Consider the following 72,089-nt stretch of genomic DNA (forward strand, 5'->3'; position numbering starts at 1 on the left):
ACACCACTTTTCCCTTATTCATTTTTAAAACATTTTTTAAACAAGTACTTTTTCCATTTCACCAATTAAAAAAATATTTAAATTACAGGTTGTAATGCAACAAAAAAGGAAAACCGCCAAGGGGGATGAATACTTTTGCAAGGCACTGTAGGGATGAGGTAGCTAGGGCAAGCCTGGGCAAGAGGTAGGGAGGAAGGAGCAGCTGGGGGGGTGGGGGACCAGAGAGGGCAAGAGGTAGAGAGGAAGGAGCAGCTGGGGGGGTGGGGGACCAGAGAGGGCAAGAGGATGTATGGAGGCTTGAGAAGTCAGCTAAGGGCATAATTTCTGAAAAAATGACATCGATTGGCAAAAAATGCTAATCAGCATCATGTAAATTCATGAGGCATATGAGGCCCCGTCTACTGTAACACATAGGAGTCAACAACCCTCCCTCCCTGATTATCAACTAATAGGTGCTCCACATCCAACATGTAAATAAGTTAATGAATATGTTCACATAGGTTTATTTCCCCTTAATGGTGGTCCCAGCATGTTGGCCATTAGACACTGTGACCTAATTTAAGAGTCATTGCTCACACATTACGTTAGCATCATCAGGGCTTTGTGGCAACATCACAAATAGCACCCTATTACCTATGTAGTGCACCAGCTGGGGCCTGATCAAAAGTAGTGCACTAAACAGGGAATAGGGTCTATTTTGGACGCATTCTATCCCCACCGCCTCTCCTTGCCTCTTCTTCACGCTGCTCCTACCTCTGTCGCCACTGAATGACAATGAAGGAGGTGGGCATAATGTAAGTTTGAACATCCTCTTTAGGACCCCTTCAGAATTCATTAGAAGCTCCAGCCAACACTTCATTATTAAGACATCTCTGTCTCCCTCTCTCTCCCTTTCTCTCTTAGTGTGTGTGATACGTGTCTGTGTCAGAGAAATTAACAACTGCCGTGGCTGCTGCCGTGGTTGACGCTGCAGTGTCACCAACATTTACCCACTTCCCTACCATGGCCGCGGCTGACAGTCATCACTTGTCTAAGTGGCAGAGTGGTTGGGAGGGAGGCGTGGGAGGAAGTAGGGGGGATGTTTGAAAGCTGAGTAAGGTGATGGTTTGGGAGGGAGGTGATGGGTGGGGAGGGAGGTGAGTGAGGAGGGAGGTGATGGGTGGGGAGGGAATGTGATCAGTGGTGGAAAAAGTACCCAATTGTCATACTTGAGTAAAAGTAAAGATACATTAATAGAAAATGACTCAAGTACATGTGAAAGTCACCCAGTAAAAAAACGATTTCAGTAAAAGACTAAAAGTATTTGATTTTAAATATACTTGTAAATGTAATTGTCAAAATATACTTGAGTATCAAAAGTAAAAGCATAAATCCTTTCAAATTCCTTATATTAAGCAAAGCAGGTGGCACCATTATCTTGTTTTTATTTTCTGTACGGACTGCCAGGCTCATACTCCAACACTCTGACATAATTTACAAACCAAGCATGTGTTTAGTAAGTTCGTCAGATCAGACGCAGTAGGGATGACCAGAGATGTTCTCTTGATTTTTTATTTTATATTTAACCTTTATTTAACAAGGCAAGTCAGTTAAAAACAAATTCTTATTTACAATGACGGCCTACCACGGTCAAACCTGGACGACGCTGGGCCAATTGTGCGCCACCCTAAGGGACATCAAATCACATCCGGATGTGATACAGTCTGGGTTTTGATAAGTGTGTGAATTGGACAATTTTCCTGTCTTGCTAAGCATTCAAAATGTAACGAGTACTTTGGGTGTCAAGGATATTATATGGAGTAAAATGTACATGATTCTCTTTAGGAATGTAGTGAAGTAAAAGTATGAATAGTAAAGTACAGATACCCCAAAAAGCTACCTAAGTAGTAAAGTATTTTACACTACTGGAGGTGATGGTGGGTGGGGACAGAGGTGATGGGTAGGAATGGATGTGATGGGTGGGGAGGAAGGGTGGTGATGAGTGGGGAGGAAGGTGGGGAAGGAGGTGATGGGTGGGGGGAAGAGGGGTAATGAGTGGGGATGATGGGTGGGGGGGGGGTAATGAGTGGGGCGGGTGGTGGGGAAGGAGGTGATGGGTGGGGGGGAAGGGAGGGGGAAGGGAGGTAATGAGTGGGGCGGGTGGTGGGGAAGGAGGTGATGGGTGGGGGGGAAGGGAGGTGATGAGTGGGGAGGGAGGTGATGGGTGGGGAGGGAGGGAGGTAATGAGTGGGGAGGGTGGTGGGGAAGGAGATGATGGGTGGGGAGGAAGGGAGGTAATGAGTGGTGAGGGTGGTGGGGAAGGAGATGATGGGTGGGGAGGAAGGGCGGTGATGAGTGGGGAAGAAGGTGGGGAAGGAGGTGATGGGTGGGGGGAAGGGAGGTAATGAGTGGGGAGGGTGGTGGGAAGGAGGTGATGGGTGGGGAGGGTGGTGGGGAAGGAGGTGATGGGTGGGGAGGGAGGTGATGGGTGGGGGAGGAAGGGAGGTGATGGGTGGGGAGGGAGGTGATGGGTGGGTGGGGAGGGAGGTGATGGGTGGGTGGGTGGGGAAGGAAGTGATGAGTGGGGGGTGGGTGGGAAAGGAGGTGAGTGTGGTGGTATGCAATGAGGGAGTAAGAAGGGGTGTAGTGCATGGTTGAAGTTTCAAATTGAATTGGCCACACCCCACAGTATGTAGAATTTGAGTTTGAGTGACAGGAACTAGAATTTAATTAAGTGCAATTCAAAGAAATTCCACTCAGTCATAGAACCTGAGAGTGTCATTGAATCTGACAGGTCACACTTTCAGATACCAAATATATAACTTTTCTCTGGAAACAATGTTCATATACAGTTTAAAACTTAGTGCTTAGAATTGCCGATTACACTGAGTGTACAAAATATCTTTCCATGACAGATTGACCAGGTGATTCCACATGAAAGATGTGATCTTCTATTAATGTCCCTTGTTAAATCCACTTTGAATCAGTGTAGATGAAGGGGAGGAGACAGGTTGAAGAAGGATTTTTAAGCCTTGAGACAATTGAGACATTGCTTATGTATGTGTGCCATTCAGAGGGTGAATGGGAAAGACAAAATATTTAAGTGCCTTTGAACGGGGAATGGTAGTATGTGCCAGGCACACTGGTTTGTGTCAAGAACTGCAACGCTGCTGGGTTTTTCACACACAACAGTTTCCTGTGTGTATCAAGAATGGTCCACCACCCAAAGGACATCCAGCCAACTTGACACAACTGTGGGAAGCATTGGGGTCAACATGGGCCAGCATCCCTGTGGAACGCTTTCAACACCTTGTAGAGTCCATGCCCCGACGGATTTAGGCTCTTTTCTGAGGGCAAAGGGGTGGCGGGGTGTATTTCCAGCAATCATTTAATTTGTTTGGCTTGTTTTTGAAGGCTTTAGGGTCAACTTGGGTCAACTTGAGGGTTAAATGTATTCAAGGAAATTCAGTATTTTCCCCATATTTAACAACATTTAAGTGATTTCATTGAAATATAATAACTTAAGAATATTCGCATACAGGTTTTTCTTTCTTTGATCATTCATTTTTGAACAGTTTGTCCTGAAAATCATTTGTTTCAACAATATTTTATATACATGCATATAACAACATGTTTGATGCTTTATGTACAAGATCTATACAAATATACACTACACCTTTTATAGAATAGAACTCAGCTACATTTCCTTTCATTCCAATTCAAATTCCAATTCTGCATCCTGTTTACTAATTCAACTCAAATTCAATTACTGGATTTAATGAGGCATTCTCAAATCAATTCTGAATTGAGCCCAACCCTGGTGTGGGGGTTGGGTGAGCAAGTATTGGAGGAGGCAGGAATAAAGAGGGAGGGGGTGGAGGGGACTTGAAGCACAGACAGCTCCAGTCAGGCAGCCTGCCACATGCTGATGAACATGTCTTTTTGATGAACGCTAAGCCCACTCCAAGCTGCTGCCAGGGTTAAATCAAATTAAAGGTAGAGTCAGCTAAATAACGTTGAGCAGCACCGCCGATATTGCTATGAGTGAGATGCAGGACTTCACTCCCACAGTCACACACAGTAGCTGCACATGAGTATGGGTTTGCTTCACGCTGTTAGAGTGGTAGATACAGAACCAGAACAGTGGGGGAGTTTAGCCTCGTGCTTCAACACTCTTAGTTGTTGCAGAATTTTATTCACTATGCTGTTTACGTTGAGTGCCTACGTCATATCGCTGAGTCTACCTTTAATGCCTTTCAGTTTGGACGGAAGACTCCTTGTTGGCACTTTCCTCTTGGAGTCCTCATTCCTTTTACCCCTTGGGGATCACAGGCTACAGAGGAGAGGAGACCACACTTTTCTTTATGCCCTGTCCCCTGAACTTCTACAGCCAATGCTGAAACCCAAAACAAACAGAAAACAGACAAACACAGCTCTAAATGACAACAAAATAAAGAAAATAAGAAAAAGTATAACACACCCTTTCCAAAAAAATATTTATTTTCCGTTTGAAGTTGCTTTCTCTTTGCCGCCGTTTCACCCAAAACAGAAATGAAGCGTGTCTACATTTTATCGTCTGGTATCGCCTAGTGGAGTGTTTAACATTCTCTTGTCAAGCATCCCCCTGCTGAGACAATAAATGCCTGTCCAGTTTTGCTCACAGCAGCAGTGGCAGATTAGAAACAGCAGGAGGATGCTGTAGTGTGAACACAATACCGATAAGGATGCATGTCTTAGCCCCCAATGCCAAGCCTGGATTCTCCAAATGTTTTAGAATACTTACACACAACTAGAATCACAAATGTACCTTACATGCATTGAAAGAGCCACCCCACCCACCTCAAATGAGGGGTATAGTTTTGGTGTTTTGTCTTTTGGAAGATGGGTTGTTTTTGTGGAAGGGAAGGAGGGGTGGGAGGGGAGGGGGAGTGGGACAGATGAAGGTAAATCAGAACACATAAATAGTGAAATGTCTGTTTCTGTTTCTTTTCATCAGAAATACTGGTGGAGGGATATAGGTGTGGACAATTGCGGCAGTGAAGCTTTAATCTAGGTATTTATTTTGAGCGATACAATGCAGATAGTGACCGTAGGGCAGGGGTCAGCAAGTAATCACCAGGAATTCAGCTAAAAATGTGTTTCATTTAGGAAATCTGTTCCCATGTATTCCCATGAATATAAAATGGACGTGATAGTGTCTCAACAAAATCAAGGTATGAAATTATTGTACAGTGGGGCAAAAAAGTATTTAGTCAGCCACCAATTGTGCAAGTTCTCCCACTTAAAAAGATGAGAGAGGCCTGTCATTTTCATCATAGGTACACTTCAACTATGACAGACATAATTAGAGAAAAAAAATCCAGAAAATCACATTGTAGGATTTTTAATGAATTTATTTGAAAACTATGGTGGAAAATAAGTATTTGGTCAACAACAAAAGTTTATCTCAATACTTTGTTATATACCCTTTGTTGGCAATGACAGAGGTCAAACGTTTTCTGTAAGTCTTCACAAGGTGCACAATTGGTGGCTGACTAAATACTTTTTTGCCCCACTCTATTTGAAAATAATCTCTGTTTGAGCTTAGTTGTGGTCAATTTGCAGTGGACAAATGATAATAATTATGTTCTGGTCCCCCGACCATCCGCTCTGACCTTATCTCTGTGCATTCAAATTGGCATCGATAAAATGCAACTGTGTTCGTTATTCGTAGCTTATGCCTGCCCATACCATAACCCCACCACCACCATGGTGCTCTCTGTTCACAATGCTGACATCAGCAAACCGCTTGGCCACACTACGTGCCATCTGACTGGTACAGTTGAGTTCGGGATTCATCCGTGAAGAGCACACTTCTTCAGCATGTCAGTGGCCATCGGAGGTGATCGCTTGCCCAGTGAAGTCAGTTACAACGCCAAACTGCAGTCCGGTCAAGACCCTGGCAGGGACGACGAGCACGCAGATGACCTTCCCTGAAAAGGTTTCTGACAGTGCAGAAAATCTTTGGTTGTGCAAAACTGTTTTTCGTGGTATCATTTTTTGTGGTATCCAATTGGCAGTTACAGTCTTGTCCCATTGCTGCAACTTCCCTACAGACTCGGGAGAGATGAAGGTCGAGAGCCATGCGTCCATCCGAAACACAACCCTGCCAAACTGCACTGCTTCTTGACACACTGCTCGCTTAACCCGGAAGCCAGCGACACCAATGTCTCGGAGGAAACACTATCCAGCTGGTGACCAGAGTCAGCTTGCAGGTGCCCGGCCCGCCACAAAGAGTCACTAGAGTGCAATGAGACAACGAAATCCCAGCCGGCCTTACCCTCCCATAACCCGGATGACACTGGGCAAATTTTGCGCCGCCTCATGGGTCTCCCGGTCACGGCCGGCTGTGACACAGCCTGGGATCAAACCCAGGTCTGTAGTTACGCCTCAAGCACTGCGATGCAGTGCCTTAGACTGCTGCGCCACTCAGGAGGCTGTCCAGGTGGCTGGTCTCAGACGATCCTGCAGGTAAATAAGCCGGATGTGGAGGTCCTGGGCTGGCATGGTTACACGTGGTCTGCGGTTGTGAGGCCGGTTGGACGTACTGCCAAATCCTCTAAAATGAATTGGAGGCTCTGGTGGACAGTCCTGCAGTCAGCGTGCCAGTTGCACGCTCCCTCAAAACTTAAAGGGATGTAAACAAATTTGTGCACAACATTTGAGAGAAATAAGTTTTTCATTTGTAGGATATTTAATTTCAGCTCATGAAACATGGGATCAACACTTTACATGCTGCGTTTATATTGTTGTTCAATATAGTTGCCTACCCCTGCTGTAGAGACTTGGCTGTATGAGTTGCTGAATAGGTGTTGAGCTCACCGGAGTCACTGACACACACAATCAAATCAGCTTTCATATCTACAACAAAGATAAACTTAACTTTTGCCCAAATGTATACATACAGTATCTACTATACATGTTCAATACAGAGAGAGAGAGAGAGACAGAGACAGAGATGCCCCTTGAAATTAGCGGATTCGGCAATTTCAACCACACTAATTGCTGACAGGTGTATAAAATGGAGCACACAGCCATGCAATCTCCAGACAAACATTGGCAGTAAAATGTCCTTACTGAAGAGCTCAGTGACTTTCAATGTGGCACCATCATAGGATAGGATAAAATCACTTTGTCAAATTTTTGCCCTGCTAGAACTGCCCAGTCAACTGTAAGTGCTGTTATTGTGAAGTGGAAACGTCTAGGAGCAACAGCGGCTTGGACGCGAGGTGGCAAGCCACACAAGGACACAGAACTGGACCACCGAGTGCTGAAGCGCGTAGCGTGTAAAAATAATCTGTCCTCAGTTGCAACACTCACTACCGAGTTCCAAACTGCCTCTGGAAGCAATGAGTTTCCATGGCCAAGCAGCCTCACACAAGCCTAAGATCAACATGCACAATGCCAAGCATCGGTTCGAGTGGTGTAAAGGCATTGAAGAGTGGAAATGCGTTCTCTGGAGTGATGTATCACGCTTCACCATCTGGCAGTCCGACGGACAAATCTTTGTTTGGTGGATGCTAGAACCCCACCTGACCGAATGCATAATGCCAACTGTAAAGTTTGGTGGAGGAGGAAAAATGGTCTGGGGATGTTTTTCATGGTTCCGGCTTGGCCCCTTAGGTCCAGTAAAAATACATCTTAATGCTATAGAACACAATGACAATCTTGACGATTCTTTGCTTCTAACTTTGTGGCAACAGTTTGGGGAATGCCCTTTCCTGTTTCAGCATAACAATGCCCCCAGGCACAAAGCAAGGTCAATACAGAAATGGTCTGTTTAGATCGGTGTGGAAGAACTTTACTGGCCTGCACAGAGCCCTAACCTAAACCCCAAAGAACACCTTTGGGAAGAATTGTGGAATGCCCAACATCAGTGCCCGACCTTACGAATGCTCATGGCTGGATGAAAGCATGTCCCCGCAACAACGTTCCAACATTTAGTGGAAAGCCTTTCCATAAGAGTGCAGGGTGTTATAGCAACAAAGGGGGACCAACTCCATATTAATGCCCATGATATTGGAATGTTGTTCGACGAGCAGGTGTCCACATACTTTTGGTCAGGTAGTTTGTTACGTTTCGTGTGGTATGTATTAATTTGTGGATGTCCATCATCCATATTGTATGATGTTAGGAATTGCAATTCGTACAATATGTTACAAATCTGCAAAACGTATGATATGTTACAAATTCCAATTTGTTGTTGCTAATGTTAGCTAGGTGGCTAACGTTAGTTACGCTAGGGGTTACGGTTAGGAGTTAGGTTAAAGGGTTTTCACTTTATTAAGTAACCTTCTGTCTTATGTAACCATAACAAACCTAATATTTCATACTAATTGGAGTGCCCCGGATTTACGTTTACTATGTTTAGTCAGGCTGTGTTCCATTGAAATAATAAACCTTCAGACTCTTATGAAAAATATTCTAATTCACCCAGGTCTTCTCCTAGTAGGGTTGAAGTGTTTATTTAATATTGTAAATTTCAACCTGACATTGCCTCAAAGATACAACCCTTTTTTTTTTAAATTTTTTAAATAGTGTCAATTGTCTGAAAGCTGGGATCCTAGAGAGATAAAGTGTTATTGAGTTTTATAAGACTCTGTCCGTCTAAATCTGTATTACATCAGATTATGGCCTGGTGCTTCAGGAGGGACAAGAGGTGGTTGGGAGCTAGTCGTGCTTCAACATGTATCCATCGTGTGTGTCCTCAGCCTCAGCCCAGAGAGCAGGTAGACACCCACCTGCAGTCAGGCACTGGATAAAAACAGTCAATCAATGTCTGCAGTCAGCACAGCAAAACATTGTGTCCATCCTCTCCCCCCCACACTACTAAGACTTGTCCCAAATACACCCTATTCCCTACGTAGTGCACCGTATGGAATTGGTTGCCATTTGGGACGTGCACTGTGCCTGGCCGTGAGCTTTAGGGAGGGAACAGGTGGTTGTGTTATGGTTAAGTCTCGTCCCCTCCACCCCTCCCCCTGCTCTCTAGGCCCCCTCTCTGTGCCATCATTATGTGCTACTGCCCCCTACTGAGGAGCGATGGCTGTGCGCACCACAAGGTCACGGTTATGTCGCAATCATATATCCTTCCTTTCTCCCGAAGTGTGCACTTGTTCACTTCCCTTCATGGATTTGTAAGGAAATTACTGATATATGGAAACTCCCTCTAGACTATACCTACACCAATCCAATGCTTTTACATTTGTGTGGAGTAGTAAACAAGTGCACACTTCAGCAGGAAGGAGAGCTCATTGGGACACACGCAGGTTCTGGGAAGGGAGAAGGTAGGCAGGGGAGCACTTACTCCCTCCCTCAGAGTGCCCGGACTGGGTTGAGAGGATCGATCCCACCACCATGTAACCATGAGCCCCCGCAGGCCCACAAAACAAACATTACAGAGACATCTTCCTCGGTGTGTGTGTCACAGTTTGTATGTGTGTGTTTGATGGACGGAGAGAGGAAAGCAGGGGTCTAAGGAAAGTTAACGGGAGATAAATAGAGAAGGACTGCAGTAACCCCTCAACAGAAACACCTGGTGCTGAGTTGTGTATGTGTTTATAAAACTCATGCTAGCACTGACTTTACTGATGACAACTCTGAGGAAAAATGTACTTACTTTATGACTGATGTGTGGTTGTCTCACCCAGCTATCTTAAGATGAATGCACTTATTGTAGGTTGCTCTGGATAAGAGTGTCTGCTACAAAATAATGTACGGGCTGAGCGGAGGGAGAGGAGATGAGGTCTGTACGGGCTATGTGGGGGGAGAGGAGAGGTCTGTACGGGCTGAGCGGAGGGAGAGGAGATGAGAGGTCTGTACGGGCTGAGCGGAGGGAGAGGAGATGAGAGGTCTGTACGGGCTATGTGGAGGAGGGAGAGGTCTGTATGGGCTGTGTGGAGGAGGGTGAGGAGAGGTCTCTACGAGCTGTGCGGAGGAGACATGGTGAGGTCTGTATGGAGGAGGGAGAGGAGAGGTCTGTACGAGCTGAGCGGAGGAGACATGGCGAGGTCTGTGCAGGCTGAGCGGAGGAGACATGGCAAGGTCTGTACGGGATGAGCGGAGGAGACATGGTGAGGTCTGTACGGGCTGATCGGAGGAGACATGGTGAGGTCTGTACGGGCTGAGCGGAGGAGACATGGTGAGGTCTGTACGGGATGAGCGGAGGAGACATGGTGAGGTCTGTACGGGATGAGCGGAGGAGACATGGTGAGGTGGACAATTTATATAAACAAATACAGTTCAGGTGACAAAAGTTGACGTTTTTGGAAATAAGCAGAGGTTGCACTTTCAAAGTAAGAAGATGGTAGTACACTGAACTATTATTATCAGGTGAGGTGATTTAATCAATCATAAATCATACGCCAAGTGTACTAAACATTAAGAACACCTAATATTGCATTGCACCCTCATTTGCCCCCAGAACAGCCTCAATGTTGGGGCATGGACTCTACAAGGTGTCGAAAGCGTTTCACATGGATTCTGGCCCATGTTGACACGAATGCTTCCCACAGTTGTGTCAAGTTGGCTGGTAGTGGATCTTTACTCTGAATAGCTCATTCCATATCATCGCACAGATGCTCAATTGGAATGAGATCTGGTTACTGGTCAAGCCACTGCGGTAAATTGAATTCAATGTCATGTTTGTGGATTCATTCCTGGCCAATCCTAGCCTTGTGGCATGGGGCATTATCTTGCTGGGGAAAAAAAGGTATTTCCAGGTGGATAGACTGCTGCAATAAAGGGATGCACCTGATGACGTTCAGATATCCTGTGGCATTCAAATGTTGCTCCACTTTTATCAAGGGGTCCAATGTGTGCCATGAAAACACACCCCACACCACAACCAGCCTGCAATTTTGACACGCAACATGATGGATGCATGTACTCCATACCCTGGTCCTCTCATCAGCATGAAACAGCAGTAAGTGGGATTCATCAGCCCAGGCAATATTTTTCCAAATCTCCAGTATTGTTCCTTAGCCCAATACAACAGCAGTTTCTTGTTTTTTTCCTGAAAGACGTTCAACTCTAAGGTCGTCGATTGCCATACCCCATTCTTGTCAAGGTACGACGAGTTGTGCAATATTTTATGGGTCTTTGGGCACCAATGTTGTACTGAAATGTCAGTTGACTAACTGTAGCCCGTCTGTTGCTCCGCACAAATCGTGTCAGCCTCCTTTGTCCCCATTAATCAATTAACAATTTTCGACCACTGGCCTGCAGTTGGCTGGATGTCCTTTGAGTGGTGGACCATTCTTGATACACACAGGAAACTGTTGAGGGTGAAAACCTCAGCAGCGTTGCAGTTCTCGACAATCAAACTGGTGCACATGGCACCTACTACCATACCCTGTTCAAAGGCACTTCAATCTTTTGTCTTGCCTATTCACCCTCTGACTGGCAAACACAATCCATGTCTCAATTGTTTCAAGGCTTAAAAAATCCTTCTTTAACTGGTCTCTTCCCCTTCATCTACACTGATTGAAGTGGATTTAACAAGTGACATCAATAAGGGATTTTAGCTTACACCTGGATTCACCTGGTCAGCCTGTTATGGAAAGAGCAGGTGTTCCTAAGGTTTGGTCCAAAGTGTGACCACATCAAACCAAAAAAGAAGAGGGTATTCTTGATCAGTAATACAGGTACTATTCCACACGGACTCGTCTCTTGAAACATTGGGCAGAAAAGTAGCCTTTGGAAAACACCGAATACAACGGTAAAATAGTTAAATTTATCAGTAATACAGAGGCACTAATGACTAATCCATGTCTGACCATCTCTTTTCACCAAATGTGAACAGAATGACCGTTAATCTCTAATCTCCTCACATTAGTCTCTTGACCCAGAGTACTGTTCGCCCTAGTTTCCAGTTACAAAAGTTAGACACAGTCGGCCCCTTTTGGGACGGTTTCCGCAAATCATGTCACTTAATTTGCAGTCCTGCACATCAGCCATAATTAGTTCACTATGAAGCTGTGGCCACCTGGCCTGGGGTCCAACCCACCGGGGGAGGAGAGGGGGAGAAAGAGGAGTGGATAAGAAAAAGGGGGAGACTACAGGAGGGAATGGGTGAAGCTAGGACAGAAGAGGAGAGTGAGGGGGAGGGATGGGAGGAGAGAAGGGATGGGAAGAGGAGAGAGGAGGGATGGGAGAAGAGAGGCGAGAGGAGGGATGGGAGGAGAGAGGAGGGATGGGAGGAGAGGAGAGAGATGGGAGGAGAGGAGAGAGATGGGAGGAGAGAGGAAAGATGGGAGGAGAGAGGAGGGATGGGAGGAGAGAGGAGAGATGGGAGGAGAGAGGAGAGAGGAGGGATGGGAGGAGAGAGGAGAGATGGGAGGAGAGAGGAGAGATGGGAGGAGAGAGGAGAGATGGGAGGAGAGAGGAGAGAGGAGGGATGGGAGGAGAGAGGAGAGATGGGAGGAGAGAGGAGAGATGGGAGGAGAGAGGAAAGATGGGAGGAGAGAGGAGGGATGGGAGGAGAGAGGAGAGATGGGAGGAGAGAGGAGAGATGGGAGGAGAGAGGAGGGATGGGAGGAGAGAGGAGGGATGGGAGGAGAGAGGAGGGATGGGAGGAGAGAGGAGAGATGGGAGGAGAGAGGAGAGATGGGAGGAGAGAGGAGAGATGTGAGGAGAGAGGAGAGGAGGGATGGGAGGAGAGAGGAGGGATGGGAGGAGAGATGGGAAGAGGAGAGAGGAGGGATGGAAGGAGAGATGGGAGGAGAGAGGAGGGATGGGAGGAGAGAGGAGAGAGGAGGGATGGGAGGAGAGATGGGAGGAGAGAGGAGAGAGGAGGGATGGGAGGAGAGAGGAGAGATGGGAGGAGAGAGGAGAGATGGGAGGAGAGAGGAGAGATGGGAGGAGAGAGGAGAGATGGGAGGAGAGAGGAGAGAGGAGGGATGGGAGGAGAGAGGAGAGATGGGAGGAGAGAGGAGAGATGGGAGGAGAGAGGAGGGATGGGAGGAGAGAGGATGGATGGGAGGAGAGAGGAGAGGAGGGATGGGAGGAGAGAGGAGGGATGGGAGGAGAGATGGGAAGAGGAGAGAGGAGGGATGGGAGGAGAGATGGGAGGAGAGAGGAGGGATGGGAGGAGAGATGGGAAGAGGAGAGAGGAGGGATGGGAGGAGAGATGGGAGGAGAGAGGAGGGATGGGAGGAGAGAGGAGGGATGGGAGGAGAGATGGGAGGAGAGAGGAGAGATGGGGCACGAGACGTCAGCCCCTTGTACATGACCATGTCAGACACACGGCCAAACTGGAGACCGATGCTTCACAATCACATCAGCCTTAACAGCTGGATGACATAACAGATTCTTCTCCATTACAGGGCACGGAGAGGAGGAAGACGACCAGTTTTCATTTATTCTTGTGTTGAATATGGAAACTATGCAGGGCAAACTATTTAGGAAACAAGTGTACTGTATGTGTGGGATGACAGTGGCATAGATTAACTTTTCCTCTAGTGCAGAGGTTCCCAAACGTGTTATAGTCCTGTACCCCTTCAAACATTCAACCTCCAGCTGCGTACCCCCTCTAGCGCACTTTCTAATTTTATTTTTGGCCATCATTGTAAGCCTGCCACACACACACTATCAGATACATTTATTAAACATAACAATAAGTGTGTTTTTGTCACAACCCGGCTCGTGGGAAGTGAAAAAGAGCTCTAATAGGACCAGGGCACAAATAGTAATATAATAATCAACCATTTTGCTCTTTATTTAGCCATCTTATACATAAAACCTTTTTTGTTCATCAAAAAATTGTGAATAACTCACCACAGGTTAATGAGAAGGGTGTGCTTAAAAGGATGCACATAACTCTGCAATATTGTATTGGAGAGAGTTTCAGTCTTAAATAATTTTTCAAACAGTATGTGTCTGTATTTAGTTTCATGGTAGTGAGGGAAGAGAATCCACTCTCACATAATAGGTATGTGGTTACAAAGAGCATCAGTGTTTCAACAGCATGATGTGCCACGGTAGTATGCTCTGAGCGCAGCCCTATCCAGAAATCTGGCAGTGGCTTCTGATTCAATTTAATTTTCACAGAACCGCTAGTAGCAATTTCGATGAGGCTCTTGTTCAGATATCGATAACTAGACTGGAGGCAGGGCATGAAAGGGATAACGAATCCAGTTGTTTGTGTCATTCGTTTCGGGAAAGTACCTGCGTAATTGCGCACCCAGCTCACTCAGGAGCTTCACTATATCACATTTGACATTGTCCGTGAGCTTGAGTTTATTTGCACACAAAAAAATCATACAATGATGGAAAGACCCGTGTGTTATCCTTGTTAATGCAGACAGAAAATACTTATTTTCCACCATAATTAGAAAATAAATTCATTAAAAATCCTACAATGTGATTTTCTGGATTTTTTTTCTCATTTTGTCTGTCATAGTTGAAGTGTACCTATGATGAAAATTACAGGCCTCTCATCTTTTTATCTTTTTAAGTGGGAGAACTTGCGCAATTGGTGGCTGACTAAATACTTTTTTGCCCCACTGTAATTCACTGGCTTGTATGCGAAGCAGTAATTGTTTCAAAACAACTCCTGCCATGTCACTGATGTGTCATGAAACAGTGTTGAATGATAAAGGCATTGTCTGTATCGTTTTTTGGGCTTCTTTCCCCCAGCCATATCCACGGCATCAGGAAGAATTAAGTCCTTCACAATAGTATGGGGCTTGCCTGTCCTAGCCACTCGGTAGCTCACCATATAGGAGACTTCTAGACCCTTCTTATTAATGGTATCTTTTGCTTTTATATTTCTTATTACTCAAAAGTCATCTTTATTCTCACTCAAAAAATCCCCGTAACTTATTTTTCAAAGTGTCATGTTTCGTTTCTAAATGTCTGCGCAAGAGTGAAGGTTCACCGCGAGACAGTAATGGTTAATGTGATTGGATGTTAATTATTTGACTAGGCTACCTGTATTTGACATTGTGTTGTTACTTCGCTGAACACTAGATGGTTTAACTTTTGGTAGTGAAATGAGGCTACTCAGACGAGAGAGAAAAAAACTCACCCAAATGTATAGCCACGTTGGAAAAAAATAAATGTACTGTTTGAAAATGTGAAGACTGGCTTTATTTTTAAGTACATAAGCATGATACACAGGTTTTCAATGACTTAGTGTACAAAAAGTATACCACTGAATCTCACATCAACATTATTATTTTATTATCGGACTTACAGAAGGCCTTGCGTGTTAACAAAATGAAAGAGAACAGACATACTCTACAACCTGTTAAAACGGAGTATCTCTTAAAAGCGGACAGTGAGAGGAAGGTGAGCGGAGAGGAAGGCTGGCTGGAACTTCGAATAAGACGGCAGAAGTAGAACTCATTCTGAATCTACTGGTTCTGCCTTTTTCTTGGGTCTACCTCTGCCTCTCTTCAGGCCAGGTGTGGTCTGAGTACCCATCTCCACCAGTGCCTTCTTGGGTCTGGCAGCAGTATTTTTAGGCGTGGCAGCTTTCTTTTTAGGGCTGGCAGTTTTACTTTCCTTCACCCCTGTCGGGAGAAGATCAAAATGTATTCTGTGTGGTTTAAGAGGACAGGAGCGTAGGAGAGGAAAAGAAGATTCTTACCCTTCTTCTTTGGAGATTTTCTTTTCTTGGCGGGAGAGCCATCGACCTCATCATCAGACTCCTCTTTATAATCTACCACTTTCTTTCTTTTGGAAGTCTTCTGTGAGGAGAGAAGAAAAGAGAGAAATGTGGTCAAATCTCACAGTCCGCCTGCAGCAACCATGGAGGGGGCAGAAATCAAACATGAAATCAGGAACTCTGCTTTGGCACACGACGACCGAACACTTATGTCTGCCCGGAGCCTTGTGAACGTCTGTGTGACATCTGAGCAAATGCAATTATGACTCTCACAGAGGAAGAAAACCTTCGACAGGAATAATCCACTCAAAGTACACAATGAATTCTGCTTCCTTGACCCATCTAAATAACAACAATGGACAGGGCTAATTTTGTTTCTGGGGTAATTGTTTAAGACATCTGGAACTGTCTTCAGTGTCAAAGTTGAGATTTGAGGTGAGCCCTTTGGTACAATTTTCATCAACTATGACTTAACTTTTTCTCCCTGTTCTACACATTCAAGACTAAAACTAGCAAATAATTGTGTCCATGAAATCATACCAGCCCAGAACACGTTGATGAGAAAGATGCACTTACCGACAGCAATCAACTCTTCCATCTCTTCTTCCTTCTGCCATCCCTCCTTTTCCTCATTCTCTCTTAAACTGTATAATGAACGCGCGCCCCTCCCTCCTTTCTTCCCTCTCTCGTCTTGCCTTTCATTTTGCCAATTGCTACCTTATGATTATCAGCAGACCCTGCTGAGCTGAACAGATTGGCTAGATAATCACATACAATAACGGCAGTGGGCAGGTAACCCTCAACTGGCACAAGCCAGCTCTCCAGTGGCACCGTCCTTATGCAAACGTATTGTGGGTAGCGTGAGGAGGGGGAAGGAAGGGGAAGGGGAGACCCCTCCCTCTGCCGTGAGAGTGGCCCACTGATTGCCAGGCAGCACCAACTCCAAGGTTACCGTGTCATCAAATTTGTGATACATTACTGAGGGATAAACACAGGTACTTAGACCTGTCGGAGAGGAGAGTGAGGAGGACAGTAAAGAGGATAAGGAGGAGGAGAGAGGGAAGAGGGGAGAAAAGGGAGGACAATGAGAAGAGAAACTGGAAGGGGAGAGGAGGAAAGAGATAGGTAAGATGGAGAAGAGAGGACAGGAGAGGGGAGGAAATTGAGAGAGGAAAGGAAAAAGGCTTTTGCTGTTGTTGTTGGAGAAAACCCCTGTGTGTTAGCCAGCGTGCCAAAGACAACGCTTTGACCAGTGTGTGTGACTGTGTTTTGGGGGTAAAAACGTCAATAAGCCGCGGTCAAGGCATATCTTTTAAAAGCATCACACCTTAATTGTATTTGAAAATCAATGCACTTGGCAGCCATTCACACGACCCTGCCCAATTAGTCTGGGATCGTGCTTGGGCATTTTTACATTTCAAATGAAATGGCTTTCAACAGGTAAACACATTAGAGGTGGTTGAAATGGGCTCCGTTTGAAAGGCCGGGCTTCAAAAAGGTCTGGAGCGTGCCAGGTTTTAAACGCCTAGGCTACTATGATCTCACAGCAACACATTTGTATATGTGTGTGTATGTCTGTCTTTGCGTGCAACGTGTGTCTGTGCACTGACCTTGGCAGAGGACGATGGCCCAGCTCCGTTGCTGCTGACCACTGAGGAGAACTCCAGCTTGTCGTCATCTTTGGTGCCGATTGACTTAAGCCCCGCCTCCAGAATGGACCGTAGCTTCTGATAGGCCGGTTTGTCTGTGTAGCTTAGGGTCTTCACCTCCTCCATGAACTTCTGAAGTTCATCTAAAATATGACAAAGAAATCAAATAAAAGAGTGGATTTATATTTTAAAATGAGTCCCAGCAAGTTGTATATGAGCTGTGGTGCTTACCCAAAAAAGGGAACACTTTACCTGACACTCTCCTCAGTGGTCAAAACACATAAATAGAAGTTAAAAAAAAAAAGTAAAAAGTAAGTAGCATTTTTTTTTATTTATATATTTTTTTTAAGTGTTTTAAAATGTAAGCGTCATTTTTAATTTAGCCCTATTCACAATTAAAAAAGGTAGCTAGCTAGCTGAAGAGTGGTTGAGATTCTCCTGTTCAATATAGTAGTAGTATGAGGCAATGAGCATCCCTATGCATTTCAACCTGTTCCCCCATCTGCTCCAACAACATTGTGATAAAAACACAAACATCCAATACAAAAAAAACAGAGAAACTAAATCAATTCAACTTGAAGATTCCCAACCCTCACTGACCATAAACTACAACACGGATTAGAATGTTTGTTATCTAGCTGATATCCACCCCTCAATCATTATTCACAGACACAAGAAACAACAGACACACCAGTCGCTATATTGCAGGTGAGCTGAAGGTAGTCATCAATGACCTTGGACCACAGAATGTATTTGCACTGGTGACCGACAATGCTGCGAACATGAAGACTGCTTGGTCTAAAGTGGAGGAGTCCTACCCTCACATCACACCCATTGGCTGTGCTGCTCATGCATTGAATCTGCTCCTCAAGGATATCATGGCACTGAAAACAATGGATACAGTCTACAAGAGAGCCAAGGAAATGGTTAGGCATGTGAAGGGTCATCAAGTTATAGCAGCAATCTACCTCACCAAGCAAAGTGAGAAGAATAAGAGCACCACATTGAAGCTGCCCAGCAACACCCGTTGGGGTGGTGTTGTCATCATGTTTGACAGTCTCCTGGAGGGGAAGATGTCTCTCCAAGAAATGGCCATATCACAGCCTGCCAATATGGACAAGCCCCATCAAGAGGATCCTACTGGATGATGTATTTTGGGAGAGTGGTAAGCAGCCTGAAACCTATAGCAGTAGTAGCAATTGCAAGGATTGAGGGAGACAATGCCATCCTGTCTGATGTTCAGACTGATGTAAGATAAGAAATCCGTACTGCCCTGCCCACGGTTGCTCCAAGCAGAGGAAACTGCAGTTCTGAAATAAATCAAAAAGCATGAAGACTTCTGCCTGAAGCCCATACACACCGCAGCGTACATGTTGGACCCCAAGTATGCAGGCAAAAGCATCCTGTCTGGTGCAGAGATCAACAAGGCCTATGGTGTCATCACTAACGTGTCTCGCCACCTTAGCCTGAGTGAGGGAAAGGTAGTCTGGCGAAGTATACTTCCAAGCAAGGGCTTTGGGATGGAGATGCAATTTGGCAGTCGTGCCAACAAATCTCATCAGCCACCTGGTGGAAGGGACTTGGTGGATCTGAGGCTCTTTCTCTTGTTGTCTCTATCATCCTCCTTATCCCACCAACATCAGCTGCCTCAGAGCGCAACTGGTCCTTGTTTGGGAAGACACACACCAAAGCAAGCAACAGGCTGACCAATACAAGGGTTGAAAAATTGGTGGCCATCCAGGCATATTTGAACCTTTTTGAGCCTGACAACGAGCCATCCTCAACAAGGTTGGAAAGTGACAGTGAAAATGAGACCTCAGAGACTGATATTCAAGAGGTGGACATTGAGGAGGTCCAGGGAGAAGACATGGAAGCCTGAGGAAGACAACCAAAGCTTTAGTTTCTAGACTATCATTTTACATTGTATGTTGAAAACGTTTTTGGGAGATGCGATGGGTCATTGAGGATCATTCAATATTCCCTTTCTTTTGTTGTTCAGTGAAATCATCATGTGAAGAGTCAACTCATTTCATTAAAAAGTTCAATTTGTAACTAAATAATTGTTTTTTATTATATTGGAAGGATTGAATAATTTGCAATTATGTCTACGTATGATCAGGTAAAAGGTTTATGTTTTGTCTCCATATGATAAATATATCCAATGCAAAAAACATAACATTTAAATGGTATTAATATTAATTTGAATATATTTCCGTTAATTCCCATATATTCCCATTAATTCTGACGGGAAAGTTTCCACCTCTGAATATTCCCTAAAATGTGCAACCCTAGTCACAACAAACATAATTAGTGATGATGGACACAACAGAACCACGGCGGCTCAACTCCCATCACCTCCATCTCTGGGCTGGTGAGATGTGTTGTGTGCGGCTGTACCACAACACAACAGCCCGCAGAGAAATCTCTCCTTCTGTCACACGGCGGCCAGAGCGGGTGCTGCCACAGAAGGATCAGTGAAGAGGAGGAGACAGAGGAGAATGAGCGTAGGTCGAGATGGGGAGGATAGGAGAGGAAGGCCCTGGGTTCAGGCCTTGAATTAAATGGCTTGTTAAACGTTGTTAAAAGTCAAGTTTTTTCCTCCTTCAGATTGAACGCCCCCTAGTCCATAATGTAAAGTTAATGTTATGTTGAGTGAAGTCAAATCTGCAGGCCTAAATACCATATGAATCACGCACAAATCTTTTAACAACAAAAAACTAAGAGTTCATATACCAGTCAAACGTTTGGACACACCTACTCATTCAAGGGTTTTTATGTTATACATTGTAGAATAATAGTGAAGACATCAAAAATATGAAATAACATATGGAATAATGTAATAACCAAAAAAAAGTGTTAAACAAATCCAAATATATTTTACATTTTAGATTCCTCTAAGTAGCCACCCTTTGCAATGATGGCAGCTTTAAACACTCTTGGCATTCTCTCAACCAGGCTTCACCTGGAATGCTTTTCCAACAATCTTGAAGGAGTTCCCACATATGATGAGCAGTTGTTGGCTGCTTTTCCTTCACTCTGCGATCTAACTCATCCCACATCATCTCGATTGGGATGACGTCGGGTGATTGTGGAGGCCGGGTCATGCAGCACTCCATCACTCTCCTTGGTCAAATAGCCCTGACACAGCCTGGAGGTGTGTTTTGCGTCATTCTAATTTGTTTTTCAACAGGACAGTCCCTCTAAGCGCTGTTAGATTCTAATTATCAGAGTAAGAACTCGACAGACACTATGAAAGCTCAAACAAAGTGTATTCTTCCCAAAAGATCGAACAGCTGAACCGACAAAAACATGTTTACAATAGCGGTGGTATATGTACCCAAATTTGGGGAGGAATCTCCTTCTCCCCAAACACTACATCTCTGTTGCAAGGCAGGAAATTATGTGACGCGGGCAATAAAATGTTCCTTCTCCCTTAAAGTGACCTGACCTGGACCCCGTTCATCGCTAATCCACAGCTCTCTCCCCTTAGTGCTGCCACATGTGATCGTGTTCCCTGCACACAGCACATTCCAAGCTTAAATAGCACCCACCATATACCTTCCTCCTACAGATGAACATTAACTTCTGGTGTAGACCCTCTAAACCTAAGCACTCAATATTTCAATAGGATACCTGATAATTAACCCTATCCCAAAATTAGGAGTTAGAACCCAGAATCCATCAGCGCAAACCAGAAGGATGGCTTATCGCTGCAGAACGCTGTAGTAGCCATGCTGGTTAAGTGTGACTTGAATTCTAAATAAATCACAGACAGTGTCACCAGCAAAGCACACCCACACCTCATCCTCCATGCTTCACGGTGGGAACCACACATGCGGAAATCATCCGTTCACTTACTATACAGTCGTTGCCAAAAGTTGAGAATGACACAAATATTAATTGTCACAAAGTTGCTGATTCAGTGTCTTTATATATTTTTGTCAGATGTTATTGTGGAATACTGAAGTAGAATTACAAGCATTTCACAAGTGTCAAAGGCTTTTATTGACAATTACATGAAGTTGATGCAAAGAGTCAATAATTGCAGTGTTGACCCTTCTTTTTCAAGACCTCTGCAATCCGACCTGGCATGCTGTAAATTAACTTCTGGGCCACATCCTGACTGATGTCAACCCATTCTTGCATAATCAATGCTTGGAGTTTATCAGAATTTGTGGGTTGATGTTTGTCCACCCACCTCTTGAGGATTGACCACAAGTTCTCAATGGGATTAAGGTCTGGGGAGTTTCCTGGCTATGGACCCAAAATATCGATGTTTGTTCCCAGAGCCACTTAGTGATTACTTTTTCCTTATGGCAAGGTGCTCCATCATGCTGGAAAAGACATTGTTCGTCACCAAACTGTTTCTGGATGGTTGGCAGAAGTTACTCTCGGAGGATGTGTTGGAACCATTCTTTATTCATGGTTGAGTTCTTAGGCAAAATTGTGAGTGAGCCCACTCCCTTGGCTGAGAAGCAACATGAATGGTCTCAGCATGCTTTACTGTTGGCATGACACAGGACTGACTGTAGCGCTCACCTTGTCTTCTCTGGACAAGCTTTTATCCGGATGCCCCAAACAATCGGAAAGGGGATTCATCAGAGAAAATTACTTTACCCCAGTCCATCAGCAGTCCAATCCCTGTACCTTTTGCAGAATATCAGTCTGTCTCTGATGTTTTTCCTGGAGAGAAGTGGCTTCTTTGCTGCCCTTCTTGACACCAGGCCATCCTCCAAAAGTCTTTGCCTCACTGTGCGTGCAGATGCACTCACACCTGCCTGCTGCCATTCCTGAGCAAGCTCTGTACTGGTGGTGCCCCGATCCCGCAGCTGAATCAGCTTTAGGAGACGGTCCTGGCACTTGCTGGACTTTCTTGGGCGCCCTGAAGCCTTCGTCACAACAATTAACCGCTCGCCTTGAAGTTCTTAATGATCCGATAAGTGGTTGATTTAGGTGCAATCTTACTGGCAGCAATATCCTTGCCTGTGAAGTCCTTTTTGTGCAAAGCAATTATGACGGCAAATGTATTTCCTTGCAGGCAACCATGATTGACAGAGGAAGACCAATGATTCCAAGCACCACCCTCCTTTTGAAGCTTCCAGTCTGTTATTCGAACTCAATCAGCATGACAGAGTGATCTCCAGCCTTGTCCTCGTCAACACTCACACCTGTGTTAACGAGAGAATCACTGACATGTCAGCTGGTCCTTTTGTGGCAGGGCTGAAATGCAGTGGAAATATTTTTTGGGGGATTCAGTTCATGTATACGGCACAGAGGGACTTTGCAATTAATTGCAACTCATCTTATCACTCTTCATAACATTCTGGAGTATTGTATGATGGCAATTTGCACAACTGAGGCAGCTGACTGTGAAAATTAACATTTGTGTCATTCTCAAAACTTTTGGCCACAACTGTACATCTCACAAAGACATGGTGGTTCAACCAAAGCTTCAGACCAAAGGAGAAATTTCCACCGGTCTAATGGGCATTGATTGTGTTTCTTGGACAAAGCAAGTCTCTTCTTCTTATTGGTATCCTTTAGTAGTGGTTTCTTTGCAGCAATTCAACCATGAAGGCCTGATTCACGCAGTCTCCTCTGAATAGTTGATGTTGAGATGTGTCGGTTACTTGAACTCCATGAAACATTTATTTGGGTTGCAATCTGAGGTGCAGTTTACTCTAATGAACTCATCCTCTGCAGCAGAGGTAACTCTGGGCATTCCTTTCCTGTGGCGGTCCTCACGAGAGCCAGTTTCATCATAGCGCTTCATCATAGCGGTTTTTGTGACTGCAACTTTCAAGGTTTTTGACATTTTCCAGATTGACTGACCTTCATGTCTCAAAGTAATGATGGACTGTCATTTCTCTTTGCTCATTTGAGCTGTTCTTGCCATAATATGGACTTGGTCTTTTACCAAATAGGGCTATCTTCTGTGTACCATCCCTACCTTGTCACAACACAACTGATTGGCTCAAACGCATTAAGAAGAAACTCCACAAATTAACAAGGCAATTAATTGAAATGCACACCAGGTGACTACATCATGAAGCTGGTTGAGAGAATGCAAAGAGTGTGCAAAGCTGTCATCAAGGCAAAAAGTGGCTACTTTGAAGAATCTCAAAAATATTACCATTTCATTTATTTGGTTACTACATGATTTCATGTGTTATTTCGTAGTTTTGATGCCTGCACTATTATTCTACAATGCAGAATAGTACAAACAAAGGGAAAAGCCTGGAAGGAGTAGGTGTCCAAACTTTTGACTTGTACTGTATGTCTACAACATATCTGAAGTGATGTCACCCCAAAAGGCAAACTTCAGCCAACACTCTTGCCCTCCTTGGTATTGCCTCCAACCTATGCTTCACACGAATGCACTCATCACACTGTAATTCACAAGAAAGTTAAAGTGGGAAGTTTTGTTGCGGTCAGAATTAGCGGTGGGGCTAATGAATTAGCACGCAATATGAGGAGATCAACACACGCAATATGAGGAGATCAACAGGGCCCCTGTTCGTGAAGCAGCAGCTAGTGATAATGGTGTAACTATAACGCCACTGGCCTAACAGCTACTCATGTTAAAGTTTGATAAGTCAAACTAATTTCAACTACAATATTGACATCCTCATCCACACGAAGACCAACAGATGTGTGCTCAACATACAAAGTACAAAACTTAGTTCTAAGAAATGTAGCATTTGTCTCTCTCTCACCTGGCTTGTCTTGTGAGGAGAAACACTTGGACATGAACTCTGACACGTTATCCCTGCATCTGTGAACAACAAAAACAAGTTAGGATCTCAACTTACCAACCTGTGTGTGTGTGTATATGTACACAGGTGTGTGTTTGTGACATCTTACTGTAGTTTTACGTCTCTGACATAGAGGGGGTCCTGCAGCTTGTCTTCCCAGGGCAGTTTACTGCAGAGCCACTGGACCATACAGTACCCCAGGATCTCCAGATCACTCCTTCTACAGGGAGCTGCAGACATACAACACCACTAGGTCAGTCTGAAGGGTTTAAAGCAGCGCTCACCTGCTGGGTGTCGACCAACAGTGGCCATTAAACATGTAGAATTGTTTAACATGTAAAATGACAGCAAATGTTGTGGTCAGAGGCGGTAAGATGGCTACCCGCTGCTTTTAACAGTTTGTTGCCACGGTGAGTTCTGTTCTTATAGTTTTCCTTTTTCATACCATTATTTTCACAACTGAACTGATCAACAGATCCCTTTAGAGGTCCTACTGATACATTGGTGGCAGGATATCTGTTAGCTGATAATAGCTGGCTTTTGGCTGTAATTTTATTTGCTGATAAATAAATAAAATCGTCGCTGGCCAATTGTCCAGGAGAACAAAAAAAATCCCATTGTGAAAATAATACTTTTTAGCCTATTCATTGATGAAAATACTTTTGACTGGTCATGCTTATCAGTGTATGGGTTCATTTGTACAGTTTTGTGGAATTACATTGGTGTGTGTATATTCTTTATGAATCGTATTTATCCTCACACGCACAGCATACAGAGAGCCTTTGAGCGGGAAATCTATCAGACAGAGCTTTTATAAGCCCAATCTTTGCACAACAATTGTAGATACAAATATTAGTTTTTAGAATTGCATTTCTCAACTGGTAATTGAAGCATGCTTCCCATCTGCCATTCAAATGCATAGGCAAAGGAAGGCAGGCTTCATTAGCACGTCACACACCACTTTCCAAAGAGCTGGAGGCAGTATGCATTTTGAAAACACATAGTTACTTAATTGTTTGAAACCCGAATGTTTTACCACATATTATGAGGCATGTTTGTCTTGCTTCAAAGTAGCCGAGGCAAAATCCAACCATATCCATGGAGGCAACTATTTTAGAAAGACCCCCATACACCATTGAAATCAGTAGCATATTTCTCTCATATTCTTTTGGTTTTCAACTTTTTCATTGTCCGATAGCCAAATGAACATTTGCACGTAGCCTACTACCTTGTGTGCATTGCTGTGCTAATAGCCTAATGTTAAGAAATAGTTTATCAACACTTTAAGCTAAACGTTATGTATTGATTCATTGCTTTTACATATACAGTTGAAGTCGGAAGTTTTTCACAATTCCTGACATTTAATCCTAGTCAAAATTCCCTGTCTTAAGTCAGTTAGGATCACCACTGTATTTTAAGAAGGTAAAATGTCAGAATAATAGTGGAGAGAATGATTTATTTCAGCTTTAATTTCTTTCATCACATTCCCAGTGGGTCAGAAGTTTACATGCTATCAAATACTAATTGAGTGTATTGCCTTTAAATTGTTTAACTTGGGTCAAATTATTCAGGTACCCTTCCACAAGCTTCCCACAATAAGTTGGGTGAATTTTGGCCCATTCCTCCATACAGAACTGGTTTGTAGGCCTCCTTGCTCGCACACGTTTTTTTCAGTTCTGCCCCAAGATTTTCATTAGGATCTAGGTCAGGCATTTCCGTATATTATTCCTACTTCATGATGCCATCTATTTTGTGAAGTCAACCAGTCCCTCCTGCAGCAAAGCACCCCCACAACATTATGCTGCCACCCCAGTGCATCACGGTTAGGAGGGTGTTCTTCGGGTAGCCAGCCTCCCCCTTTTCCTCCAAACATAACAATGGACATTATGGCCAAACAGTTCTATTTTTGTTTCATTAGACCAGAGGACATTTCTCCAAAAAGCACAACCTTTGTCCCCATGTGCTGTTGCAAACCGTAGTCTGGCTTTTTTTAATGGCAGTTTTGGAGCAGTGGCTTCTTCCTTGCTGAGCGGCCTTTCAGGCTGTGTCGATATAGGACTCGTTTTACTGTAGATATAGATACCGGTTTATACCTGTTTCGTCCAGGATCTTATTCATCGACCTGGCCAAGAATTTTGACTCTGTCAATCACCACATTCTTATTGGCAGACTCGACAGCTTTGGTTTCTCAAATGATTGCCTCACCTGCTTTACCAACTACTTCTCTAGTAGAGTTCAGTGTGTCAAATCGGAGGGCCTGTTGTCCGGACCTCTGGCCGTCTCTATGGGGGTGCCACAGGGTTCAATTCTCGGGCCGACTCTCTTCTCTGTTTACATCAATGATGTCGTTCTTGCTGCTGGTGATTCTCTGATCCACCTCTACGCAGACGACACCATTCTGTATACTTCTGGCCCCTCTTCTGACACTGTTAACTAACCTCCAGACGAGCTTCAATGCCATACAACTCTCCTTCCGTGGCCTCCAACTTCTCTTAAACGCAAGTAAAACTAAATGCATGCTATTCAAGTGATCACTGCCCGCACCTGCCCACCCGTCCAGCATCACTACTCTGAACCACTGACTTAGAATACGTGGAAAACTACAAATACCTAAGTGCCTGATTAGACTGTAAACTCTCCTTCCAGACTCACATTAAGCATCTCCAATCCAAAATTAAATCTAGAATTGGCTTTTTATATCACAACAAAGCATACTTCACTCATGGGGCAACAGGGTAGCCTAGTGGTTAGAGCGTTGGACTAATAACCGGAAGGTTGCAAGTTCAAACCCCCGAGCTGACAAGGTACAAATCTGTCGTTCTGCCCACTGTTCCTAGGCCGTCATTGAAAATAAGAATTTGTTCTTAACTGACTTGCCTAGTTAAATAAAGGTTAAATAAAGGTAAAATAAATGTAAAAAAGAATACCATTGTAAAACTGACCATCCTACCGATCCTCGACGATGTCATCTATAAAATAGCCTCCAACACTTCTCAACAAATTGGATGCAGTCTATCAAAGCCCCATACACTACCCACCACTGCGACCTGTACGCTCTCGTTGCGACCTGTACGCTCTTGACTGGAACAAACTGCAAAAATCACTGAAGCTGGAGACTCATATCTCCCATATCTCATATCTCCCACTAGCTTTAAGCACCAGCTGTCAGAGCAGCTCACAGATCACTGCACCTGTACATAGATGGGCTGTTTGCAGATGGGCTATCTACCTCATCCCCATACTATATTTATTTATTTAGTTATCTTGCTCCTTTGCACCCCAGTATCTATATTGTAATTACTTCGCCACCATGGCCTATTTATTGCCTTAACTCCCTCATCTTACCTAATTTGCACTCACTGTATACTTTGTTTTCTTTTTTTCTACTGTATTATTTACTGTATGTTTTATTTATTCCATGTGTAACTCTGTGTTGTTGTATGTGTCTAATTGTTATGCTTTATCTTGGCCAGGTCGCAGTTGCAAATGAGAACTTGTTCTCAACTAGCCTACCTAAAAAAGGTAAAATGAAAAAAATGGAAATAAAATAAAATACATCCACGGGTACACCTCCAATTGACTCAAATTATGTCAATTAGCCTATCAGAAGTTTCTAAAGCCATGACATCATTTTCTGGAATTTCCCAAGCTGTTTAAAGGCACAGTCAACTTCGTGTATGTAAATTGTTGGAATTGTGATACAGTGAATTATAAGTGAAATAATCTGTCTGTAAACAACTGTTGGAAAAATTACTTGTGTGATGCATAAAGTAGATGTCCTAACCGACTTACCAAAACTATAGTTTGTTAACAAGACATTTGTGGAGTGGTTGAAAAACAAGTTTTAATGACTCCAATCTAAGTGTATGTAAACCTCTGACTTCAACTGTATATATAAATTTTTTATGTAGCCTAGGCCTACTGGTTGTTTGAATTTGGGATTTATCATCCCACAACTGTCCCAGAGTCTGTTTGGGCTATTTATCTCTCAACAAGCTGACTAATAGAATAGGTAAAGTTTTCTACTATGGGGGATAGTAGATAAGACATTGGCTGAGCGTCCATAAAGCTGGGGAAGCTTTCCCTAAGTAAATTGAATGAAATTGCCAAAATGATATAGCCTAATTATCCTACTCCTGTCTATGCATAAATAAATAACATTCAGAATAGTGTACTAAAGCATGATTTGGCCACTAGGATCATTAGCTTCCCCTAGTCTTAAAAAATAAGTTGTGGAGTGTTTTAAATGGCATTGCCTACGGTCAGAAGGAAAGGCAGCACACGCAATTTGGGAAGCAGGTACCAAATAGATGATTGTTGTTGAACTGTTAGTGAAAATTAGATGTACAGCCAGATATATATATATATATTTTTAAATCACAGGACAAGTTTGGAAAGCAAATGGCTAATGATGTAAAGAGAAGACAATGAAAAGACTGTCTTTACAAATCGGTCTTTAAAAATTCTCAACTTAACGAACCACAGCAGGCTATAGCCTATCTTATTGGCTCCAGCGGACAGCACCGGCCATATCCCCGGTGAGTGTGCACTGCCCATATTCATTATTTATCAGAATTTCCTCCTCCAGTTTAGATGTCTCCCGTTCTCGTAGGTCTATTATATGAACCACATGGTTGTTATTGATCTGTTTGTCGGTGTCAGCAGAGTAGGCTACCCTGTAAATTGTCGTATTAAAAAATGATTGTACTAATGTCTACAATCATATAAAGTGTAGTAGAATTGTATGACATGTGTTTTCCCTGTGCAAAGAAACATATATAATATAGCCCAGGCCTCTACACTATACGCACGTCATTGTAAGGATACACATCGTTGCATCATTGTAAGGACACACATCGTTGCATCATTGTAAGGACACACATCGTTGCATCTTTGTAAGGACACACATCGTTGCATCATTGTAAGGACACACATCGTTGCATCATTGTAAGGACACACATCGTTGCATCATTGTAAGGATACACATCGTTGCATCATTGTAAGGACACACATCGTTGCATCATTGTAAGGATACACATCGTTGCATCATTGTAAGGACACACATCGTTGCATCATTGTAAGGATACACATCGTTGCATCATTGTAAGGATACACATCGTTGCATCATTGTAAGGATACACATCGTTGCATCATTGTAAGGACACACATCGTTGCATCATTGTAAGGACACGCATCATTGCATCATTGTAAGGACACGCATCGTTGCATCATTGTAAGGACACGCATCATTGCATCATTGTAAGGACACACATCGTTGCATCATTGTAAGGACACACATCGTTGCATCATTGTAAGGACACACATCGTTGCATCATTGTAAGGACACACATCGTTGCATCATTGTAAGGACACACATCGTTGCATCATTGTAAGGACACGCATCGTTGCATCATTGTAAGGATACGCATCATTGCATCCTCGACTTCCATGCTCTGTTAAGAACAATTACCATTATGTAAATGTGATTTCTGTCATTCTGAGCACCGTGGGTGAACGCCCTAATCAGGTTACCTTTTTATTTTGAAAAACAATGATTTCTTCCATTTACTCCCAACTGAACGTACCTACCCCTGGCTTGGCTCAGTGAGGTGTGCTGTACTTACAGACTCCTTTGTGTGCGTCGATGGAGGTGAACTCGATGGTCCCGTCATGGCACCTCTTAGGGTCTTCCTTGTACTCCTTCAGCACTCCTTCTGGAGCGTACCTATAGGCCAGTCCATAATCTACTAAGTAAACCTAGAGGTTTGCAAACAAAACAGATAAATTCATGCATGCACACACAGCCAACCAAATGAGTGAGTATACTTAACATGATGTGGCTTGTAACTAAATTACTACTAATAACACTGTACATGTGTACTAAGTTTCATGCCTTTACGAAAACATGCGTTTCCACATATCGCCTGGACTATAACAATAACGTGTACATTACAAAGCATAGTTACAGTAAACTATAGCTCCCTCCCTCCCTGCTCAAATCCTCAGCTCCCAGAAAGTCAAACAAATGTTTCCAATAACTGCAGGCAGGGAGCAGGCAGAAAGAGAGCTAACCCTGAGACTCCCAAGGGGTTGCTTTCTAAATTGTAATTTAAAAATAGCACTTTAATAACACACCACGGAAACATTATTAATCTCTAAATTACATATTTGCCCCTGCCCCCACCTTGTTTGCTTGAAAGAGCTCTTAGCCACCATCTAATCTCTCCCCTGTTTAGAGAAGAATAAAGAACCCCTCCTCCCCTCTTTTACGTCTCTAATGTCGAATTGAATCCAATGAACCAGTGGCAGCAGCATAATCAAATAAATAAATATATCCAATGTTTGTTCAATTTACATATCAGGTCAAAGGCATTACTTCACTTCAAGAGGTAGAGACAACCATTTGAAATCCTACCCAGACTGAGAAATAGGCCTCTCCATTTTAGAGGGTTACAGCTAGATTCTGGCATGTCTCTGCATGCAGTATAAAGGAACTTAGCGGTAGTTTTGTGAGCCAATGCTAATTAGCATTGACTGGAAGTCTACAGGTACAGTAACGTTGCTAGTCACTACACACCAGTGGAGGCTGCTGAGGGGAGGATGGCTCATAATAATGGCTGGAGTGTAATGTGATGGCTGAAATGGAGTGAATGGAATTGTATCAAACATATGAAAGCCCTGTGTTTGATACTATTCCATTCACTCCATTCTGGCCATTATTATGAGCCGTTCTCCCCTCAGCAACCTCCACTGCTACACACAAGGCACATTGCTAGCAAGCTATACAGCCCTGACATGGTAAGATCGAACAGGATTAGCATAGCATTGATGCTAGCCATATCAGGACAAAAAGCTCCACTACATATGTGTTTCTCAATCCATTCCTGGGGTTGTAACTCAACAGACTCAAATAAACTTACCAAGCTCTGGCTAAAGAATCAGCTAAATCGGGTGTGTAAGTGCTGGACTAGTGTGAATGACAGACAGGTAGGACCCTAGATAATACAACAGCTCAAGGTCAATATCTTTGGAAAAGACAGCCACTGACCTGATTGGGGTTGTTGTGGCTGAGGAGGAGGTTGGAGGCTTTGATGTCAGCGTGGACATACTCATGCTCATGGATGTACTCCAGAATGTCAAGCTACACAAGTGGGGGGAGAAGAAGAGGCAAATATCAAACGTTATTTACAGAGATAATAATACATAGGCAAACAACATTTTGAACACGATAGATATCTGCATGCCTGGCAGATATCTCAGCTTGGATGTCGGCCCACCACCTCAAGCTCAACAAGGGGGAGCTGCTCTCTTCCTCCCGGGGAAGGCCTGCACGCTCCAAGACCTCTCCATCATGGTTGACAACTCCAAAGTGTCCCCCTCCCAGAGTGCAAATAAACTTGCCGTGAACTTGGACAGCCCCCCGGTCGTTCTCTGCACACATCAAAGCAGTGACAAGCTCTTGCAGGTTCATGCTCTACAACACCTGTAGAGTACGACCTTTCCTCACACCGGAAGTGGCGCAGAGATGCATATTGCCTTTCGTGAGCTAACGCTTGACTTTTCCCCCTTACTAGCACTGACTCTGCAGATAGCTACTTTATTAAGGAAAAATGTACTTACTATGACTGAGCTTTGTGGTTGTCCCACCGAGGGCTGTATCGGTCATGAAAGGTCGTCAGCCGGTGATTGTCAAGCAAATAACTGCTGGTCTCACGTTAATTGACTGGTAATTAATGTAAACAAATGTAGCATCTCCAGGATTCCACATCAGTAGCCTACAAGCCATCTACATTTTAAAAAGTCTAATAAATCCATGTAATATAGCCTACACCATTACAATAAATCCATTCTTTATTTTAGACAGGTCTAAAGAAACAGGATATGAAGAAAATGTAGTCTATTTCAGAAGAACAGAATAGCATACTCTGAGTTGTCCTTATGTTAGGCCCTGATGGGGCTATGCCATATGGCTGTGGGCTACACTAGTTCATTTAGCAGATGAGATTTGCTTAGAATTCCGAGACGTTATTTTATATTATGAAGAATAAAATTGAACACAGCTGACGATTTGAGGGAGATCACACATCCGGCTATTCTGTGTTGAGCAGATGAGAAAAAAACAGGTACTCCTGTTAATGCTTAATTTAGAGTTATTTATGTAACTTTAGTTGTGATACAAATGTTGGGCTATATGTTTGGATTTTTAATACAGTCTAACATGCTGACCACACCACTTCCGTTGCTAAATAAATTTACACATACATGTTATACAATCATTGCACCCACACTGCTCACGCGCCAACGAGCGTCTACGTTGCCAAGTGCTAAAATAGAAGTCAGTTCTATTTCTGACGCTGAACGTGGTGCAAATCCTGCCTCTCCCATCTCCTCATTGGTTTATAGAAGCAGATACCACGTGCCATCTCCTCATTGGTTATACCCACGTCGGTGAATGAAAGATGAACTGAAGTCGGTCGGTCGTGGTAATACACCTTTAAGAAAGTTAGATGCTAATCGCCAAAAAAAGTCCAAAGAGGAAAAAGCCTGAAAGAAGGATAGATGACTAGAAATTATTTGGTTGACCGTTTTGTGTGTGGTTTAATTGTCGGAGTAGAGAACCTTGTGCATTTCAGGTAAAATAACAACAACGTTTATATCCCAGGACAAATTAGCTAACAACAGCAAGCTAGCTAAATAGGACAAATTAGCTAGCAACTGCAAGCTAAATTGCCTTAAATGTTTAATGCTTTTCAACCCGTCACCAAATTAATATAATTGATGAATAATATAATTGATGATTTGAAAAATGTTGCATGAAAGGTTTGAGCTCTGCCTTGTTTTGTGGCACAGGTTGTACATTCTTCATCAGTCTCTCATTCCCAATTTGACAAGCACTTGAAAATGCCTCGAATTTCCCAGCTGCATCCCCCTTTATGTGACCGTAATGCCCACTAAAAAAGCAATGCCTTTTGCGGCCAGTGGTTGTTGTGACCTTAGGCTGAACATAATAATTAGTATTCCCTTCTCCCGGCTGCGTGCCGAAGCACCTCTCCACTAACATTGCTCTCAGTCATGTGATCGGGTCTTTCTCACAGGCTACAAGTGAAGACAGACACATCAAGGACGCAACCGCATGCGTCCTTATCCAAATCCGAGGTGCATATTGAAGATATTGGAAGAACTGTCCACATTTACTTTTCATCAGCCAACAAGATGAGTAGGCCTAACGAACAGCAAAAGCACTAGCCTATGTAAATATACTATCCTCATAGTACAAAAGTTGACCAATTCTATTCTGTACGAGAAATAAATATTCCATAGTCAGGGACTGTTGTGGGATGCAATAGATCCCAAATTAATACAACCACTAGCATTTAAAAAAACAGTTTAAGCAATGAACCTGACGCAAGTGAGAATGTTTAGCTTAAAATGTTGATAAACTATTAGTCTATTTCTTCACAATATAAGCGCAGCGATGCGCACACGGCAGTAGTGCAAATATTCCATTAGCGGAAAACACCATTATCAAAAGTGACCACCAATGCAATTAGGCTTGTAATGCTGTTATCATTAAGGTGCATTTTTATGGTGAACATGATCTTCCCCAAACCTGGAAGTCACACACTGCATGTTTGCCAGTTGGGCTCTACGCCTGTTGTAAAGCAGATTAATGTTCTTCATTTTAAGAAGTTATGCGGCCACTTTCGTTGTGATACAAAAAAACGAATCAAAACAAATAGGCCTATGGGCTAGGCTACATGAGGTGTGCAACTATGATTTGAAAAAGGCGCAAAAAAAGTGATAGGCTAATATTGTCATCACACTGTTCTTGATTTAATATTTTCTTTACATATACTAAATCATAAGAGTTCAATTTATTTTGATTTAGAATTGATCATTATACATTTGCATCGATGTCAGAGTGATTAGAGGGACAATAGAGTGCTGAGTACCAGGCAGTTAGCAAGTATGGTAGGCTACTAATGACCAGCAGCAGCATAAGAGCTTGGAGAAGCCCAATTACAGTGACTAAACGGTCACGTGGAATTTGACGGCTGACATGACTCATAACTGCTGGTGTGGCGGTAATACGGTCACCGTAACCGCCCTAGTCCCACCTAGCTATCTTCAGATGATTGAACTAATCCACTCTGGATAAATAACAAATGTAAAGATATAGTAAATTAAATAAACAGCCAAGATGTTTCATAAAGTGAATAAAATATATCAACGCTTTAGTTAGTTGTTTTTCTTGGCTCTATTATTGGCAGTTATATGACGACAAAACTCACAAGTCTCAGCCCGAGCTGCAGGACCAGTTTCCGGGGGAACCTCCTTCCAGTCTCCTCAAACTTCTTCTGAAGGTCCGTCCCAAACCGGTCCATCACCATGAACCTGTACCTGGAAGGAACCAGAGATTCAGCGTGCATACCAAATGACACCCTATTCCCTATAGAGTGCACAACTTTTTACCAGAGCCATATGGCATCCAGTCAACAGTAGTGCACTATAAAGGGAATAGGGTGCCATTTGACACACCTCGATAACATACTGTCTATGTTAATCAATCAAAATTGCTTGTAGCTGGAGTAAGGCGGTGGCTTGACATGCACAACCGCTTAACTTTATGGGTGTGTTCAAATATACCAAACTGGTCCACAGGTATTTATATGGCAGACATATCATAACAGATTGCTGTCAAGGTACTGGAAGAACCAGATTTAAAAAAGGCATTACACAACAGGTGGTTAGGAATTCACATTGTTAGGCTGGAGTTAGACAAATTAACTTTTACAAAACTTTCGTTGCTTGCAACCGAGTTGTTTCTTGATTGCTTCGTGAACCCCCCCCCCCTCCGCAACTAATAAGCAACTAATCTGAAACTTGGTTGCATCCAGTTGTAACTTTTCATCTTTGGCTGTAGCTTGACACTAGTCGCACAATCGAAACTAATACTTTGTCACATAATCCATTCTGACCCAGTTGTCATGTCAATAATACAGCTGTCAGTGCTGTGTAACCAGTGATCAAGGCTGAAGAAAGACAGCAGAACGGGAGATTGTTATAGACATTGTTTGGCAGTCAAGAAATTACTTTTTCAAAGTGAAGCATTCGCTGTGCTGGCCATCTTAAGTCGTCGCTGGCTTGGTTATTTCGTTGCTAGCTAGCTTTGTAATGAGATTTGGCTAGCTGGCAACATTTTTACAGACAGCATTTTGTCTATATCCATGTTGTTACAATAACCAAACAGTTGGATAAACAAATCATTTCTAAGACCACATGTAAAGCAGCTGATGACATGGGGTGAGTTTAGAATCCTCAAACAATATGACAAAGCAGCTTCAATTTGATTGGCTGTTGCATGCAATTTTAATTGTGTTTCTAGTTGCTTCATGTAACAGCAAAATTGCTTCAGATTATATCACTTGTAACCTGCCACTAAAATTGCATGAAAGTTTCTTTGTGTATCTTCTGCCTTAGATCCTGCCCAAGATATACTAGACAACAAACATTGCCAATTGCAGTATGCGTTTTGTTTGATAATTTGGTCATAAGCCAGCAACTTTTGATAAACTGGTTTCGTCTGGACAAACAAAAAATGGTTGCTTAGCAACCAGATACCAACGTCTTTTGTGGAGATAAAAAGTGATAGAGTTCCAAAAATTGGTGATTTGGGAATTCATCTGGCTTTTTAATGCTGGTAACCGTTGTATAAAAGCAACAATACATGAGAGGCCATGTGTTATGAAATTTTTCTGATGGCTGTGGTGGTCTAGGCCATTTGGCTTCGCCTCATGACTATGACCATGTCAAAGCCATGATAAGAAATAATACATGAGAGGCTATGAGATTTTTAACTACCCAATACCTTTTTCCTCCTTTCTCATGTAGGCCAGACCCCCAGTACTTCGGAACTCCCAAATACTTCATCTTGTGAGACGTCATCCAACTCTGAACTAAAATACAAAAAAATGGCAACAGTTGTATCAATACAAAACAATAATCTTTATGGAATCATGAGTAGCACAACTATTTAAACAATACTAGATATGAAAAAAATGCTAAATACTTGCCTAAACATCATTCACGATACAACACGCTAAAAGGCAGTTCACTTTTAAAGGGTTAAACTGAGATGACTGCCATTTAAAAGTAAAAACAAGGCAAATTATTGAAATGATTCAAAAAACACTTAATAAAACTTGGTGATGGTGGTGTTCAAAGTAATAAGAGCAGCGTAATTCCGTGTGGGCAAAGCCAGTGCCGGCCATAAAGTAATCTCCTACTGGGACAAATATTTACTAACAGACAACGCCATATTCCAATGAATAAAATATGAGTGTTCATTCCTTAGCAATATAACAGTTAATTGTCAGGGGATATTGACATTTGGATTGTTATGATATAAAATGCAAAGCTGTGGCCTTGGGGCAAACACAGGAGCCACCAAAGGCACCGTGTTGTAAACAGAGGCCCCCACTAAATAGAGCTACAACTACACTTCCTTAATTAAGAAAGTTGCTCATTTCTTTATGCGTATTTGTTTGTTCCAGTGTTGAGAGACGGTGTGTGTGTGTGTGTTCATGAGGGAGGGAGTGGTGTCTGGTATGCATACTTAGATCTGGCTTGGCAGCTCGCATGTAGAACTTGAGCTCTGAGAACAGTGGTCCGTTGTCACTGGGCTCCTAGATTTGAACAACAAAAAAAGAGGACAGTGGAGGACAGTTGACCAAACAGTACAGCTTTATTCATCCCATTATGGTCAGTTTAGATTACATTATAAGGAGAACAGTTATTCTCTGGAAACACTATACATTCAGCATAGGTAGGCCTGGAGTCATGCAGGGCTATCAGATTGAACTGAACATGTTGAGTATATTGTCATTAACTGTACAAGCATACTAAGGATTTTAAATGTCTCCTTTGTCTTTCTTGTATAGGCATGAGATGGAAGAGAGGCCAATCGTGCAATCATATACAAGGCATGTATTATCAAGCCAGAGTTGTCTTACCACTTTGATGACATATGGGGCATCAGCTCCAACTGTTTTAGATGAATTATCATTGGCTGTAATAAAAAATAAAAATAACATTAAAAATAAAATAAAAAAATATATATACAGTGCCTTGTGAAAGTATTCGGCCCCCTTGAACTTTGCGACCTTTTGCCACATTTCAGGCTTCAAACATAAAGATATAAAACTGTATTTTTTTGTGAAGAATCAACAACAAGTGGGACACAATCATGAAGTGGAACGACATTTATTGGATATTTCAAACTTTTTTAACAAATCAAAAACTGAAAAATTGGGCGTGCAAAATTATTCAGCCCCTTTACTTTCAGTGCAGCAAACTCTCTCCAGAAGTTCAGTGAGGATCTCTGAATGATCCAATGTTGACCTAAATGACTAATGATGATAAATACAATCCACCTGTGTGTAATCAAGTCTCCGTATAAATGCACCTGCACTGTGATAGTCTCAGAGGTCCGTTAAAAGCGCAGAGAGCATCATAAAGAACAAGAAACACACCAGGCAGATCCGAGATACTATTGTGAAGAAGTTTAAAGCCGGATTTGGATACAAAAAGATTTCCCAAGCTTTAAACATCCCAAGGAGCACTGTGCAAGCGATAATATTGAAATGGAAGGAGTATCAGACCACTGCAAATCTACCAAGACCTGGCCGTCCCTCTAAACTTTCAGCTCATACAAGGAGAAGACTGATCAGAGATGCAGCCAAGAGGCCCATGATCACTCTGGATGAACTGCAGAGATCTACAGCTGAGGTGGGAGACTCTGTCCATAGGACAACAATCAGTCGTATATTGCACAAATCTGGCCTTTATGGAAGAGTGGCAAGAAGAAAGCCATTTCTTAAAGATATCCATAAAAAGTGTTGTTTAAAGTTTGCCACAAGCCACCTGGGAGACACACCAAACATGTGGAAGAAGGTGCTCTGGTCAGATGAAACCAAAATTGAACATTTTGGCAACAATGCAAAACGTTATGTTTGGCGTAAAAGCAACACAGCTGAACACACCATCCCCATTGTCAAACATGGTGGTGGCAGCATCATGGTTTGGGCCTGCTTTTCTTCAGCAGGGACAGGGAAGATGGTTAAAATTGATGGGAAGATGGATGGAGCCAAATACAGGACCATTCTGGAAGAAAACCTGATGGAGTCTGCAAAAGACCTGAGACTGGGACGGAGATTTGTCTTCCAACAAGACAATGATCCAAAACATAAAGCAAAATCTACAATGGAATGGTTCAAAAATAAACATATCCAGGTGTTAGAATGGCCAAGTCAAAGTCCAGACCTGAATCCAATCGAGAATCTGTGGAAAGAACTGAAAACCGCTGTTCACAAATGCTCTCCATCCAACCTCACTGAGCTCGAGCTGTTTTGCAAGGAGGAATGGGAAAAAATTTCAGTCTCTCGATGTGCAAAACTGATAGACATACCCCAAGCGACTTACAGCTGTAATCGCAGCAAAAGGTGGTGCTACAAAGTATTAACTTAAGGGGGCTGAATAATTTTGCACGCCCAATTTTTCAGTTTTTGATTTGTTAAAAAAGTTTGAAATATCCAATAAATGTTGTTCCACTTCATGATTGTGTCCCACTTGTTGTTGATTCTTCACAAAAAAATACAGTTTTATATCTTTATGTTTGAAGCCTGAAATGTGGCAAAAGGTCGCAAAGTTCAAGGGGGCCGAATACTTTCGCAAGGCACTGTATGTATATATATAAATACAATTGAAATAGCATACATCAGTTAGCCTATTAGGTGAAGGGCTATATATACACATGTGCAAGACATGCCGTAATATTCCTGATCAATAATAAATGAATGAACAATCAATGACTAGAATATGTGTTTTATCACCCATTTAGCCATGCTTCTCTTACCCAGATAGAGTAGTCCAAAGCCGCCCTGTCCGATAGGGGCTCCCAGTTTCCAGGACTTCTTGCTGGTATCAGTCAGTACTTCTCCAAGGGGGAACTCCTCAGCAAGCTTCCTCTTGGCTGGTCCTCTGCCCTTCCCTGCTGCCTGGGCTTTTGGGGGCATCTGAAGGGACCGTATACATGACCGTCTATATAATCTATACAGCTACCACATTTTAGTTCATTCAACACAACTATCTTGTGACTACCAGCCAATACGGTATACTGCATACTCCTCGATCATATATCATAGCAATGACATTATTTGACCGTCAACAATATATCTGCAAAAGCTGTTTCTTAACGTCTCGGTGAAGTTTGAATATGACGTGTAAACACCATATCACATGATAGGATCACGTGAGTTTTCAAATCGATCTGGTAACCACTACCGTGGGTAGCTGTTTCGATTGTCAGGTTCACGCTGGCTCGGCGAACTAACTAGCTTCAGAGTTTACAATCACCAATCTAGCCAGAGTTAGACTTTTACAACAAATTGGGGCGAGAGAGATTTTCATAACTTCGATGCAACCAATATAATTTTTGCATTGTGCTAGTCCAGCACAATGTAAATTGCATCGAATCTAGTAACGTTAAGGCATTTCCTACATTTAGCTAGCTAACGTTACCTAGCTAGTTAACGGCTACTACTTGTTAGTTGCTAGCTAATTTAAGCGAACTTATTGCCAATATGTAACACGCGTGCATCCATGATTTGCAGACAATTGCAAAAGCCAGCGGACTGATAGCTAAACAATTCCTCCAACGAGATACTCTTAACTAGCTAGCTAACAACATTACTAACTAACATTAACGTGTTAGCTGATGGCATGCTAGAAATGGCCTTCATTCCGATGAAGCCTTGGACGATAAGCAAAACACCGCGTTTCCGTGATAATCTTGTTCTTAAACACGTTATGTCAATACATCTAAACAAAAACATTGAATTTCACAGGTTTTTATCGTCTAATGCAAACCTCGTTGTCTTTGTTGTTATTTCCAAGTTATCCTCGATGCGCCTCAAAAATTCCCGCACTAACGCCAACCGGAAATAGATTCGCACCTACTGCAACACTGCCCAACCCTATTGGACAGAAACATGTTTTTCTCATTTGCCTATTTTCAGGGTCATTTGCATATTTTCAGGGGTGCTGTGAGAGTTCTAAATCGAATGTGCTGCTTGTGAGGAAGGAGAGAGGTGGAGGAGCAGCATAGACCTCTATGCAAATATTTCAAAGTAAGATTTTTTTAAACAAACATGTTGTGATATGTAATCGGATAGGTCTATGGATGCAGGCAGTCGGAAGATACATATAAGAACTTTATTATTATAGAAGAAGTTGCCATTATTAATGATCCAACCCATCTGTTATTTTGTAGCCTATTTTATACACATTTAACTTAATTCTCATTGTACCTGTTGCTGGCAATTTGATAGCCTTGGAAACTATTGGGGTTCACTTGCATCACCAGACACGTGGCTCATGAATAAGATATGAGTCCCTGAGTGGCCCTATCTTGTTTCTAGCCTGAGCCTCCCTCCAGAGATGTTGCACTGGGACCTAAACTATGGGAGAGTTTGAAAAAAATGTGAGTTATGCCTGTGTAAAACAAGTGTGGCCCTTGAGATGTCCAACGGAAAAAAACACGGAGTGCTCTGGTACTCAATGTACACTTCTATCCCCAAAAATATCCTCCCCAAACAGGAGATTCATGGTGCACGTTGAGAAGAAGAACGAACGATCACTTGACACAGTGATGGCAATAATGAAGGAGATACTTCGTCCCCGTCTCCGTCCCGGTGCCTGAAGAAATATAAAGGTGAAAAGCATGTGCGTTTCCTTCCCGGATGAGGAGATAGTGTGAGGCTTGGCTGAGCGAAAGGACTTGAGCAATGGGAGAGCTGATGTCCTCTTTGTCTTCTCACCCTTGATCGCTCTGAGGAAGGAATTCATTTTTGAGAGAACTTTTAGGGAGTAATATAGGCTCCCTCATAGGGTATTGTTCCCAAATTGACAAGCCTATTAGACTAGTTGTTGTATAGGCCTGTGGGCATATTGTTGTTCTGTGGAGGGCTGGTGACAGGTAGGCCTAGCACTGAAAAGTTTCACACTCTGCTCATTGAAAAGTTGGACATTTTACATTATTTTCATTCATCTGACTCCTAATTTGTATTCTTGCCCTTCTAGCTTTCCCTCCCTGTTATCCCCTCCCTCATTTATTTATCAGTGATTTGCATAAACATTGTAACCAACACAGAATCACAGCAGTATCTCCAAGTGACCTAAATGTTTTGAAGTAAATTAATGAATTACTGTAGATGACATTTAATTAATGGCCAGGCTTGACACACCCTGAGGCACAGACACACACACACACACACACACACACACACACACACACACACACACACACACACACACACACACACACACACACACACACACACACACACCTTTCTTATCACATTCCAGATAAGTGTTGTTATTGGTTTAGAGGGAGCTGTTGTTCTCTGGATAGACCGACCTTCAGTATGTTTACATAACCATTGAAATGACTATGGAGGCCATTGTCATGTTATGTTTTTTTGTTGTTGTGATGAATGCTGTGAAATACATTGTTTATATGCAATACATCATTTGTGCCACACTAAAGTTGTATCAAGTTTGAGACAGTCAGTGAGTCAAGTGTTCCCATCTGAAAGTCCAATAGGCCTGTAGGATCTTTTAGACTCACTCCATAAGAAAGGCACCTGTGATGAATTTGATCACTTGATTGTTTGATTTATAAGGCAGACACTTATCCTCGCTACCTGCCCCACTTCCGAATGACTTCCATCTTCTCCCTTCCCCACAGCCAGTCAATCAGATGGGTACAGACTGCATTCCAAATGGAACCCATGTGTTTGATGTATTTGATACCATTCCACTTGTTCTACGAGCCTGTACTCTCCAATTAAGGTGCCACAGCCCTCCTGTGCTTTCAACATGCCACTGAAAAAGTCGAAAGCTGCATTTCATTTTATGATATCTGAAAATACTGCAGAGTAATTCAAAACCATTTGCAAACATTGCAAACACCAAGTTGGATTCTTAGCAAAAATAACTTTGAATCTCTTTGATCATCTGAGGGTAGGTGTTATGGTTTCAAACGCACGATACCATCGATCAAGGAGTAGTTTACTCAGAATACAAACTAACATGATTTTCTCACCGAAAGCAGGTTTGGTATATGTAGTTTCACTTTGACACTTAACAGACATATTTTGTTACTATTAGCATTCTCAGTAACACTTGAAATTAAATGGTTCTTGTTCCTGTGTAATAAAATTAGAATTACTTTTTGAGCAACATTTTATTAGCATGTTGTTTGATAATACTTCGGTATTTGCATTTTAATTGCATTGCAATGAGCTGAGACTTAACTACTGTACACGGGGAATAGTGACTGTTCCTTATTCCACTTATGTAATAACTCCATTATTATGCAGTTATAAAGCAATTTCCAAAGTCCTAAGTATCAACGTTGCTATTGTAATAATCACAAAGTTACTAGACATGTATATGAACTTGATGTGAAGTGTTACTGTGTTACCTTATGTCACTCATTATGAAAATATATTTTTTTGTCATTTTGAAGCTGCAAAAGTGTTCTAGTCTAATTTTTAGGGGCTTCCATGTGCCTCATGTATTTCATTCTAGGCTATAGGCCCCTCAAACTCAACTCTGGACCTTGAAGCCAGTTCCACTGCATTTTTTCATTGTTCCCCTCTAATCAGGGACTGATTTAGACCTGGAATACCAAGTGTGTGAAATTAATAATCAGGTAGAATAGGAAACCAGCAGGCTTTGGACCTCGTAGGGTTGACTACCCCTGGTATAGGCTATATTTTAAGATTCATACCATGTGCTTATGATAATATATTTACACAAATTAAATGAACTGTTTTGGTTTTTGGTTCTTTGTCAGATATTTGGCCGCCATCAGATACATATTTTTATGTTTTCAAATACCTTCAGATATGATTTGGTTTTCTGAGAGGTGTTCAACATACCTTCAGATATGATTTGGTTTTCTGAGAGGTGTTCAACATACCTTCAGATATGATTTGGTTTACTGAGAGGTGTTCAACATACCTTCAGATATGATTTGGTTTACTGAGAGGTGTTCAACATACCTTCAGATATGATTTGGTTTTCTGAGAGGTGTTCAACATACCTTCAGATATGATTTGGTTTACTGAGAGGTGTTCAACATACCTTCAGATATGATTTGGTTTACTGAGAGGTGTTCAACATACCTTCAGATATGATTTGGTTTTCTGAGAGGTGTTCAACATACCTTCAGATATGATTTGGTTTACTGAGAGGTGTTCAACATACCTTCAGATATGATTTGGTTTACTGAGAGGTGTTCAACATACCTTCAGATATGATTTGGTTTTCTGAGAGGTGTTCAACATACCTTCAGATATGATTTGGTTTTCTGAGAGGTGTTCAACATACCTTCAGATATGATTTGGTTTTCTGAGAGGTGTTCAAAATACCTTCAGATATGATTTGGTTTTCTGAGAGGTGTTCAACATACCTTCAGATATGATTTGGTTTACTGAGAGGTGTTCAAAATACCTTCAGATATGATTTGGTTTACTGAGAGGTGTTCAACATACCTTCAGATATGATTTGGTTTTCTGAGAGGTGTTCAACATACCTTCAGATATGATTTGGTTTACTGAGAGGTGTTCAACATACCTTCAGATATGATTTGGTTTACTGAGAGGTGTTCAAAATACCTTCAGATATGATTTGGTTTACTGAGAGGTGTTCAACATACCTTCAGATATGATTTGTTTTTTCTGAGACCTGTTTTTGAATATCAAAGAAAAGAGTTGCCTTTTAGTTGAAACTCTATATCAATTATATTTAACTACCTCAAGTATTTGGAAAGTTGTTATTTTCAAATAAAGTACAACATGGAACTATTTTCTGCCCAGGTATGCAGTACATGTTTCACTACGGTACATGAGAAGAGGTTTGATCAGACGGCTCACAGCTCACGAAGAAAGACACATCTCATCAGTTCATATCAGTTCACTACCCAGTGATATGAATCATCTCTGACTATACTTATTTGTGGTGACAGGAGACATTTTTTACCTTAATCCAACAAGATTTGACTACAGATAGGCAGAAATACTGTGGTTCCTCAGCTTTATAGCAGACACCCGCAGCGGAGACTCACGCTGTGAGACTGCACATATAAAAATTCCAAGGGTAATTTTAATCAGTTCGTTTAATCAGCCTCCATCAGGCTTACTGCACAAGAAAATGAGAACAGCATCTCTAGTGCAAACAAGAGGCTAAGAGCAGGTTAACTACTACATTGGATTTAAGTTAGTGACTTCGTAAATAATAACACAGCTGTGAACAAAAACAAATAAACATGGGCTAGTGCGGGTGTGTACATACACACGCACACACACACAAACTATACACATTCCGCCATGTATAATTTAGTTGATGTACTAACTTATTTTACTGGGACCAGCCATGTTAAGAACATCAGTTTCTCTCCTGCATAAATGTATGATTAGATCAAGGATAATTATTTGTGGAAGATTAGAGACTTAGCAGTGCTTACAATAAACACACACACACACACACACTGTATTATCTTGGAGGTACTAATAAACCAAAATGCATTCGAAAACGAATGTAGGTGGTCCTCCTAAAATAGTAAAATATGTATGGTTAAGGAGTAGCTAACAGGATAAATATTTAGCAGAGAGGGAGAAAGAGAGAGTATGAATTCATAATAACAGTATGCGAAATGAAAGTGTGAGGTTAAAGAGCATATTTATTAAATTAAGTATTTTCAGGCAGGGTAATCCCCTGAGGATGGGCGTTGAAGACTATTTAAAGCTGTTATTGTACCCACAGGCTTTCGCTGTTTCTTTGAAATGTTTAAAGTGGATAAAACATTGCTTTTGGTTATGTCTTCATAAGAGAGGTAAACAGTAATGAGTTTCAGCTCAGGGCCCAGGGTTGCCATATTCTCTTATTCCTTCATTTCATTTCCCTCTGAAGTCTGTAATTTCATGAAGCTTTATTTTCTGGGTTAGATCCCGTGCTTAGGTACATAATTCTGATAAGTCCTTTCAAAATAATTAGGCCCAAATAGGAAACGGGAGAGGTTAAAGGCCCAGTGCAGTCAAAAATGTGATTTCCTGTATTTTATATATACTGTATTTCGCCACTATGAATTTGGAATAATACTGTGAAATTGTGAAAATTATAATCATGTCCTTTTAGTTTAAGAGCTTTGGTGGGATGGAATTTTGGCCTGCTTGGTGACATCCCCAGGTGGTAAATTAGTTAATAGACCAAAAAGAGAGTTCCAAACCTCTAGGCCAATAGCAACTAGCTTTCAGTTTTACCCTCGTCACTCGGACCACTCCCAGACATTCCAAGACAAATTCTTGCTTGAGCAATTGCTCTTTGCTAAGAAGCTATTATATTTATTTTTGACCATTTTAAAATGAAAACAATCACAGTAAGGAACTTAATTGTTACCCAGAAATGATTTGATATTCAGATAAAAACGGCTGCATTGGACCTTTAACTTCTCAAACTGCTGCAATCATTCAGATTCAAACTGAGACACTTGACTTTGACATGAAGCACAGTTGGCATGTTTTGGAGGGTTATTTGAATGACTATTGTCATTTAAAGTATGTGCTACTAAGTATGTGTTGTTTTTTAGACAATTTGTTTACTTTTTAAATTCATTCATTTCAAAAGCACTTCCAATTTGATTTAAGTGCTCTGCATTCATTTTGGAGCTCTCACTGACAAGGGTGAAATTCAGAAATGTTTTATGATTCCAAAATACTGTAAGACTCTAATCACACTGACCTAAATAGGAGGTAGTATTCTCTATGGGTTGTAGGCACCAGGTGGAGTAGCCTAAGCTAGGAATTAGTTGCTTGTTGTTGAATCGTTTAATGAATAGATATTGGTTATTCCTCTTGGAGATTTTTCAGTTGAGTGGACTGAGTAGAAATCAATTACCTCGACAACTTCCCTATTTATTGAAGGGTGAATTATCCCTCCCAGTGCAAAGCTGCCAACGTGACATTTTACTGTTCTTAAATTCAGAAGGTTCGTTCAATTAAATTCACAGAAATGTTTTTGTGTGTGTGGCTAAATCCCCTCCAAGAAAAAATCCCTGCTAAGAAATGAAAAGACAGAAGAAAATATCTGTGTTTTATATGCTAACCCTGATGGTTTCTCTGTCTTTTGATTAGCATTAATATTTCACTGCTGTAGCGGTAGCCTACCTACCTGTCTTTTGATTAGCATTAATATTTCACTGCTGTAGCGGTAGCCTACCTACCTACGGTACGGTAGTGTTACATCATGATACTCGGCTGCCTTTCACAGCACACTGAGATGTCTCTCTCTCTTTTTCGCCACGTTGGAATTCTAAAGGGAACACATTTTTTAAATTAAATGCATGCTGATTGTTATTGTGTCTCCCTGGGCGTACGGAATAGGCGGACGAGAGAGAAATGTCACTAAGTAAGTGCTGCACTATTTCCTAGGCTGTTAGTGCTTCAGATGCAAATACAAGCTGAGAGAGGAGAGAGATTTGAATGTTTGGGACTGAATGCAGGCTTATAAAAAAACAGCAGGGGAATCGGACATATGTCTCCTCGCTCATTACAACACAGACAGCGATAACAGGGGATGATTACTGGGGCATTTGAAATGCCATAACCACAGCTATCTGAATAGAGGAGTGTGAGAGCCTGAAGAGAAGTGGGCTTCCTTTCGTTAGCTTAGTTGGAGGCCATTGGGAACACACACATGCTCACACTCTAGATTGTCATTTGGTAAATGTGCAGACAAACGGTCACTAAACACCCTTCATTTAAAAGTGAAACGATCTCTTAATTTAATTTACCTCTTAATTAATATACATGTTATTTTGAGAGGAGACCTACTATGGTTCATGTTGGTTTAGGTTGAATAAAATTGTATGAGTAACACAAAATGTTTTGCATGTGGTGTTAGTCCTTTTTTGTATAATAACAGCAGTAGCAGTATTATTAGTGATTGTAGTTGTAATATTGCTGTTGCAGCAGCGCCATCTTGATAATCTCCGACAGATCAGGCAAAGGTATCTCTCCCCTCCGTCTCCTTTCCTCATCTCTCTCTCTCTCTCTCTCTGAGCCCTGTACCTCAACATCCATCAGAAAACCAGTGTCTCTGATATGCAATAACTGTCTGTCTGCCCAGCGATACCATACAGACGTATTAATATCTAAACACCATCCAGTCTAAATAACTTCCCATGCAGACTTTTAAATGTTCATGTGTATCAACTCTAGACACACACACAGTCCACACACGGAAGCATTCAGAGGCAGGGGTGAATATAAACATTAGCATTTAGGGATAAAACGTATTTTACGCAGATAAAATGCATCATTATTTCAAAATCATTACACATAAACAAAGAAAGACAGTGGGAAATATTTATGAAGTCAATTAGAATTTTGTGTGCGTAATTTTTATAATAAGTTAAGTTACACATCTTTTCTATGCTCTTTCTAGACACTGCAGGTTTAATTGCTAATTGTTAACTGGGAATGAATACATTTGCATATTAATTAGCTCCCAATTTACATTTTTAATTTGCTGCCTTCAAAGGGTGTGAGATAAAAGGTTGTGTTATTTTAAATCATTTATCATTTATTACAAAATAGATGCTGAAAGGAAAATGTGCGGGTGATTTTAACCATTAAGAGCTTTAACTGTAGAAAAGTGCACAAAAAAAAAAAAAAAATATATATATATATATATATATATATATATATATATATATATATGTATATATATATATATATATAATTAAATGAGTAAGGGGAAAAAAAAACATTCAGAGTTAATACAAAAAAAGGAAAATAATACAAAGCCACCCAGAGAGACAGAACAGTGGCAGAGATTGGGACTGGGAGTCCTGGATCAAGACGGTGTGAAGATTGGCAAATGCACCAGAGATAACTTCTGTAGAAGTCAAGTTTATAAACCATATCCCTCACTGCCTAGAGAGGGAAAGCTTTTCATTTTATCCCTCCATTTTGTCCCTCTCCCTCCTGACACATCAAAAGATTTGGCAGCCGGTCCCTTCGTTTTCCCCTCTACGCTACGCAGCCCATCTCAGCAGCACAGCATTGGGAAAAGAAAGGAGGCTCACAAGTTCAGAAATTCATTAAGATGAAAAACAGCAACTACTGGATTTGTGTGTGTGTGTGTGTGAGGAGGGATCGGTGTTTGAGGGGGGGATCGGTGTGTGTGTGTGCGCTTGTCTGCTTGTGTGTGTAATCGGTGTGGTGGGTTGGGGTTACACTGCCTCAAATTGTTTGTACATAGAGATGCCACATCGCTGTACTATACTATACCCAAACAGATTGGATATATTAATCAACCACCACCGTAGAATAGTATTTGTCTCATACTAATCAATATAATAAAATCCTACCTTCCAGGTTACTCTGCCAAGTGCTCAGAAGAGATATTATAAAGTAGAACAATGTCACAACTCATACTGCTATAATGTTGATTATGTTAATGCCATGCACTAACCTATTAGACTACACACAGTGTGTGTGTGTGTGTGTGTGTGTGTGTGTGTGTGTGTGTATGCGTGCGAGCGAGCGTGTGTGTGTGTTCCATGTAATTTCTTCATAGCATAAGGGAGTCAGTCACCCACGTCAGTCATGATGTGTTTTGTTTAGGTGTGTCTCTGTACACAGATAATTACCAATGAAATTCAATAGTTACACGCCAGGATATTTTGTATTTACAGAATGTGTAATTTATGTTCTGACTGAAATAATTTTTGTGGGTCTATTGTCTGTTCTTCAAGTCCTAGACAGGATAAGTCCTTTTGTACTCGCATGTCCTTTGAACAATGAATCATTTTTAAGGATGAAAGACAACGGACAGTATGTAAAATAAGCCGGTGGCATCCTCCCACAGTGGGATTTGGCAAAACGAAGACGACGTGCGTTTGGTTGCTCCACTTGATGTGAGAGAGAAACAGTTGACATGATTGCATTCCTTCCTTCCCCGACACAGACAGACAGAGAGCGAGAGTCCCCAACACAGACAGAGAGAGAAAGTGTGAGAGAGAGAGAGATGTAATGGTATTGCTTTTCTTATTTGCATGGAAGAAGGGATTCTCGTTCATTCATTCCTTGAATGTTCTGTTCTGGTTGTCAGGAGAAGAAAAGATCACCGTTTTGACTAACCACGCAATTTTGTCACCTTTGGAGATTGATGTATTCAAATTAGATATATGTGGAACAGTGGCTTAGCAAATGAACGCCTCAACAGATGACCAGCTGTTACTAATTAATATACACTGGTTAATTAGGACGTGGTGTTGCCATCAACAGTAAACTGTGTGAAATCCATAATTCATACTCTCATGTTGCTGTCATGTCATGGTGGTGGTGACGGAAGCTGGAGCTGAGAACTTTGAATAAACAAGGCAGAGAGCCATGGAGAGATGTACCCTTGAATAAACAAGGCAGAGAGCCATGGAGAGATGTACCCTTGTATAAACAAGGCAGAGAGCCATGGAGAGATGTACCCTTGAATAAACAAGGCAGAGAGCCATGGAGAGATGTACCCTTGTGTAAACAAGGCAGAGAGCCATGGAGAGATGTACCCTTGAATAAACAAGGCAGAGAGCCATGGAGAGATGTACCCTTGAATAAACAAGGCAGAGAGCCATGGAGAGATGTACCCTTGTGTAAACAAGGCAGAGAGCCATGGAGAGATGTACCCTTGAATAAACAAGGCAGAGAGCCATGGAGAGATGTACCCTTGTGTAAACAAGGCAGAGAGCCATGGAGAGATGTACCCTTGAATAAACAAGGCAGAGAGCCATGGAGAGATGTACCCTTGAATGAACAAGGCAGAGAGCCATGGAGAGATGTACCCTTGAATAAACAAGGCAGAGAGCCATGGAGAGATGTACCCTTGTATACTTAGCCAAAAAATGCATATTGTTATTTTGATCCACACCTGATGTACCATCTACGAGAATGGGGCTTTCTCAAGCTTCTGCTATTCTACCCCTGGAGTAACTTACCTTTGGTTTACACCAGACATCTGATACATTTAGGTAATTCTGGTCTCCATTATGGTCCTATGTAGAAAACCTCCCAGAAATGCCCCATGTTATAATGGCGACGTTTATATATACACATATATTTTTCTCTCCATTTCGTATAATGTTTTGCTTTATCCTTATTCCTTTTATTGAGTCTGTGTGTGGTTCATTTTGTTTGGTTGTCTATGTAACCTCTGTTAAAAGACAATAACATTCTAATAAAAAGATAATTACAAAAAAATAAATACTCCCCTAGATCTATGCCAATTGGTTGAAAGATTGGAAAGTGATTATTACACGAATGAACCAATAGGTTATTCAGGAAGCGTGGTGGAATTACCTTACTGTGCCATGCTCATAGGCTCAAGTTCCGCACGCTTGCTAACAGTACCATATGAATATCTGCTATTCTAATGAGGTAGAATTATAAACACAACCCTATAAATACCTGCTATTATAATGAGGTTGAATTATAAACGCTACCCTATAAATAACCGCTATGCTAATGAGGTATAATTATAAACGCTACCATATGAATACCTGCTATGCCTGTGAGATAGGACGCGATGAGAATTATAATGTGCTTACTAGATAAATGTAGAAGTGACGAGCTATTCAGGCTTACTGATTGAACTTTCGTAAACTACGTGACAACAGTGCAATAATAGAATATTAGAATATTACAACACTAGAGTTTGTATCCCTACAGACATCACGTTGCAGTAAGTGATCAATATAATTTCTAAGTGGCCATTGGTTTGCTATTACATTAATCTACAACAGCAGTAGAACTGAATTTAAAATTGAGAGTTCAGCTCTGACGCTGAGAAGCTTCCGTTTGGGTTGAACCCCTGCCCCCTTCCACGAATGAAACAGGAAAGCTATGTGATTCCAACATAGGGTCATCTCTCTCTCTCTCCCGTCGCTTTGTTGTCACACACCGATAACATGATAACATCACACTGGGGTGATGACACCCTGCGTTAGTTATCTTCCCCAATATAGAAGAGATTTTAACTCCCCCTTCCTTTGGTTCCCCCTGTTCCTGTGGTACAGTTTAGTGATTATTGTAAAAACAAATAGAGAAAGACTGATGCTGTGGCCATCAAAATGTTTCTCTAGACTTGATTTAAAAGTAATCTGATCTTGAATAATCAGACACCCTTTGAGAATGTCCTTCGTCTTTTAACTCTGTTGTCACATCACACTGTGTGCACACTAACTACCAGTCACATCACACTGTGTGCACACTAACTAACAGTCACGTCACACTGTGTGCACACTAACTACCAGTCACGTCACACTGTGTGCACACTAACTACCAGTCACATCACAGTGTGCACACTAACTACCAGTCACATCACACTGTGTGCACACTAACTACCAGTCACGTCACACTGTGTGCACACTAACTACCAGTCACATCACAGTGTGCACACTAACTACCAGTCACATCAAACTGTGTGCACACTAACTACCAGTCACATCACACTGTGTGCACACTAACTACCAGTCACATCACACTGTGTGCACACTAACTACCAGTCACATCACACTGTGTGCACACTAACTACCAGTCACATCACACTGTGTGCACAATAACTAACAGTCACGTCACACTGTGTGCACACTAACTACCAGTCACGTCACACTGTGTGCACACTAACTACCAGTCACATCACAGTGTGCACACTAACTACCAGTCACATCACACTGTGTGCACACTAACTACCAGTCACATCACACTGTGTGCACACTAACTACCAGTCACATCACTGTGTGCACACTAACTAACAGTCACGTCACACTGTGTGCACACTAACTACCAGTCACGTCACACTGTGTGCACACTAACTACCAGTCACATCACAGTGTGCACACTAACTACCAGTCACATCACACTGTGTGCACACTAACTACCAGTCACGTCACACTGTGTGCACACTAACTACCAGTCACATCACACTGTGTGCACACTAACTACCAGTCACATCAAACTGTGTGCACACTAACTACCAGTCACATCACACTGTGTGCACACTAACTACCAGTCACATCACACTGTGTGCACACTAACTACCAGTCACATCACACTGTGTGCACACTAACTACCAGTCACATCACACTGTGTGCACACTAACTAACAGTCACGTCACACTGTGTGCACACTAACTACCAGTCACGTCACACTGTGTGCATACTAACTACCAGTCACATCACAGTGTGCACACTAACTACCAGTCACATCACACTGTGTGCACACTAACTACCATTCACATCACACTGTGTGCACACTAACTACCAGTCACATCACACTGTGTGCACACTAACTACCAGTCACATCACTGTGTGCACACTAACTGCCAGTCACATCACACTGTGTGCACTCTAACTACCAGTCACATCACACTGTGTGCACACTAACTACCAGTCACATCAAACTGTGTGCACACTAACTCCCAGTCACATCACAGTGTGCACACTAACTACCAGTCACATCACACTGTGTGCACACTAACTACCAGTCACATCACACTGTGTGCACACTGACTACCAGTCACATCACAGTGTGCACACTAACTACCAGTCACATCACACTGTGGGCACACTAACTACCAGTCACATCACACTGTGTGCACTCTAACTACTAGTCACATCACACTGTGTGCAAACTAACTACCAGTCACATCACACTGTGTGCACACTAACTACCAGTCACATCACACTGTGTGCACACTAACTACCAGTCACATCACACTGTGTGCACACTAACTACCAGTCACATCACACTGTGTGCACACTAACTAACAGTCACGTCACACTGTGTGCACACTAACTACCAGTCACGTCACACTGTGTGCACACTAACTACCAGTCACATCACAGTGTGCACACTAACTACCAGTCACATCACACTGTGTGCACACTAACTACCAGTCACATCACACTGTGTGCACACTAACTACCAGTCACATCACACTGTGTGCACACTAACTACCAGTCACATCACTGTGTGCACACTAACTAACAGTCACGTCACACTGTGTGCACACTAACTACCAGTCACGTCACACTGTGTGCACACTAACTACCAGTCACATCACAGTGTGCACACTAACTACCAGTCACATCACACTGTGTGCACACTAACTACCAGTCACGTCACACTGTGTGCACACTAACTACCAGTCACGTCACACTGTGTGCACACTAACTACCAGTCACGTCACACTGTGTGCACACTAACTACCAGTCACATCACAGTGTGCACACTAACTACCAGTCACATCACACTGTGTGCACACTAACTACCAGTCACATCACACTGTGTGCACACTAACTACCAGTCACATCACACTGTGTGCACACTAACTACCAGTCACATCACTGTGTGCACACTAACTGCCAGTCACATCACACTGTGTGCACTCTAACTACCAGTCACATCACACTGTGTGCACACTAACTACCAGTCACATCAAACTGTGTGCACACTAACTCCCAGTCACATCACAGTGTGCACACTAACTACCAGTCACATCACACTGTGTGCACACTAACTACCAGTCACATCACACTGTGTGCACACTGACTACCAGTCACATCACAGTGTGCACACTAACTACCAGTCACATCACACTATGGGCACACTAACTACCAGTCACATCACACTGTGTGCACTCTAACTACTAGTCACATCACACTGTGTGCAAACTAACTACCAGTCACATCACACTGTGTGCACACTAACTACCAGTCACATCACACTGTGTGCACACTAACTACCAGTCACATCACACTGTGTGCACACTAACTACCAGTCACATCACACTGTGTGCACACTAACTAACAGTCACGTCACACTGTGTGCACACTAACTACCAGTCACGTCACACTGTGTGCACACTAACTACCAGTCACATCACAGTGTGCACACTAACTACCAGTCACATCACACTGTGTGCACACTAACTACCAGTCACATCACACTGTGTGCACACTAACTACCAGTCACATCACACTGTGTGCACACTAACTACCAGTCACATCACTGTGTGCACACTAACTAACAGTCACGTCACACTGTGTGCACACTAACTACCAGTCACGTCACACTGTGTGCACACTAACTACCAGTCACATCACAGTGTGCACACTAACTACCAGTCACATCACACTGTGTGCACACTAACTACCAGTCACGTCACACTGTGTGCACACTAACTACCAGTCACGTCACACTGTGTGCACACTAACTACCAGTCACGTCACACTGTGTGCACACTAACTACCAGTCACATCACAGTGTGCACACTAACTACCAGTCACATCACACTGTGTGCACACTAACTACCAGTCACATCACACTGTGTGCACACTAACTACCAGTCACATCACACTGTGTGCACACTAACTACCAGTCACATCACTGTGTGCACACTAACTGCCAGTCACATCACACTGTGTGCACTCTAACTACCAGTCACATCACACTGTGTGCACACTAACTACCAGTCACATCAAACTGTGTGCACACTAACTCCCAGTCACATCACAGTGTGCACACTAACTACCAGTCACATCACACTGTGTGCACACTAACTACCAGTCACATCACACTGTGTGCACACTGACTACCAGTCACATCACAGTGTGCACACTAACTACCAGTCACATCACACTGTGGGCACACTAACTACCAGTCACATCACACTGTGTGCACTCTAACTACTAGTCACATCACACTGTGTGCAAACTAACTACCAGTCACATCACACTGTGTGCACACTAACTACCAGTCACATCACACTGTGTGCACACTAACTACCAGTCACATCACACTGTGTGCACACTAACTACCAGTCACATCACTGTGTGCACACTAACTAACAGTCACGTCACACTGTGTGCACACTAACTACCAGTCACGTCACACTGTGTGCACACTAACTACCAGTCACATCACAGTGTGCACACTAACTACCAGTCACATCACACTGTGTGCACACTAACTACCAGTCACGTCACACTGTGTGCACACTAACTACCAATCACATCACAGTGTGCACACTAACTACCAGTCACATCAAACTGTGTGCACACTAACTACCAGTCACATCACACTGTGTGCACACTAACTACCAGTCACATCACACTGTGTGCACACTAACTACCAGTCACATCACACTGTGTGCACACTAACTACCAGTCACATCACACTGTGTGCACACTAACTACCAGTCACATCACACTGTGTGCACACTAACTACCAGTCACATCACTGTGTGCACACTAACTGCCAGTCACATCACACTGTGTGCACTCTAACTACCAGTCACATCACACTGTGTGCACACTAACTACCAGTCACATCAAACTGTGTGCACACTAACTCCCAGTCACATCACAGTGTGCACACTAACTACCAGTCACATCACACTGTGTGCACACTAACTACCAGTCACATCACACTGTGTGCACACTGACTACCAGTCACATCACAGTGTGCACACTAACTACCAGTCACATCACACTGTGGGCACACTAACTACCAGTCACATCACACTGTGTGCACACTAACTACCAGTCACATCACACTGTGTGCACACTGACTACCAGTCACATCACAGTGTGCACACTAACTACCAGTCACATCACACTGTGGGCACACTAACTACCAGTCACATCACACTGTGTGCACTCTAACTACTAGTCACATCACACTGTGTGCAAACGAACTACCAGTCACATCACACTGTGTGCACACTAACTACCAGTCACATCACACTGTGTGCACACTAACTACCAGTCACATCACACTGTGTGCACACTAACTACCAGTCACATCACACTGTGTGCACACTAACTAACAGTCACGTCACACTGTGTGCACACTAACTACCAGTCACGTCACACTGTGTGCACACTAACTACCAGTCACATCACAGTGTGCACACTAACTACCAGTCACATCACACTGTGTGCACACTAACTACCAGTCACATCACACTGTGTGCACACTAACTACCAGTCACATCACACTGTGTGCACACTAACTACCAGTCACATCACTGTGTGCACACTAACTAACAGTCACGTCACACTGTGTGCACACTAACTACCAGTCACGTCACACTGTGTGCACACTAACTACCAGTCACATCACAGTGTGCACACTAACTACCAGTCACATCACACTGTGTGCACACTAACTACCAGTCACGTCACACTGTGTGCACACTAACTACCAGTCACGTCACACTGTGTGCACACTAACTACCAGTCACGTCACACTGTGTGCACACTAACTACCAGTCACATCACAGTGTGCACACTAACTACCAGTCACATCACACTGTGTGCACACTAACTACCAGTCACATCACACTGTGTGCACACTAACTACCAGTCACATCACACTGTGTGCACACTAACTACCAGTCACATCACTGTGTGCACACTAACTGCCAGTCACATCACACTGTGTGCACTCTAACTACCAGTCACATCACACTGTGTGCACACTAACTACCAGTCACATCAAACTGTGTGCACACTAACTCCCAGTCACATCACAGTGTGCACACTAACTACCAGTCACATCACACTGTGTGCACACTAACTACCAGTCACATCACACTGTGTGCACACTGACTACCAGTCACATCACAGTGTGCACACTAACTACCAGTCACATCACACTGTGGGCACACTAACTACCAGTCACATCACACTGTGTGCACTCTAACTACTAGTCACATCACACTGTGTGCAAACTAACTACCAGTCACATCACACTGTGTGCACACTAACTACCAGTCACATCACACTGTGTGCACACTAACTACCAGTCACATCACACTGTGTGCACACTAACTACCAGTCACATCACTGTGTGCACACTAACTAACAGTCACGTCACACTGTGTGCACACTAACTACCAGTCACGTCACACTGTGTGCACACTAACTACCAGTCACATCACAGTGTGCACACTAACTACCAGTCACATCACACTGTGTGCACACTAACTACCAGTCACGTCACACTGTGTGCACACTAACTACCAGTCACATCACAGTGTGCACACTAACTACCAGTCACATCAAACTGTGTGCACACTAACTACCAGTCACATCACACTGTGTGCACACTAACTACCAGTCACATCACACTGTGTGCACACTAACTACCAGTCACATCACACTGTGTGCACACTAACTACCAGTCACATCACACTGTGTGCACACTAACTACCAGTCACATCACACTGTGTGCACACTAACTACCAGTCACATCACTGTGTGCACACTAACTGCCAGTCACATCACACTGTGTGCACTCTAACTACCAGTCACATCACACTGTGTGCACACTAACTACCAGTCACATCAAACTGTGTGCACACTAACTCCCAGTCACATCACAGTGTGCACACTAACTACCAGTCACATCACACTGTGTGCACACTAACTACCAGTCACATCACACTGTGTGCACACTGACTACCAGTCACATCACAGTGTGCACACTAACTACCAGTCACATCACACTGTGGGCACACTAACTACCAGTCACATCACACTGTGTGCACTCTAACTACTAGTCACATCACACTGTGTGCAAACTAACTACCAGTCACATCACACTGTGTGCACACTAACTACCAGTCACATCACACTGTGTGCACACTAACTACCAGTCACATCACACTGTGTGCACACTAACTACCAGTCACATCACACTGTGTGCACACTAACTAACAGTCACGTCACACTGTGTGCACACTAACTACCAGTCACGTCACACTGTGTGCACACTAACTACCAGTCACATCACAGTGTGCACACTAACTACCAGTCACATCACACTGTGTGCACACTAACTACCAGTCACATCACACTGTGTGCACACTAACTACCAGTCACATCACACTGTGTGCACACTAACTACCAGTCACATCACTGTGTGCACACTAACTAACAGTCACGTCACACTGTGTGCACACTAACTACCAGTCACGTCACACTGTGTGCACACTAACTACCAGTCACATCACAGTGTGCACACTAACTACCAGTCAAATCACACTGTGTGCACACTAACTACCAGTCACGTCACACTGTGTGCACACTAACTACCAGTCACGTCACACTGTGTGCACACTAACTACCAGTCACGTCACACTGTGTGCACACTAACTACCAGTCACATCACAGTGTGCACACTAACTACCAGTCACATCACACTGTGTGCACACTAACTACCAGTCACATCACACTGTGTGCACACTAACTACCAGTCACATCACACTGTGTGCACACTAACTACCAGTCACATCACTGTGTGCACACTAACTGCCAGTCACATCACACTGTGTGCACTCTAACTACCAGTCACATCACACTGTGTGCACACTAACTACCAGTCACATCACACTGTGTGCACACTGACTACCAGTCACATCACAGTGTGCACACTAACTACCAGTCACATCACACGGTGGGCACACTAACTACCAGTCACATCACACTGTGTGCACTCTAACTACTAGTCACATCACACTGTGTGCAAACTAACTACCAGTCACATCACACTGTGTGCACACTAACTACCAGTCACATCACACTGTGTGCACACTAACTACCAGTCACATCACACTGTGTGCACACTAACTACCAGTCACATCACACTGTGTGCACACTAACTAACAGTCACGTCACACTGTGTGCACACTAACTACCAGTCACGTCACACTGTGTGCACACTAACTACCAGTCACATCACAGTGTGCACACTAACTACCAGTCACATCACACTGTGTGCACACTAACTACCAGTCACATCACACTGTGTGCACACTAACTACCAGTCACATCACACTGTGTGCACACTAACTACCAGTCACATCACTGTGTGCACACTAACTGCCAGTCACATCACACTGTGTGCACTCTAACTACCAGTCACATCACACTGTGTGCACACTAACTACCAGTCACATCAAACTGTGTGCACACTAACTCCCAGTCACATCACAGTGTGCACACTAACTACCAGTCACATCACACTGTGTGCACACTAACTACCAGTCACATCACACTGTGTGCACACTGACTACCAGTCACATCACAGTGTGCACACTAACTACCAGTCACATCACACTGTGGGCACACTAACTACCAGTCACATCACACTGTGTGCACTCTAACTACTAGTCACATCACACTGTGTGCAAACTAACTACCAGTCACATCACACTGTGTGCACACTAACTACCAGTCACATCACACTGTGTGCACACTAACTACCAGTCACATCACACTGTGTGCACACTAACTACCAGTCACATCACACTGTGTGCACACTAACTAACAGTCACGTCACACTGTGTGCACACTAACTACCAGTCACGTCACACTGTGTGCACACTAACTACCAGTCACATCACAGTGTGCACACTAACTACCAGTCACATCACACTGTGTGCACACTAACTACCAGTCACATCACACTGTGTGCACACTAACTACCAGTCACATCACACTGTGTGCACACTAACTACCAGTCACATCACTGTGTGCACACTAACTAACAGTCACGTCACACTGTGTGCACACTAACTACCAGTCACGTCACACTGTGTGCACACTAACTACCAGTCACATCACAGTGTGCACACTAACTACCAGTCACATCACACTGTGTGCAAACTAACTACCAGTCACATCACACTGTGTGCACACTAACTACCAGTCACATCACACTGTGTGCACACTAACTACCAGTCACATCACACTGTGTGCACACTAACTACCAGTCACATCACACTGTGTGCACACTAACTAACAGTCACGTCACACTGTGTGCACACTAACTACCAGTCACGTCACACTGTGTGCACACTAACTACCAGTCACATCACAGTGTGCACACTAACTACCAGTCACATCACACTGTGTGCACACTAACTACCAGTCACATCACACTGTGTGCACACTAACTACCAGTCACATCACACTGTGTGCACACTAACTACCAGTCACATCACTGTGTGCACACTAACTAACAGTCACGTCACACTGTGTGCACACTAACTACCAGTCACGTCACACTGTGTGCACACTAACTACCAGTCACATCACAGTGTGCACACTAACTACCAGTCACATCACACTGTGTGCACACTAACTACCAGTCACGTCACACTGTGTGCACACTAACTACCAGTCACGTCACACTGTGTGCACACTAACTACCAGTCACGTCACACTGTGTGCACACTAACTACCAGTCACATCACAGTGTGCACACTAACTACCAGTCACATCACACTGTGTGCACACTAACTACCAGTCACATCACACTGTGTGCACACTAACTACCAGTCACATCACACTGTGTGCACACTAACTACCAGTCACATCACTGTGTGCACACTAACTGCCAGTCACATCACACTGTGTGCACTCTAACTACCAGTCACATCACACTGTGTGCACACTAACTACCAGTCACATCAAACTGTGTGCACACTAACTCCCAGTCACATCACAGTGTGCACACTAACTACCAGTCACATCACACTGTGTGCACACTAACTACCAGTCACATCACACTGTGTGCACACTGACTACCAGTCACATCACAGTGTGCACACTAACTACCAGTCACATCACACTGTGGGCACACTAACTACCAGTCACATCACACTGTGTGCACTCTAACTACTAGTCACATCACACTGTGTGCAAACTAACTACCAGTCACATCACACTGTGTGCACACTAACTACCAGTCACATCACACTGTGTGCACACTAACTACCAGTCACATCACACTGTGTGCACACTAACTACCAGTCACATCACACTGTGTGCACACTAACTAACAGTCACGTCACACTGTGTGCACACTAACTACCAGTCACGTCACACTGTGTGCACACTAACTACCAGTCACATCACAGTGTGCACACTAACTACCAGTCACATCACACTGTGTGCACACTAACTACCAGTCACATCACACTGTGTGCACACTAACTACCAGTCACATCACACTGTGTGCACACTAACTACCAGTCACATCACTGTGTGCACACTAACTAACAGTCACGTCACACTGTGTGCACACTAACTACCAGTCACATCACACTGTGTGCACACTAACTACCAGTCACATCACAGTGTGCACACTAACTACCAGTCACATCACACTGTGTGCACACTAACTACCAGTCACGTCACACTGTGTGCACACTAACTACCAGTCACGTCACACTGTGTGCACACTAACTACCAGTCACGTCACACTGTGTGCACACTAACTACCAGTCACATCACAGTGTGCACACTAACTACCAGTCACATCACACTGTGTGCACACTAACTACCAGTCACATCACACTGTGTGCACACTAACTACCAGTCACATCACACTGTGTGCACACTAACTACCAGTCACATCACTGTGTGCACACTAACTGCCAGTCACATCACACTGTGTGCACTCTAACTACCAGTCACATCACACTGTGTGCACACTAACTACCAGTCACATCAAACTGTGTGCACACTAACTCCCAGTCACATCACAGTGTGCACACTAACTACCAGTCACATCACACTGTGTGCACACTAACTACCAGTCACATCACACTGTGTGCACACTGACTACCAGTCACATCACAGTGTGCACACTAACTACCAGTCACATCACACTGTGGGCACACTAACTACCAGTCACATCACACTGTGTGCACTCTAACTACTAGTCACATCACACTGTGTGCAAACTAACTACCAGTCACATCACACTGTGTGCACACTAACTACCAGTCACATCACACTGTGTGCACACTAACTACCAGTCACATCACACTGTGTGCACACTAACTACCAGTCACATCACACTGTGTGCACACTAACTAACAGTCACGTCACACTGTGTGCACACTAACTACCAGTCACGTCACACTGTGTGCACACTAACTACCAGTCACATCACAGTGTGCACACTAACTACCAGTCACATCACACTGTGTGCACACTAACTACCAGTCACATCACACTGTGTGCACACTAACTACCAGTCACATCACACTGTGTGCACACTAACTACCAGTCACATCACTGTGTGCACACTAACTAACAGTCACGTCACACTGTGTGCACACTAACTACCAGTCACGTCACACTGTGTGCACACTAACTACCAGTCACATCACAGTGTGCACACTAACTACCAGTCACATCACACTGTGTGCACACTAACTACCAGTCACGTCACACTGTGTGCACACTAACTACCAGTCACATCACAGTGTGCACACTAACTACCAGTCACATCAAACTGTGTGCACACTAACTACCAGTCACATCACACTGTGTGCACACTAACTACCAGTCACATCACACTGTGTGCACACTAACTACCAGTCACATCACACTGTGTGCACACTAACTACCAGTCACATCACACTGTGTGCACACTAACTACCAGTCACATCACACTGTGTGCACACTAACTACCAGTCACATCACTGTGTGCACACTAACTGCCAGTCACATCACACTGTGTGCACTCTAACTACCAGTCACATCACACTGTGTGCACACTAACTACCAGTCACATCAAACTGTGTGCACACTAACTCCCAGTCACATCACAGTGTGCACACTAACTACCAGTCACATCACACTGTGTGCACACTAACTACCAGTCACATCACACTGTGTGCACACTGACTACCAGTCACATCACAGTGTGCACACTAACTACCAGTCACATCACACTGTGGGCACACTAACTACCAGTCACATCACACTGTGTGCACTCTAACTACTAGTCACATCACACTGTGTGCAAACTAACTACCAGTCACATCACACTGTGTGCACACTAACTACCAGTCACATCACACTGTGTGCACACTAACTACCAGTCACATCACACTGTGTGCACACTAACTACCAGTCACATCACACTGTGTGCACACTAACTAACAGTCACGTCACACTGTGTGCACACTAACTACCAGTCACGTCACACTGTGTGCACACTAACTACCAGTCACATCACAGTGTGCACACTAACTACCAGTCACATCACACTGTGTGCACACTAACTACCAGTCACATCACACTGTGTGCACACTAACTACCAGTCACATCACACTGTGTGCACACTAACTACCAGTCACATCACTGTGTGCACACTAACTAACAGTCACGTCACACTGTGTGCACACTAACTACCAGTCACGTCACACTGTGTGCACACTAACTACCAGTCACATCACAGTGTGCACACTAACTACCAGTCACATCACACTGTGTGCACACTAACTACCAGTCACATCACAGTGTGCACACTAACTACCAGTCACATCACACTGTGTGCACACTAACTACCAGTCACATCACACTGTGTGCACACTAACTACCAGTCACATCACACTGTGTGCACACTAACTACCAGTCACATCACTGTGTGCACACTAACTACCAGTCACATCACACTGTGGGCACACTAACTACCAGTCACATCACACTGTGTGCACTCTAACTACTAGTCACATCACACTGTGTGCAAACTAACTACCAGTCACATCACACTGTGTGCACACTAACTACCAGTCACATCACACTGTGTGCACACTAACTACCAGTCACATCACACTGTGTGCACACTAACTACCAGTCACATCACTGTGTGCACACTAACTAACAGTCACGTCACACTGTGTGCACACTAACTACCAGTCACGTCACACTGTGTGCACACTAACTACCAGTCACATCACAGTGTGCACACTAACTACCAGTCACATCACACTGTGTGCACACTAACTACCAGTCACGTCACACTGTGTGCACACTAACTACCAGTCACATCACAGTGTGCACACTAACTACCAGTCACATCACACTGTGTGCACACTAACTACCAGTCACATCACACTGTGTGCACACTAACTACCAGTCACATCACACTGTGTGCACACTAACTACCAGTCACATCACTGTCTGCACACTAACTGCCAGTCACATCACACTGTGTGCACTCTAACTACCAGTCACATCACACTGTGTGCACACTAACTACCAGTCACATCAAACTGTGTGCACACTAACTCCCAGTCACATCACAGTGTGCACACTAACTACCAGTCACATCACACTGTGTGCACACTAACTACCAGTCACATCACACTGTGTGCACACTGACTACCAGTCACATCACAGTGTGCACACTAACTACCAGTCACATCACACTGTGGGCACACTAACTACCAGTCACATCACACTGTGTGCACTCTAACTACTAGTCACATCACACTGTGTGCAAACTAACTACCAGTCACATCACACTGTGTGCCCACTAACTACCAGTCACATCACACTGTGTGCACACTAACTACCAGTCACATCACACTGTGTGCACACTAACTACCAGTCACATCACACTGTGTGCACACTAACTAACAGTCACGTCACACTGTGTGCACACTAACTACCAGTCACGTCACACTGTGTGCACACTAACTACCAGTCACATCACAGTGTGCACACTAACTACCAGTCACATCACACTGTGTGCACACTAACTACCAGTCACATCACACTGTGTGCACACTAACTACCAGTCACATCACACTGTGTGCACACTAACTACCAGTCACATCACTGTGTGCACACTAACTAACAGTCACGTCACACTGTGTGCACACTAACTACCAGTCACGTCACACTGTGTGCACACTAACTACCAGTCACATCACAGTGTGCACACTAACTACCAGTCACATCACACTGTGTGCACACTAACTACCAGTCACGTCACACTGTGTGCACACTAACTACCAGTCACGTCACACTGTGTGCACACTAACTACCAGTCACGTCACACTGTGTGCACACTAACTACCAGTCACATCACAGTGTGCACACTAACTACCAGTCACATCACACTGTGTGCACACTAACTACCAGTCACATCACACTGTGTGCACACTAACTACCAGTCACATCACACTGTGTGCACACTAACTACCAGTCACATCACTGTGTGCACACTAACTGCCAGTCACATCACACTGTGTGCACTCTAACTACCAGTCACATCACACTGTGTGCACACTAACTACCAGTCACATCAAACTGTGTGCACACTAACTCCCAGTCACATCACAGTGTGCACACTAACTACCAGTCACATCACACTGTGTGCACACTAACTACCAGTCACATCACACTGTGTGCACACTGACTACCAGTCACATCACAGTGTGCACACTAACTACCAGTCACATCACACTGTGGGCACACTAACTACCAGTCACATCACACTGTGTGCACTCTAACTACTAGTCACATCACACTGTGTGCAAACTAACTACCAGTCACATCACACTGTGTGCACACTAACTACCAGTCACATCACACTGTGTGCACACTAACTACCAGTCACATCACACTGTGTGCACACTAACTACCAGTCACATCACACTGTGTGCACACTAACTAACAGTCACGTCACACTGTGTGCACACTAACTACCAGTCACGTCACACTGTGTGCACACTAACTACCAGTCACATCACAGTGTGCACACTAACTACCAGTCACATCACACTGTGTGCACACTAACTACCAGTCACATCACACTGTGTGCACACTAACTACCAGTCACATCACACTGTGTGCACACTAACTACCAGTCACATCACTGTGTGCACACTAACTAACAGTCACGTCACACTGTGTGCACACTAACTACCAGTCACGTCACACTGTGTGCACACTAACTACCAGTCACATCACAGTGTGCACACTAACTACCAGTCACATCACACTGTGTGCACACTAACTACCAGTCACGTCACACTGTGTGCACACTAACTACCAGTCACATCACACTGTGTGCACACTAACTACCAGTCACATCACACTGTGTGCACACTAACTACCAGTCACATCACACTGTGTGCACACTAACTACCAGTCACATCACACTGTGTGCACACTAACTAACAGTCACGTCACACTGTGTGCACACTAACTACCAGTCACGTCACACTGTGTGCACACTAACTACCAGTCACATCACAGTGTGCACACTAACTACCAGTCACATCACACTGTGTGCACACTAACTACCAGTCACATCACACTGTGTGCACACTAACTACCAGTCACATCACACTGTGTGCACACTAACTACCAGTCACATCACTGTGTGCACACTAACTGCCAGTCACATCACACTGTGTGCACTCTAACTACCAGTCACATCACACTGTGTGCACACTAACTACCAGTCACATCAAACTGTGTGCACACTAACTACCAGTCACATCACAGTGTGCACACTAACTACCAGTCACATCACACTGTGTGCACACTAACTACCAGTCACATCACACTGTGTGCACACTGACTACCAGTCACATCACAGTGTGCACACTAACTACCAGTCACATCACACTGTGGGCACACTAACTACCAGTCACATCACACTGTGTGCACTCTAACTACTAGTCACATCACACTGTGTGCAAACTAACTACCAGTCACATCACACTGTGTGCACACTAACTACCAGTCACATCACACTGTGTGCACACTAACTACCAGTCACATCACACTGTGTGCACACTAACTACCAGTCACATTACACTGTGTGCACACTAACTACCAGTCACATCACACTGTGTGCACACTAACTACCAGTCACATCACAGTGTGCACACTAACTATCAGTCACATCACACTGTGTCTACACTAACTACCAGTCACATCACACTGTGTGCACACTAACTACCAGTCACATCACAGTGTGCACACTAACTACCAGTCACATCACACTGTGTGCACACTAACTACCAGTCACATCACACTGTGTGCACACTAACTACCAGTCACATCACACTGTGTGCACACTAACTACCAGTCACATCACACTGTGTGCACACTAACTACCAGTCACATCACACTGTGTGCACACTAACTACCAGTCACATCACACTGTGTGCACACTAACTACCAGTCACATCACACTGTGTGCACACTAACTACCAGTCACATCACACTGTGTGCACACTAACTACCAGTCACATCACTGTGTGCACACTAACTGCCAGTCTCATCACACTGTGTGCACTCTAACTACCAGTCACATCACACTGTGTGCACACTAACTACCAGTCACATCAAACTGTGTGCACACTAACTACCAGTCACATCACAGTGTGCACACTAACTACCAGTCACATCACACTGTGTGCACACTAACTACCAGTCACATCACACTGTGTGCACACTGACTACCAGTCACATCACAGTGTGCACACTAACTACCAGTCACATCACACTGTGGGCACACTAACTACCAGTCACATCACACTGTGTGCACTCTAACTACTAGTCACATCACACTGTGTGCAAACTAACTACCAGTCACATCACACTGTGTGCACACTAACTACCAGTCACATCACACTGTGTGCACACTAACTACCAGTCACATCACACTGTGTGCACACTAACTACCAGTCACATCACACTGTGTGCACACTAACTACCAGTCACATCACACTGTGTGCACACTAACTACCAGTCACATCACACTGTGTGCACACTAACTACCAGTCACATCACACTGTGTGCACACTAACTACCAGTCACATCACACTGTGTGCACACTAACTACCAGTCACATCACTGTGTGCACACTAACTGCCAGTCTCATCACACTGTGTGCACTCTAACTACCAGTCACATCACACTGTGTGCACACTAACTACCAGTCACATCAAACTGTGTGCACACTAACTACCAGTCACATCACAGTGTGCACACTAACTACCAGTCACATCACACTGTGTGCACACTAACTACCAGTCACATCACACTGTGTGCACACTGACTACCAGTCACATCACAGTGTGCACACTAACTACCAGTCACATCACACTGTGGGCACACTAACTACCAGTCACATCACACTGTGTGCACTCTAACTACTAGTCACATCACACTGTGTGCAAACTAACTACCAGTCACATCACACTGTGTGCACACTAACTACCAGTCACATCACACTGTGTGCACACTAACTACCAGTCACATCACACTGTGTGCACACTAACTACCAGTCACATCACACTGTGTGCACACTAACTACCAGTCACATCACACTGTGTGCACACTAACTACCAGTCACATCACAGTGTGCACACTAACTATCAGTCACATCACACTGTGTCTACACTAACTACCAGTCACATCACACTGTGTGCACACTAACTACCAGTCACATCACAGTGTGCACACTAACTACCAGTCACATCACACTGTGTGCACACTAACTACCAGTCACATCACACTGTGTGCACACTAACTACCAGTCACATCACACTGTGTGCACACTAACTACCAGTCACATCACACTGTGTGCACACTAACTACCAGTCACGTCACACTGTGTGCACACTAACTACCAGTCACATCACACTGTGTGCACACTAACTACCAGTCACATCACACTGTGTGCACACTAACTACCAGTCACATCACACTGTGTGCACACTAACTACCAGTCACATCACACTGTGTGCACACTAACTAACAGTCACGTCACATTGTGTGCACACTAACTACCAGTCACGTCACACTGTGTGCACACTAACTACCAGTCACATCACAGTGTGCACACTAACTACCAGTCACATCACACTGTGTGCACACTAACTACCAGTCACATCACACTGTGTGCACACTAACTACCAGTCACATCACACTGTGTGCACACTAACTACCAGTCACATCACTGTGTGCACACTAACTGCCAGTCACATCACACTGTGTGCACTCTAACTACCAGTCACATCACACTGTGTGCACACTAACTACCAGTCACATCAAACTGTGTGCACACTAACTACCAGTCACATCACAGTGTGCACACTAACTACCAGTCACATCACACTGTGTGCACACTAACTACCAGTCACATCACACTGTGTGCACACTGACTACCAGTCACATCACAGTGTGCACACTAACTACCAGTCACATCACACTGTGGGCACACTAACTACCAGTCACATCACACTGTGTGCACTCTAACTACTAGTCACATCACACTGTGTGCAAACTAACTACCAGTCACATCACACTGTGTGCACACTAACTACCAGTCACATCACACTGTGTGCACACTAACTACCAGTCACATCACACTGTGTGCACACTAACTACCAGTCACATCACACTGTGTGCACACTAACTACCAGTCACATCACACTGTGTGCACACTAACTACCAGTCACATCACAGTGTGCACACTAACTATCAGTCACATCACACTGTGTCTACACTAACTACCAGTCACATCACACTGTGTGCACACTAACTACCAGTCACATCACAGTGTGCACACTAACTACCAGTCACATCACGCTGTGTGCACACTAACTACCAGTCACATCACACTGTGTGCACACTAACTACCAGTCACATCACACTGTGTGCACACTAACTACCAGTCACATCACACTGTGTGCACACTAACTACCAGTCACATCACACTGTGTGCACACTAACTACCAGTCACATCACACTGTGTGCACACTAACTACCAGTCACATCACACTGTGTGCACACTAACTACCAGTCACATCACACTGTGTGCACACTAACTACCAGTCACATCACTGTGTGCACACTAACTGCCAGTCTCATCACACTGTGTGCACTCTAACTACCAGTCACATCACACTGTGTGCACACTAACTACCAGTCACATCAAACTGTGTGCACACTAACTACCAGTCACATCACAGTGTGCACACTAACTACCAGTCACATCACACTGTGTGCACACTAACTACCAGTCACATCACACTGTGTGCACACTGACTACCAGTCACATCACAGTGTGCACACTAACTACCAGTCACATCACACTGTGGGCACACTAACTACCAGTCACATCACACTGTGTGCACTCTAACTACTAGTCACATCACACTGTGTGCAAACTAACTACCAGTCACATCACACTGTGTGCACACTAACTACCAGTCACATCACACTGTGTGCACACTAACTACCAGTCACATCACACTGTGTGCACACTAACTACCAGTCACATCACACTGTGTGCACACTAACTACCAGTCACATCACACTGTGTGCACACTAACTACCAGTCACATCACACTGTGTGCACACTAACTACCAGTCACATCACACTGTGTGCACACTAACTACCAGTCACATCACTGTGTGCACACTAACTGCCAGTCTCATCACACTGTGTGCACTCTAACTACCAGTCACATCACACTGTGTGCACACTAACTACCAGTCACATCAAACTGTGTGCACACTAACTACCAGTCACATCACAGTGTGCACACTAACTACCAGTCACATCACACTGTGTGCACACTAACTACCAGTCACATCACACTGTGTGCACACTGACTACCAGTCACATCACAGTGTGCACACTAACTACCAGTCACATCACACTGTGGGCACACTAACTACCAGTCACATCACACTGTGTGCACTCTAACTACTAGTCACATCACACTGTGTGCAAACTAACTACCAGTCACATCACACTGTGTGCACACTAACTACCAGTCACATCACACTGTGTGCACACTAACTACCAGTCACATCACACTGTGTGCACACTAACTACCAGTCACATCACACTGTGTGCACACTAACTACCAGTCACATCACACTGTGTGCACACTAACTACCAGTCACATCACAGTGTGCACACTAACTATCAGTCACATCACACTGTGTCTACACTAACTACCAGTCACATCACACTGTGTGCACACTAACTACCAGTCACATCACAGTGTGCACACTAACTACCAGTCACATCACACTGTGTGCACACTAACTACCAGTCACATCACACTGTGTGCACACTAACTACCAGTCACATCACACTGTGTGCACACTAACTACCAGTCACATCACACTGTGTGCACACTAACTACCAGTCACATCACACTGTGTGCACACTAACTACCAGTCACATCACACTGTGTGCACACTAACTACCAGTCACATCATATTTTTTATTCCTCTCAGAACTTAGAACTTTATTTCAGAAACTAAAAAATTGCAAGGATAAAAATATGTACTTTTTCTAAAGGGGGGTAGGGGTAAGGGAACGTTGTTTTGTATGCTCTAGCCTCTAGTTTCCTGCATTTCCAATCACAAAATAACATTGATTCCTGAATGGGAACTGTGAACATGGCAATCTGACTGTTAGCAAACAGTCTCAATTATCTTCTGTTTGATTGCTTTCTCTACTTAGGTGAGCAATTAGACCACAGCTCCTGCAAGGCTCTGGAAGTCATACTGAAAGCACCGAGCTTTGATTTCATTAATCTTCCGCCTACAGAGCTACAGGAAAAATATTTTTATGTGCAAAAATGTTTTCGGTTTTACTTTCCATTTGGGTTTTGTATTCAGCTGTCGCTGTGCATTGGATTTTCCTCTCATCAGAGGAACTGGAAACTCCATTATTATGTTTCTGTTGAATGTAAACCTTGCTCCCTCTCTTCTTTCTTTCTTCCAGGGAACATCCTCATTTCTTCCAGGGAGCATCCTTCTTTCTTCCAGGGAGCATCCTTCTTTCTTCCAGGGAGCATCCTTCTTTCTTCCAGGGAGCATCCTTCTTTCTTCCAGGGAGCATCCTCATTTCTTCCAGGGAGCATCCTCCTTTCTTCCAGGGGACATCCTCATTTCTTCCAGGGAGCATCCTCATTTCTTCCAGGGAGCATCCTCCTTTCTTCCAGGGGACATCCTCATTTCTTCCAGGGAACATCCTCATTGCTGGATAAGAATTTGTATTTTAAATCTATAACTCATCT

General features: G+C 43.4%; 1 protein-coding gene across 2 annotated transcripts; it reads right to left on the reverse strand.

The window, feature by feature from the left end:
* Nucleotides 1–15,083: 15,083 nt before the first annotated feature.
* LOC110505809 (serine/threonine-protein kinase VRK1) lies at nt 15,084–40,108 on the reverse strand. Of its 2 annotated transcripts, XM_021585261.2 has the most exons (13): nt 39,960–40,108; nt 38,947–39,106; nt 37,046–37,101; nt 36,649–36,718; nt 35,902–35,989; nt 34,325–34,433; nt 31,081–31,173; nt 29,657–29,789; nt 24,142–24,262; nt 23,994–24,052; nt 17,239–17,420; nt 15,611–15,710; nt 15,191–15,533 (listed from the first exon to the last, which is right to left on the reverse strand). In XM_021585261.2, the coding sequence occupies exons 2-13, from the start codon at nt 39,104–39,106 to the stop codon at nt 15,364–15,366; spliced, it is 1,341 nt and encodes a 446-aa protein (XP_021440936.2). In that variant the 5' UTR covers nt 39,960–40,108; the 3' UTR covers nt 15,191–15,363. The 2 variants fall into 2 exon arrangements, with proteins under 2 accessions (XP_021440938.2, XP_021440936.2); XM_021585263.2 differs by lacking the exon at nt 39,960–40,108 and having other exon boundaries at nt 15,084–15,533; nt 15,611–15,707.
* Between the last annotated feature and the right edge of the window lie 31,981 nt (nt 40,109–72,089).

Source organism: Oncorhynchus mykiss, chromosome 25, assembly GCF_013265735.2.
Source record: "Oncorhynchus mykiss isolate Arlee chromosome 25, USDA_OmykA_1.1, whole genome shotgun sequence".
In the NCBI taxonomy this organism is placed as follows: Eukaryota; Metazoa; Chordata; class Actinopteri; order Salmoniformes; family Salmonidae; genus Oncorhynchus; species Oncorhynchus mykiss.

Excerpts from the sequence above, each read along its gene's own strand:
- LOC110505809 (XM_021585261.2), bottom strand. The coding sequence starts at position 39,106 with ATGCCCCCAAAAGCCCAGGCAGCAGGGAAGGGCAGAGGACCAGCCAAG. Across the intron at positions 36,719-37,045 it reads CCCCATATGTCATCAAAGTG|GAGCCCAGTGACAACGGACC; the intron begins GTAAGACAACTC and ends GTTCAAATCTAG. Across the intron at positions 34,434-35,901 it reads CATGAGAAAGGAGGAAAAAG|GTACAGGTTCATGGTGATGG; the intron begins GTATTGGGTAGT and ends GGTTCCTTCCAG.